This window comes from Staurois parvus, unplaced genomic scaffold (genome assembly GCF_062004578.1).
Source record: "Staurois parvus isolate SC_StPar_1 unplaced genomic scaffold, SC_StPar_1.0 ptg000909l, whole genome shotgun sequence".
In the NCBI taxonomy this organism is placed as follows: domain Eukaryota; kingdom Metazoa; phylum Chordata; class Amphibia; order Anura; family Ranidae; genus Staurois; species Staurois parvus.
This window is the reverse complement of record NW_028318705.1, coordinates 756,055-828,143: the sequence shown is the minus strand read 5'-3', so window position 1 is coordinate 828,143 and position 72,089 is coordinate 756,055. Positions and strand designations below refer to the sequence as shown.

General features: G+C 44.5%; 2 protein-coding genes across 2 annotated transcripts in view; both read left to right on the top strand.

Annotated features, from left to right (window-relative positions):
- Positions 1 to 15,159: 15,159 nt before the first annotated feature.
- LOC149442141 (uncharacterized) lies at positions 15,160 to 47,173 on the top strand. Its single transcript, XM_089656483.1, has 3 exons — positions 15,160 to 15,239; positions 34,267 to 34,331; positions 43,250 to 47,173. Exon 3 carries the CDS (start codon positions 43,251 to 43,253, stop codon positions 45,873 to 45,875), a length of 2,625 nt encoding a protein of 874 aa, XP_089512609.1. The 5' UTR covers positions 15,160 to 15,239; positions 34,267 to 34,331; position 43,250; the 3' UTR covers positions 45,876 to 47,173.
- A 9,280-nt stretch (positions 47,174 to 56,453) lies between these two features.
- C2CD3 (C2 domain containing 3 centriole elongation regulator) overlaps positions 56,454 to 72,089 on the top strand; it is a 169,520-nt gene continuing 153,884 nt past the window's right edge. Inside the window, exons 1-4 of the mRNA XM_089656482.1 lie at positions 56,454 to 56,562; positions 61,208 to 61,477; positions 67,341 to 67,498; positions 70,819 to 70,994. Of these exons, the coding sequence (XP_089512608.1) occupies positions 56,511 to 56,562; positions 61,208 to 61,477; positions 67,341 to 67,498; positions 70,819 to 70,994 (656 nt within the window). The 5' untranslated portion in view covers positions 56,454 to 56,510. The remainder of the gene's footprint in view (positions 56,563 to 61,207; positions 61,478 to 67,340; positions 67,499 to 70,818; positions 70,995 to 72,089) is intronic.

Genomic DNA, 72,089 nt, shown 5'->3' with positions numbered 1-72,089 from the left:
GGAAATGTAGTTCCACAACAGCTAGAGAGCCGCAGGTTGCCTACTCCTGTCTTAGACCAATGTAACTACACTATATTGCCCAAAGTATTGGGATGCCTGCGTTTACACGCACATGAACTTTAATGGCATCCCAGTCTTAGTCCGTAGGGTTCAATATTGAGTTGGCCCCGCCCTTTGCAGCTATAACAGCTTCAACTCTTCTGGGAAGGCCGTCCACAAGGTTTAGGAGGGTGTCTATGGGAAGGTTTGACCATTCTTCCAGAAACGCATTTGTGAGGTCAGGCACTGATGTTGGATGAGAAGGCCTGGCTTGCAGTCATCCCAAAGGTGTTCTATTGGGTTGAGGTCAGGACTCCGTGCAGGCCAGTCAAGTTCCTCCACCCCAAACTCACTTATCCCATGTCTTTATGGACCTTGCTTTGTGCACTGGTGTGCAGTCATGTTGGAACAGGAAGGGGCCATTCCCAAACTCTTCCAACAAAGGTGGGAGCATGAATTTGTCCATAATGTCTTGCTTGAGGTGATTGTAGCCGTATTAGTGCACTTGCGACAGAAACAATTGAGTACTGACGTGATACTTTTTTTATTTGCACTAACATACAATTTTGAGGACAAGCTTTCTGGGTATTTCCCCTTCTTCAAGGTCCAAGCAGTACTATTTCACAAAGTTTCAGCAGAATGTTAGAAGAGATGTTGAAAGGGGGAGGGGAAAAAAACAACCAGAAAGAAACACACACAAACAAATGTACACAGCAATGGTTATAAGATTAGGATTAGACTAGAGATAAGACACAGCAAAAGCAAAGACTGGGGGGGGAACAACACTCACAGAGGAGGTCGTAAAACTGTTGGATAATGAGTGAGGAATCCCTTGTCCAAATAAAGGCCATCGAAACTGACAGTGGGAGACAAGAAATCCTTTTGGGCTCATGAAACTTGAAGCTGCTTAAACCAAGGCTGACTGGCAAGTACTTTAACCCTCTAACTTCTTTCTGTTATCTCTTTGCTGTGCTATTGTTCTCTGTATATTTTTATATATATATATTGGCTACATCTTTTTCTGTAAATATTTTTATTGCACCCTTTTGACCTTTTAGTAATAAATCTTACTTTCTGAAAGTGTTGAACTGTTTCTAATGCTCTTTAATGCAAACTACGAATTCCTGCCTCTAAAGAGCGCTACTGTGTGTGTGTGTTTAACCCTCTGTATAACCTACCTGCGGTGACAGTGGTATGCAGACGATTATCTAACCATCATAGTGTTATTGCTAATATTGCCGAGTTTCCTCTTGCTCTGTACAAAAAGGAGGTGGTGGGAGTTTGAAGGGTTAATTGCGTAATTAACTTGACCCAGTAACAATCGCTCAGGCTGCTGGTACATTGATTGTAGTCCATTAGCTGGAAAATCTTTGTGCAGGCGCAGCTGGGCATGGCCTTGTTACGCACGTGATACCACGGTTTTAGATTGGCTAGTCCTTCGGTCATGAGTTTGGTGAGTAGGGCTGGGGTCTGAAACCACGATCGTCACAACCATTGCTGTGTACATTTGTGTTTGTGTGTTTCTATTTTTTTTTTTTCCTCCCCCTTTCAATATCTCTTCTAACATTCTGCTAAAACTTTGTGAAATAGTACTGCCTGGACCTTGAAGAAGGGGACATACCCCGAAAGCTTGTCCTCAAAATTGTATGTTAGTGCAAATAAAATAAGTATCACGTCAGTACTCAATTGTTTCTGTCCAAAATGTCTTGGTGTGCTGACGCCTGAAGAGTTCCCTTCACTGGAACTAAGGGGCCAAGCCCAACCCCTGAAAAACGACCCCCACACCATAATCCCCCCTACACCAAACTTTACACTTGGCACAATGCAGTCAGGCAAGTACCGTTCTCCTGGCAACCATCAAACCCAGACACATCCATCGGATTGCCAGACCGAGAAGCGTGATTGGTCACTCCAGAGAACACGTCTCCACTGCTCTAGAGTCCAGTGGTGGTATTCTTTACACCACGGCATCCGACAGTTAACATTGCACTTGGTGATGTAAGGCTTGGATGCAGCTGCTCGGCCATGGAAACCCATTCCATGAAGCTCTCTACACACTGTTGGTGTGCTAATCTGCTGGCCACACGAATTCTGCGCACTGTGCACTTCAGCATGCGCTGACCCCGCTCTGTCATTTTTACGTGGCCTACCACTTGGTGGCTGAGTTGCTGTTGTTCCTAGTTGCTTCCACTTTGTTATAATACCACCAACAGTTGACCGTTTTTTTTTATTTAGTAGCAATGAAATTACACGAATGGACTTATTGTACAGGTGGCAACCTATCACGGGACCACGCTTGAATTCACTGAGCTCCTGAGAGCGACCGATTCTTTCATAAATGTTTGAAGAAGCAGTCTGCATGTCTAGGTGCTGAATCAAATGATTTGGAGGGGTGTCCTAATACTTTCGGCATGTATGAGGGATCCCTGTAGAAGCTGGAAATCACTGTATAGACACTTCTACTTGGGTGATCTCCACTGTCTTCTGGGTCCAGTGCTGCACTGCTGCTTTGTAGGCTTTGCATTTCTCAGTGGGTGGTGACTGAGGGACATGCTGAGAAACCTCACCCTTGCTGGGACAAGCTCTGACTAACCCCCGACAAGTCCCAACCCCTCTCCTCATCCTAGCCAAGACCACCCTCAAGCCCGATTGCTCCAATCCGGTAAGTAACCATCCCCCCATCTCCTATATTCCCACCCAAATCCCGTCTCTGCCTCATCTGCAAGCCCCAGTCATGCTGGCCCTCCCTTTTAGCTTCGCTCAGTCCAGGCCCTGATTTTACACTCTCCACCTCGTCCAGCCAATAGCAGTGTCTACTATAGCGATTTCAGGGCTTCTAGAAGTACCACAGGCAGGGTATATGCATTGTTACATTGGTCCATGCTGGACCAATGTAAACTATATATAAATATTTATACATTGGATTCTTCTTTAATTGCTGTCTGTGTCTCCACTTGGGAGTTTTCTCTTGTCTAGGTGACATAAAGACAGGAAGTGATGGATCTTTTTTTTTCTATAATTGGAAAAAAAGAGCAAAATAATACAGTATATGTTTTAAGAAAAGTGGAGAATGTTTAAAACCTTGGTCAGGTTTTACATGCCATACTATAATGCCACCATGGAGGGGTTCTGGCTCCTTTGTGAGCTCAAGGCTCATACCTGATGCTTTGTACTGGCAGTTGCTATAGGTGACAGCTTAACATCACTCTCACACACTTCATTCAGCAGGAAAGACCTTAATTGGCGTTCGGAGCTACGTGTGCATTGCACAAGGATTGGCTTCAAACTGTAGCCAGCTATCAATTTCCTTCCTGGATGATGGTTCACATTCTACCCAATAACAGATGAGGAAGGTCCTGCCTCAATTGCAAGACTGGCGTGAGGTGGTCAGGATGCTGAATCCAGTGACCCGGAAAGAGCAAAAAATTTGTCCTGGCTGTGAATCTAAAGAAGGTAAAGGGAGAACCGCTAACTTCAGAGATGTCATCCATTGAACTTCCTCCCAACCTATAAGTCCAGTAGCAACATAACAGGAGAAAAGGAAAAAACAATAAATAGAAAAAAAATGTATTCCCTGCTGTGCCAACCCTCCAAACTTGCTGCTCATAAACCAAACCCATACGTGTCATAATTGGGAAATATGGCCATGTAGCACAGCCTTGACAGCTTAACAATTCTGCCTTGGTGGGAGGGGGGGGGGGTATATATAAAAATACCACAATAACACCTAAAAGACAGAGCTGCACAATTATAACAGTTCAAAGATACAATTGGTGTCTAGTTCCCCTTAAGGCAAGAGGCTGTAGGTCAGTGGTGGTCAACTTTTGCGATATAATGGACTTCAAGTGTGGCCTCTAAAGTCCCCAGAAGGCTGTACATAGCATTCAATGAATGTAATGCTACAGAAAGCTGTCACAGATGCAAACATACTACAGGGGATGGTCCATGACTCCGGGAGTTGCAGGTGACTGCTAACATGCTATAGGAGTTATTAAAGACTGGGACATTCTGTAGGATACATAGACTAAACATCACATGAGGCTACTAGAATTCACTGTTATTACAGGGCAATAGGAAAACAAGCGCTCGAGGAGTTTATGGAGATGGAGGACATGCCACAGACCTTATCGGAGATTATAAAAATGCTATAGGAGTTGTGGGACATGCTATAGAAATTGTTGGAGATCAGGGACATGCTATAGAAATTGTTGGAGATCAGGGACATGCTATAGAAATTGTTGGAGGTGATGAGAATGCTACAGGTATTGTTGGAGATTGAGAACAAGCTATATGAGTTGTTTGAAATTGGGGACATGCTATAGAAATTGTTGGAGACTTGGGATGTTCTATAGGAGTTGTTGGAGACTTGGGATGTTTTATAGGAGTTGTTGGAGACTTGGGATGTTCTATAGTTGTTGGAGACTTGGGATGTTCTATAGGAGTTGTTGGAGACTTGGGATGTTCTATAGGAGTTGTTGGAGACTTGGGATGTTCTATAGGAGTTGTTGGAGACTTGGGATGTTCTATAGGAATTGTTGGAGACTTGGGATGTTCTATAGGAGTTGTTGGAGACTTGGGATGTTCTATAGGAGTTGTTGGAGACTTGGGATGTTTTATAGGAGTTGTTGGAGACTTGGGATGTTCTATAGGAGTTGTTGGAGACTTGGGATGTTTTATAGGAGTTGTTGGAGACTTGGGATGTTTTATAGGAGTTGTTGGAGACTTGGGATGTGCTATAGAAGTTGTTGGAGATTATGAACATGCTATAGAAATTGTTTGAAACTGCAAACATGCTCTAAGAGTTATTGGAGACTGCAAACATGCTACAGTAATTGTTGGAGATTATGAAAATGTTATAGGAGTTGTTGGTAACTGTGCAAATTCTATAGGAATTGGTGGAGATTGCGAACAACCTAAAGGAGTTGTTGCAAATTGGGGACATTCTACAGGAGTTGTTGGAAACTGAACATTCTGAGTTATTAAAGATTAGGAGATGTGCTATAGGATATAGTAAAGATTAAGCGACATGCTATAGGAGTTGTTGGAGATCAGGGACATTCTGTAGGAATTTTCAGAGACTACCAACATGCTTTAGGAATTGGAGACTGTAAACAAGCTAAAGGAGTCGTTGGAAATTGGGGACATGCTATAGGCATTGTTGGAGACTGCGTACATGCAATTGGTGTTGTTGGAGACTGCGTACATGCTATAGAAGTTGTTGGAGGCCTTGATACATGCTACAAGAAACATAGACTGGAGACCTACTACATGAAACTGCTAGAGACAATGGATATTATATGGCAATAGGAAAACACAGATTACTGTATGCAAGCGTCCTGGAAGCTGCACAAAAAGTGCTAAAGGGCCACAGATCTGCACTGATGTACCATCATCCTTTACTGCACAACCGTGATAACACATACAATTTATAGATAAAATATGATTGTTTATAGTTTTGTTAAGAATAGATATGCAAGTAAGGAATCAATATCCAATTACAAAACAAAAAGGGGTATTTATCAAAACCAGGAATACAAGCAGTAAATTAGGACAACATGCCACATAAAAGTGTAACCCAGATGAAATAAATCCAAAACAGGGTCTTGGTATTGAACGAAAATGGTTAACAAAGAAGAGCAAGGTAAGATAAGTAAACCCCGATATCAGGGGTCCTCAAACTATGGCCCGCGGGCCACATGCGGCCCGCCGAGGACATTTATCCGGCCCGCCGGCCAGGGGCGTATCTACCGCTAGGCAAGCGACTAGGGTTTGGCAGGTTGGGAGAGCTCGGCAGGGCTCGGGCGGGAGTCAGGAGGGCGGGATCAGCAATTCTAGAACAGGGAAAGTTGGGCTTGGTTTATGAACCCGCACCACTCACCTGGCCTCTCTGCAGCCAGCCGATCTATTCTGATCAGTGCATGCAAACGGAGGGCGGAGCCTAGAGCTGACCATGAAGAGGGGGAGCAAGAGAGGAGACTCCATCGCTGCATGTCGGGTATCACGGCCACGGACCCTAGATAAGTGCAATAGATGATCGATCCTCCCTCTCTCTTTCCACCCTCTCACTCCCTCCTCCTCTCTCTCCCCCCCTTCCTCTCTCTCTCCCCCTTCCTCTCTCTCTCCCCCTTCCTCTCTCTCTCCCCCCTCCTCTCTCTCCCCCTTCCTCTCTCTCTCCCCCCTCCTCTCTCTCTCTCCTTCCTCTCTCTCTCTCCTTCCTCTCTCTCTCCCCTTCCTCTCTCTCTCCCCCTCCTCTCTCTCTCCCCCTCCTCTCTCTCTCTCCCCCTCCTCTCTCTCTCTCCCCCTCCTCTCTCTCTCTCCCCCTCCTCTCTCTCTCTCCCCCTCCTCTCTCTCTCTCCCCCCTCCTCTCTCTCTCTCCCCCCTCCCCTCTCCCCCCTCCCCTCTCCCCCCTCATCTCTCCCCCCTCCTCTCTCTCTCCCCCCCTCCTCTCTCTCTCTCCCCCCCTCCTCTCTCTCTCTCCCCCCCTCCTCTCTCTCTCTCCCCCCCTCCTCTCTCTCTCTCCCCCCTCCTCTCTCTCCCCCCCCCTCCTCTCTCTCTCTCCCCCCCTCCTCTCTCTCCCCCCCCTCCTCTCCCCCCCTCCTCTCTCTCCCCCCCCTCCTCTCCCCCCCTCCTCTCTCTCTCCCCTCCTTATCCCCCCCCATCTCTCTCTTTACATTGTACACAGATCTGACCCAACAAGGTGTCCTGCATTTACCGTATATTTCGCTCCATAAGACACACTTGGGAGGAAATGTCTGTGCGTCTGATGGAGCAGCCGGCCCATTATTCCCGCCACCGCTGTATGTGCTATGTACTACACATATCAAGCTAAATAAATAAATAAAATGCAAATAAATAAATATATATAACAAAATAAGATAAAAGTGACTAGTGCTCAAATCCAAATGCAAATGTGCAAGCAAAACAAACAACCAGTCTTCCACTAAGTGGCTAAAAACTGGTCCTGAATGTGTACACACTAGGTGTATACAAAGTGACAAGTGCTCAAAACTGGATATATATACACGTGTTACCACATAAATGCAATATAAATGTGTAAATTCACAGTGAACATTCACTAAATAATGTGAAAAGTGTTGAAATAAATTAATCAATCAATATCAAATAAAATAAAAAATAAAGTGCAAAATACATGCTAACACTCTCCTGTGATATAAATAAATATATAAAAAGTGCTTTTTCTTCCTCCACTTCAAATCTGTGCTCAAATCAAGGTGTCACTCTAGTGCATATATCCTCCAGTGGCTAGAGTGCCTCCTCACCTCCTTCACTCGACCCCTAGGGGCCACAAATCATATAATATTGATGTTCCACACCGATTGGACTCTTTATCATCAGGAAAGAACTTGTCCCAATGGCTCCACAACAACTCCTCTAACACACCGATATCCACTCAAAAATGTTAGGCATGGGAAGACTCAGCAATGAAATATCAGGGCCATGGAAGGAAAAACAGAAAGAGAAACTTCCATAGTGCAATATGTCTGTTTATTTAATATAAAAGCCAGATAAACAACTCACATGCTCCAAGTACCAAACACACGATGTCCCATATGCTATGGGTGTACTGAGGAAATCAAGATGGTGAAAAACTGGAAGTCCGTCACCGGAACTGCATCACCAAGCTCCACCCGGAAATTACGCCACTGCGCTCCACGCGTTACACCACTGACACGTGGCTTCTTCAGGATGTGTCAGTGGTGTAACGCGTGGAGGAATAGTGCCCCTTCTTTGGTGTCAGTGAATGGAATAGTACCCCATCTTTGGTAACAGTGGGAAGAAATGTGCCCCATCATTGGTATCAGTGGGAGGAATAGTGCCCCATCATTGGTATCAGTGGGGGGAATAGTGTCCCATCATTGGTATCAGTGGGAGGAATAGTGCCCCATCATTGGTATCAGTGGGAGGAATAGTGTCCCATCATTGGTATCAGTGGGAGAAATAGTGCCCCATCATTGGTGTCAGTGGGAGGAATAGTGCCCCATCGTTGGTATCAGTGGGAGGAATAGTGCCCCATCGTTGGTATCAGTGGGAGGAATAGTGCCCCATCGTTGGTATCAGTGGGAGGAATAGTGCCCCATCGTTGGTATCAGTGGGAGGAATAGTGCCCCATCGTTGGTATCAGTGGGAGGAATAGTGCCCCATCGTTGGTATCAGTTGGGGGAATAGTGTCCCATCGTTGGTATCAGTGGGAGGAATAGTGCCCCATCATTGGTGTCAGTGGGAGGAATAGTGCCCCATCATTGGTATCAGTGGGAGGAATAGTGCCCCATCATTGGTATCAGTGGGAGGAATAGTGCCCCATCATTGGTATTAGTGGGATGAATAGTGCCCCATCATTGGTATCAGTGGGAGGAATACTGCCCCATCATTGGTATTAGTGGGATGAATAGTGTCCCATCTTTGGTAACAGTGGGATGAAATGTGCCCCATCATTGGTGTCAGTGGAAGGAATAGTGTCCCATTATTGGTGTCAGTGGGCGGCATAGTGCCCCATCATTGGTATCAGTGGGAGGAATAGTGCTCCATCATTGGTGTCAGAGGAAGCAATAGTGCCCCATCATTGGTGTCAGTGAAAGGAACAATTTTCCATTACTGGTGTTAGTTTAAGGAAATGTGTCCCCATCAGGGGCGGACTAACAACTCATGGGGCCCCCAGGCAATAGGGGATCATGGGACCCCTGTGTCCTCGCCCACACTCAAACCACACACAAAAAAGCCTATGAAAGGAACCAGGGGCATCTCATGGGGCCCCTTACTGGCAGTGCCCGAGTTTCTGAATGGTCAGTCCGCCCCTGGTCCCATCATTGGTGTCAGTGAAAGGAATAGTACCCCATCAATGGTGTCAGTGGAGGAATAGCCCCCCCTTCTTTGGTGTCAGTGAATGGAATCGTGTCCCATCATTGGCAACAGTGGGATGAAATGTGCCCCATCATTGGTGTCAGTGGAAGGAATAGTGTCCCATCGGTGTCAGTGGGCGGCATAGTGCCCCATCAATAGTGTCAGTGGAGGAATAGTGCTTAATCAATGGTGTCAGTGGAGGAATAGTGCCCCATCAATAGTGTCAGTGGAGGAATAGTGCCCCATCAATAGTGTCAGTGGAGGAATAGTGCCCCATCAATAGTGTCAGTGGAGGAACAGTGCCCCATCAATAGTGTCAGTGGAGGAATAGTGCCCCATCAATAGTGTCAGTGGAGGAATAGTGGCTAATCAATGGTGTCAGTGGGAGGCATAGTGTCCCATCAATGGTGTCAGTGGAGGAAGAGTGCCCCATCAATGGTGTCGGTGGGAGATATAGTGCCTCATTAATGGTGCCAGTGGGAAGAATAATGCCCTATTAATGGTGTCAGTGGATTTGAACATCTGATAATATTTTTATTTCTGTCTATCCCAGTGACAACTGCTTTGAGGATAAATCTTCCTAATAGGTTCACAAAGAGGAATACAAACCTGACAAAAATATACTGTGCAGCACCCTCCTAGTTAGGTGCTAGGATTAGGTAAATGTAGTTCTGACTCACTGTGCTCAGTGGAAGTGAAGTTCCTTGAGTTTGTGTTAAAATAAAGCAGTTCTACTTCATGTCTTAAGAAGAGTCTGGTGCTGTCTCGTTCCTGTATGGTCAGCGGTGGTGTCCGGGGATCTGTGTTCGGACAGGGAAGCGGGAGTCTAACGGAAATACCCAAGCGCAGTTGGGGTCCAGTTCCGTTACATTCTGGAACACAGGTGTGGAGCAAGGCAAATGGGCAGTATGTAGGCAGGTTGCCTACTGTGTTAATGCTAGCCAAAGATTAGTGTGGCTGCCCAGGTTGGGGGTTAAATCTGTTGTGGTCTGCTGCTAGCATTTCATGGCCTTTTGGGGTTCAAGCTCCTGTTCTGTGACATATAAAAGGCAAAGGTTCGGATCTCAAGGGTTGGGTTGGGTGGGGTCAGCAATGAGAAATCGGGACTGTGCTGAGACCTGCAGTTCCATGGAGCACCGGCTTTTGGAAATCGTCCAAGCTTGAACTTCTCCCATGGAGATGTACCAGCTATGGACTTTACCCACAAGGACTTTACCAGTACAGGTACTCAAGGGCTGCCATTGTTAGCATTAGATAGGGAAAGGACGTTCTGCCATGTTATGTTCATCATGCTGCACTTTTAGTTTTTAACCACAATAAGCCTGGTCTGCGGTTATTCAAGGGGTGCACATGGGGTCCTGGTGCACACACAGGGGGTCTCAGCCTGTGAACACATATTGGCAACAAAAGTTTAACTGCAACCAGTTGTTGGCGTGATAATTGGTAGTGTGACAGGTTCTCCGGTAGCGAGGGGGTTCAATGTTACAGCTCCCTCCCTACCTGTCCATCTCTGTCGGTCCCCGAGAGCAGATTAGCGTCACGGAGAGTCATAATCTGGTCACTTGGTACGGAATGTGAAGGGTTAAGTGAGCACGCATGAGGTCCGCAGTTTGTGTTCGGGGGGACCCCATTCTGCTACTGGGAGTGAGGTAGCAGAGTACGCTGACTAGCGGAGAGGGTACAGGCTCGACACGCCCCTCCTAATGCCACACGTACACTCAACGGCCACTTTATTAGGTACACCTGCTCAATTGCTTGGTAACACAAATTGCTAATCAGCCAATCACATGGCAGCAACTCAATGCATTTAGGCATCTCAATGTGGTAAGGACGACTTCAAACTGAGCATCAGAATGGGGAAGAAAAGGGATTTATAAGTGACTTTGAACGTGGCATGGTTGTCGGTGCCAGACGGGCTGGTCTGAGTATTTCACAAACTGCTGATCTACTGGGATTTTCATACACAACCATCTCTAGGGGTTACAGCGAATGGTCCAAAAAAGAGAAAATATCCCGTGAGTGGCAGTTGTGTGGAGGAAAATGCCTTGTTGATGTCAGAGGTGAGAGGAGAATGGGCAGACTGGTTGGAGATGGTATAAAGGCAACAGTAACTCAAATAACCACTTGTTACAACCAAGGTATGCAGAATACCATCTCTAACAAGTCCAATCTTGAAGCAGATGACCACTGGAGGCGTTGGGGGGAACTCCACTGGAGGCATTGGGGGGCACACCACTGGAGGTGTTGGGGGGAACACCACTGGGGGCGTCAGAGGGCACACCACTGGAGGTGTTGGGGGGAACACCACTGGGGACGTTGGGGGGAACACCATTGGAGGCGTTGAGGGGCACACCACTGGGGGCATCAGAGGGCACACCACTGGAGGCGTTGGGGGGAACACCACTGGAGGTGCTGGGGGGAACACCACTGGAGGCGTTGGGGGGAACACACCGGAGGCGTCAGAGGGCACACCACTGGAGGCGTTGGGGGGAACACCACTGGAGGCATTGGGGGGAACACCACTGGAGGCGTCAGAGGGCACACCACTGGAGGCGTTGGGGGGAACACCACTGGAGGCGTTGGGGGGAACACCACTGGAGGCATCAGAGGGCACACCACTGGAGGCATTGGGGGGAACACCACTGGAGGCGTCAGAGGGCACACCATTGGAGGCGTTGGGGGAAACACCACTGAAGGCGTCAGAGGGTACACCACTGGAGGCGTTGGGGGGAACACCACTGAAGGCGTTGGGGGGAACACCACTGGAGGCGTTGGGGGGAACACCACTGGAGGCGTTGGGGGAAACACCACTGGAGGCGTTGGGGGGAACACCACTGGAGGCGTCAGAGGGCACACCACTGGAGGCATTGGGGGGAACACCACTGGAGGCGTCAGAGGGCACACCATTGGAGGCGTTGGGGGAAACACCACTGAAGGTGTCAGAGGGCACACCACTGGAGGCGTTGGGGGGAACACCACTGAAGGCGTTGGGGGGAACACCACTGGAGGCGTTGGAGGTGAACACCACTGGAGGTGAACACCAAACAAGAGCCCAAACCTGCCCGCCATCATAGACCGCAGAGGCTTTTCCTGCCCCGCAGCCCAAACCCACTCACTGTATAGCCGGCAGAGGCTTTCTTAACCCCGCAGCCTTTATCCTGCCCGCTGTCATAGCCGGCAGAGGCTTTCCCCGCCCTGCAACCTTTTACCCGCCCCCTGTCATAGCCGGTAGAGGCTTTCCCCGCCCCGCAGCCTTTTACCCGCCTGCCATCATAAACGGCAAAGGCTATCCCCGCCCCTCAGCCTGAAACTGCTCACTGTCATAGCCAGCAGAGGCTTTCCCCGTCACGCAGCGTTTTACCCGCCTGCTATCATAAACAGCAGAGGCTTTCCCCGCCCCGCAGCCTTTTAGCCGTCCACTGTCATAGCCAGCAGAGGCTTTCCCCACCCCACAGCCGTTTACCCACCTGCCATCATAGACAGCAGAGGTTTTACCCGTCTCGCGTTTTACCCGCCTGCCAACATAGACAGCAGAGGCTTTCCCCGCCCCGCAGCCTTTTACCCGCCTGCCATCATAGACAGCAGAGGCTTTCCCCGCCCCGCAGCATTTTACCCGCCTGCCAACATAGACAGCAGAGGCTTTCCCCGCCCCGCAGCATTTTACCCACCTGCCATCATCGACAGCAGAGGCTTGCCCCGCCCCGCAGCGTTTTACTCGCCTGCCGTCATCGACAGCAGAGGCTTTCCCCGCCCCTCAGCATTTTACTTGCCTGCCATCATCGACAGCAGAGGCTTTCCCCACCCCGCAGCCTTTTACCCATCTGCCATCATAGACAGCAGAGGCTTTCCCCGCCCTGCAGCGTTTTACCCGCCTGCCATCATAGACAGCAGAGGCTTTCCCCGCCCCGCAGCCTTTTACCCGCCTGCCATCATAGACAGCAGAGGCTTTCCCCGCCCCGCAGCATTTTACCCGCCTGCCAACATAGACAGCAGAGGCTTTCCCCGCCCCGCAGCATTTTACCCACCTGCCATCATCGACAGCAGAGGCTTGCCCCGCCCCGCAGCGTTTTACTCGCCTGCCGTCATCGACAGCAGAGGCTTTCCCCGCCCCTCAGCATTTTACTCACCTGCCATCATCGACAGCAGAGGCTTTCCCCACCCCGCAGCCTTTTACCCGCCTGCCATCATAGACCGCAGAAGCTTTCCCCGCTCCGCAGTGGTTTACTTGCCTGCCATCATCGACAGCAGAGGCTTTCCCGCCCCGCAGCCTTTTACCCGCCTGCCATCATAAACAGCAGAGGCTTTCCCCGCCCCGCAGCCTGAACCAGCTCACTGTCATAGACCGCAGTGGCTTTCCCCGCTCCGCAGCGTTTTACTCGCCTGCCATCATTGACAGCAGAGGCTTTCCCCGCCCCGCAGCCTTTTACCCGCCTGCCACCATAAACAGCAGAGGCTTTCCCCGCCCCGCAGCCTGAACCAGCTCACTGTCATAGACCGCAGAGGCTTTCCCCGCCCCGCAGCGTTTTACTCGCCTGCCATCATTGACAGCAGAGGCTTTCCCTGCTCCGCAGCCTTTTACCCACCTGCCATCATAAACAACAGAGGCTTTCCCCTCCCCGCAGCCTTTTACCCGCCTGCCATCATAAACAGCAGAGGCTTTCCCCGCCCCGCAGCCCGAACCCGCTCACTGTCATAGACCACAGAGGCTTTCCCCTCCCTGCAGCCACACGTAAGCAAAGGGCATGCTGCGGGGGTGGGGAATACCTTTGCCAGTTTTTGACAGGTTCCCCAGCTTCTCGCCACATTGCTGCACAGCTCTGATAGTTGCAGGTCAGCAAGGCAGGGACGAGATTGCGATCTACCACTCACCTGCCTGCGGTCAACTGGTGGATCGCGATCGACGTGTTACTGACCCCGGCTCTAGACGTTAACCCCTTCCCATCCAGCGTCATTAGTACTGTGACAGTGTACAGTACGGACACTGATACCACTTGACAGATCAAAGTTGCACCGTTTAAGTAGGTGCGACTCCGACTTGCACCGATTTGAAAACGGTTCCTGCAGTGTTTTGGGCGATTTCATGTGTGACTCGCAGACATCTGTACATGAAGTCCAACAGATGTTGTCAAGCCGCACATGAAATCGCACTGACTGGCGGCTTTGAAATGGCACTGAAGTAGCACGATTTCAGTGTGAACTGGGACTTAATGTCACCGGTGATTTCAGTGGCAGTTAGATCCCCCCTCCCAGTGTCAGTTAGTGTCAGATTGCCGTCCGCATTATTGCAGTCCCATTATAAATTGCTGATCACCACCATTACTAGTATATAAAAAAAAAAATCAGTATATACCATAGTTTGTAGACGTTATAACTTTCATGCAAACCAATCAATATACACTTATTGGGATTTCTTTTTTTACCAAAGACATGTAAAATACATGTTGGTCAAAATGTATACAGAAATTTGATTTTTAAAAAAACATTTTATTGGATATGTTTTATAGCAGAAAGTAAAAAATACTGTTTTTGTTTTCAAAAAATCTTTTTTTTTTGTTTATATTGCAAAAAATAAAAACCCCGGAGGTGATCAAACACCGCCAAAAGAAAGCTCTATTTGTGGGAAAAAAAATGGTATAGGCAGCACAGTGGCTAAATGGTTAGCACTTCCACCTGGCAGTACTAGGGTCGCTGGTTCAAATCCCAACCATGGCACCACCTGCCTGGAGTTTGCATGTTCTCCCTGTGACTGTGTGGGTTTCCTCCCATACTCCAAAGACATGCTGGTAGGTGAATTGGCTCCTGTCAAAATTGTCCCTAGTATGTGTATGAATGTGAGTTATGGACCTTAGATTGTACACCCCTTGAGGGTTAGGGACTGATGTGAATGTACAATATATATGTAAAGTGCTGTGTAAATTGATGGCACTATATGAGTACCTGAAATAAATACATGTTGTTTTAGATTTTAATGTGCCATTCACATTCTGTTCTCAAAAATGTCTCTCTTCTCCACCCAAGGGTATCTGGCTATAGGCTGGATTTAGACAGGAGCTCCACTCTGCAGTCTTCTCCACCCACCTTATTCTACATTGCCTACGATAAACTTTAGTCTTCACAAAAATGGCGCCCACCACGGCACAGTAAGACACGACAAATCAGCATCCTGAATCCTGCTCCGGCGGCCATTTTATCGGAGACTTATAGCACAGAGATAAGCGGCTGCTGGAGCAGTGAGAAGTGTGAGTTCGGCCTCTAGCGGCGGGCTCAGGAGAGGTGGGACGTCCCCGGGAGGGAAGTAGGCGGCGCCGGTGAGCGGCTGAGTCTCGGTGGCGGTGAAGTTGGTGAGTTCCGGTTGTCTGGGTGGTGATAATGACCGTTGGGGGGCGGATTAGAGGCCGGGGAGGACCGGCGGGGATTCGGGGTGATTCAGGGTTCCCAGACTGCAGGCGGAGTGACATCCAACTTTTCCTGACACTCAATCCGGCCTCCCCACTGAGGGGCTACCAGAGGGGGAGGCGAGGAGAGGGGGCCATACAGGGGTCCTGTGTATGTGATGCCCGAGGATCAGCCTGATCCCAACTATGACAGCCATATGAAACTGGCATCTTCTGCTTCTGAACATGTGGCCCTTCTGAAATATTATATATATATTTGTATTAATAATAATTTATATTCTTTGTTGGGTTTAATATATTTTAATTATTTTTTTTATTTTGGAATATTTATTTTCAGATTTTAGCTTGTTGGATTATTTAATTTATGTTTATAATTATTAACTTTGGATCATTTATTTTCACATTTTATTCTGTTGAAATTATATATATATTTTAAAATTTATGTAATGGTAATACTACTATTTTTTAATTTGCTTCATTTAAATTGTTAATAATAATAATAATAATAATAACAATAACAATATTTTAATATAATTGTATTAATTAAAATTATTATTATTTAATAATCATCATAAAATTAAATAAAAATAAATAACATGATTTTTTTTGTATCATTTGATTATTATTATTATTATTAATAGTATTCAAATGATACAAATTTCATGTTAATTTTTTGTTCATTTAAATATTATTATTAATAATAATTTTAATGAAACAAATAAAACATTATTAATGTTCTTATTACAAAGATAAAACTAATAATGAAACCACGATAAAATAAAAAAACTTGTTCATTATTATTATTATTATTATTATTGGTATTATTATTAATAATAATAGTAGTAGTGCAAAAATAAAACAAATAGTGAAACTAGTTTTTATTAATTATTATTTGTATTTGTTTCATGGAAATATTATTTAAAAAAATATAAGTAATAAAAAGTTATTAATATTATCATTACATAAGTAACATAAAACAGGATAAAATGTGCAAAAATAAATATTACATAAATCAAATCCAAAAAATAATATATAAATAATATGTAATAATTTATATCCACTTGCCCGTCAGAAGATTTAAATTCCTTCATGACCTGGTCATATTTTGCTATTTGGCACTGCACTACTTTAACTGGTAAGTGCGCTCATGCAACATTGTACCTAAAAGAAATTTACATGTATATAATTTTTTTCCCACAAATAGAGCTTTTTTTTTTTTTTTTTTTTTTTGGTGGTATTTGATCAATACTGGGTTTTTTATTTTTTGCGATATAAACGAAAAAAGACTGAGAATTTTGAAACTATTGTTTAGCAGAGAATTAAAAACAGCAGGATACCCTGTCAGTGAACACAGCTCTGTACTGTTTACAATGAGCTGTGTTCAATCAGTCATTGGCCAGGACCGGGTGATTGGCTTGTGCTGGAACGAATCACAGCACAGCCAGGCCAGCGGGCGCGCAGATCACATACTAGGTACCTGATTCAGTGCAGGGACCCACTTTGCCGCCGCACATGTATGGACTGCGAGGCGGGGAAAGCCTTTGCTGTCTATGATGGCAAGCGGATATTTAATTTGTTGTATTTTTATTTTATTTATTTTTATATTTTGTTTATTGTTAATTTAATATAAAGTAGAACTGACGGTAAACCTTTTTTTTTTTTTTTCTTCATTTTCCATAGGGCTCGGTTACATGGGCGGCCAGGAGGCAGTGAAAGTAGACAGTTGATCCACGGTCATATCGCCTCCACACCGCCTGTCAAATGGCGAAAAGTGATTCAGCGTGAATCACTTTTCTGATGGGTGACAAGGACTGCTGCACATGTAAACGAGCTCTAAAGTCGATTTCTAGCCCTTGTCATTTTGTTTTCTTTGCCTTTTTTGTCTCTCCCCCCCCCCCCACCCTTCAAAGCAAGAGATTTCACTGTCTGCCCCCATTAAAAGATTTCCCCTGTTCTGGTGACAACCCGAAATTTGGGAATTTCTTTCACTTTTACTCCCAGTGATAATGGCAAATGGAACAATTAGAGAGGGTGAAGCTCCCTAACGGGCACAGACCGTATAAATCTGATTGGTGTTCTAATCCCTCTCCACTCTATCCAAAGCTGAAAAAAAAAAAAGTTTTGCCCTTAGTTATATATTATAAATTTGTGTTGTTTTTTTATTTTTTGTTCATTTAAATATTATTTTATTATTATTATTAATAATAATTTTAATGAAACAAATAATAAAACTTATTTTTTTTATTGCAGTTGGATTATTTCTTTTTCTTCACATTGTATCCTATTTACTGTTTTATTTAATTTTGAACGATTTAACTGGATCAGCTGTGGGTGTAGGATTATAACTTTTTTTTTTTATATTCTAAATTCATGTAGTTTTTTTGTTCATTTAAATATTATTATTACTTTTTTATTAATAATAATAATAATAATAATAATAATAATGATAATTTTAATGAAACATATAATAAAACATATTACATTTTTTATTTCAGTTGAATTATTTATTTTTCTTCACATTGTATCCTATTCGCTGTTTTATTTAATTTTGAACGATTTAACTTGATCAAATGTGGGTGTAGGATTATAACTTTTTTTATATATATTATAAATTCATGTTTTTTTTTTTTTTGTTCATTTAAATATTATTATTACTTTTTTATTATTATTATTATTATTATTAATATTAATAATGATGATTTTAATGAAACAAAACTTATTAATTTTTTTATTTCAGTTGGATTATTTCTTTTTCTTCACATTGTATCCTATTTACTGTTTTATTTAATTTTGAACGATTTAACTGGATCAACTGTGGGGGTGTAGGATTATAACTTTTTTTTTGGTTGAACTGGATGGATTTTTGTCCTTTTTCAGCCAGACTAACTATGTAACTGATTTTCATGTTATCCTTTTTGGTTTATTTTTATTCATAATAAAATTAATATTGTAATATTTATTTTACATTATTAATTAATCTAGACCTCACATACATGGATGTTTAGCTCCCGTGTGCTAAGGTGTACAATCCCCAGTGCTCTCTGGTGCTATGGAGCCGCCTCTGCTGCGTACAGCCCCTAATAAAAGCGAAGGGCTGTACGCCGCCACGCTCAGTTAAACGCCAGTGTCTTCTGCTTGGCGTTTAGGCACAGATGCTCATTCGATGGTTCTTCCCAGACATAAAAGTGAGAGGAAAATACAAAGTTTTTTTTTTTTTTTTTCATAAAAATTAGATGAGGGGAAATTTTCCAGTGGGGTTACCTGTTGTGCGCTTTGGACGGGAAGTGAAAGGGAATTTTCCCTGCAGAAAGCATGACTGTCAGGAAAAAAATAAAAAAGAAAGAAAAACCTTACAGAGCTTATAATAAATTAAATAAATTAGATCTAATTAATTACACACATTAACTAGTAACTGACTAAAAGCAAAAAAAAAAAAAAAAAAAAAATAAATAAATATATATATATATATATATATATATATATATATATATAAAAATTTCTGCTATAGAAGGGTGAAGGGATAGAATGTCTATCAGGAATGTAATTGCTGTCTGTGTCCCTGTAGGAGAGATTCACTCTCTCTGGTTGTGCTGATCACCAATGTCGCTGGGAATAAAAATAAATCCCAAATTTTCAGTTGTCACAAAAATAGGGGGGAAATTTTCTGCTGGGGGTTTCTGTGAAATGTGAAGAAGGGACTCCCCCGTATATCGGAAAGTTATCTTCTCACTTAAGAGGAGTCTACAACTTTATCAATGTAAATGTATGTAGGTGAGCGCTGGCAACAAATAAATAAATAAATAGCACACAAGGTATCGGCAACAATCCCCTACAAATAGAAAATATAGAAAAGTGCAGCGCTAAAGTAAAAAGTACAAAAATTTATATTGATTTTTGTACTTTAGCGCTGCACTTTTATATATTCTACAATTTTAATCACTTCAATACCGGCACATTCCTGCCCAGGCTATTTGTTAGCTGTCGGCGCTGTCGCACTTTGAATGACAGTTGCACTGTCATGCAACGCTGTACTTATTTTACATTTTTATAACCTTTTTCACTCAAATAGAGCTTTCTTTGGGTGGTATTTAATCGGCACTGGGGGTTATTGATCTTTTGCTAAACAAACGAAAAAAGACCAAAAAATGTTAGTTTTTGTTATAACATTTTGCAAATCCGTCACTTTTCTTTACTGCTGGGCGCTGATGTGCTGCACTGCTGGCAGGGACAGCGGAAGCTCACCACACAGGAGTCCGGTAAAATGGCGTCAAACTCCTCCGATTCGCATCATTTCCTGTTTCGAAGGTTACTATGGTTAGCTTATAGCCAAAAATTATTATTTTAAATTTTTTTTTTTTTTTAATATTTTTTTTTTTTTTTTTTAAGCATACTGTCACCCTAGCAGTACAGTGTCACCATAGTGACACTGTACTGCTTGTGAGGGGTGATGAAGATAATTATTTTTTTACACTGATTGCTTTCACACCTATAAAGGCTGTAAAAACAATCATTTCTCCTTCTCTCTGGCTGCATTCTTGCAGCCATTGAGAAATACTGTGTGAGCTGTGATTGGTCATATCTTGTCACATGGTACAAGGCTGTTGTGAATAGCCCTGTACCGTGTGACCTCTGTGATCATTCACAGATTTCACTAGTAGTAAGCAATGATGTCAGAAGTGACATCTTGCTTGCTACTATTCATGTGATCACTGATTGGCCAATCAGTGATCACATGAATCGGGACCTCGCACAGAGGTCCCGTACAGCGATCGGTGTCCGGAGGACACAGCGGGCACCGGATCGTGTTGCTTCACGCCCCCAGGGAGCACGCACAGTCCAGAATGGGGGGTGCTGTTTATGAACGGCAACCCGCCCCTGCACTGCCACCATCTGGCCGTTTATATACAGCGGCCGTACGGGAACTGGTTAACCTGAAATTAACCACTTGCCTCCCGGCCTATGATCAAATGACGGCCGGGGCGAACACTTCATCCCTCTGGGAGGACGTCATATGACGTCCTTCCCGGATTGCGCTTTATGCGTTCCTGCAGGGGCTCGCTGTGGTAAGATCTGTCACTGGCCATGTACCTCGGACATGGCCGATGACAGATCTGAGTTACGGGCCCCGTTGCCAGTACCATGTGACCTGCTGTGACCAATCACAGCAGGTCACATGACAGTTGTATGCAATGAATGGCTTCCTTTCATGCCATCCATTGTATACAACTGTGTGAAGCTGTGAATGGTCACAGCAATCACATGCACAGGCTGGGCCAATCACAGCCCATCTGTGTCATGTGATTAGTCGTGGCCAATCACAGCTAACCACAACAAAAAAAAACCCTGAATGAATCAATTTCATTCAGTTAAATGCTTGCTTATAGCAGAGAAATTCTTTGCTATAAGCAATCAAATTGTGTCAAAAAAACAAAAAAACTGATCACTTCCCCCAAAGTAGTACAGTGTTACTATGGTAACATCATACTACTTTGATCATAGTGTAATATGAAAAAAAATCTTAAAAAAGAGAAAAAAATGAATAGAAAATAATTTAAAAATTATTTTTTTTTTCATACTGTCACCAGTCAGTGTCCCTGATCGCCGCCACACCAGTTATATGCTGACGCTGTACTGCACTGGTGCTGGTATGTAAAAAAAAATAAAAAATTGTGAAAATTATTTTTTTTTAAATTTCCTTATTTCTGAAAAATGACAAAGTTACAACTTCATAAAACTCGCCATGCCTGACATGAAATATGTCAAACTGTCTACTTTGCAAAAAGGGGTCATTTGGGGGGTATCTGTACTGTTCTGAGTAACGGGACCATGGCAAGCCACCTCCCCACTAGTCCAAAACCCAGAAGCGTGCAGGTGTGAGAACACCACTCCACCAATGAGAAGAGGCTGCAGGGAGGAGCTAGAGAAACACCGCCCCTTCCCATCACTAGGTCACCCACACAACCATCAGATCGAAACCTACACCATCTTGTGGCCAAAAACAAATTAGCAACTGATAACACATTTTCCCTCAGATGCAGAGATTTTATAGAACAACCCTACAGTAGATGGCTGGACCAAAAGAGAATAAAACATAACGTGTCACCAAGCATATGGAATGATTCAGAACACTAACAATAACATATAAAGTCATTTATAACTCCTCCCCAAATTACATCACCAATCTTGTCTCCAAATCTCACCCAAACCGTTCTCTCCGCTCCTCCCACCACCTCCTACTCTCTAGCTCCCTTGTCTCCTCCTCCCATGCTCGTCTCCAGGTCTTCTTCAGAGCTTCCCCTATCCTCTGGAACTCTCTACCCCAATTTATCAGACTATCGTCTACTCTGCTCACTTTTAAGCGATCTCTGAAAACCTATCTCTTCAGGGAAGCCTATCCTGCCCTCAGCTAATAATGGAATCTTCTACTCTTCCTACCAGTTCATCCCCCACAGTTACTACCTTATGTACCACTAGCCCCTCCCTCCTAGATTGTAAGCTCCAAGGATCAGGGCCCTCCTATCCCTCTTGTATTGAACTGTATTGTTGCTGTATTGTCTCCCTTTATATTGTAAAGCGCTGAGCAAACTGTTGGCGCGGTATAAATCCTGTATAATAATAATTCAATAAATATACACTATAACACCCCGGTCACATCGAGTGCGATTTGGCGTGCCATGCAACTTACAAATCGTATGCCAAGTCTCACCCTATTGTCTGCTATTAGAGCTGTCCAAGTCGGAACCGCACCGGTTTCTAAAGTAGTACATGCTCTACTTTTGTTGTGATTTGCATAGACATCTGTGTCAGATGTCTTGCAAATCACAATGAAATCGTCAGGCCACCCAATTTTGAAATCGTGCGACGTCACTGTAAGTCGCACGATTTCAAAATCGGCTTTGATGTGACCGGGGGGGTAAATATGTGATAAACCAAAATGACACCCCAACAAGACAGGCGACAACGTCACACATTCTCTTGGTAGTAACCTTGATAAATTTGAATTAACCAAAAAGCTAATGTCCATGTGGGAGGGGAAGTGCATGATGGGGGTTGTGATACTGAGAAAATGATTTGTTGTTTCAGAGTTTTCTTTTTTGGGAATGTTAATATCCCACAAATACAACTATTTGTACCATAAAAGCTGTTGTATTAAACATGGTTGTCATTTCTCTGAGAGACGGTATCGGCACCTATAGAGTCCCAATTCTTTACTTTTTCTTATAATTATATGCAGTATATACCGTATTTTTCGCTCCATAAGACGCGCCTAGGTTTTAGAGGAGGAATACAAGAAAAAAAATATTCTGAACCAATGGACTGCAGACATAGTACAGGTGATGACCAGAGACTGCAGACAGTACAGGAGATGACCAGAGACCGCGGACACAGTACAGGAGATGACCAGAGACTGCAGACAGTACAGGAGATGACCAGAGACTGCGGACATAGTACAGGAGATGACCAGAGACTGCGGACATAGTACAGGAGATGACCAGAGACTGCGGACATAGTACAGGAGATGACCGGAGACTGCGGACAGTACAGGGGATGACCGGAGACTGCGGACACAGTACAGGAGACGACCGGAGACTGCGGACACAGTACAGGAGACGACCGGAGACTGCGGACACAGTACAGGAGACGACCGGAGACTGCGGACACAGTACAGGAGACGACCGGAGACTGCGGACACAGTACAGGAGACGACCGGAGACTGCGGACACAGTACAGGAGACGACCGGAGACTGCGGACACAGTACAGGAGACGACCGGAGACTGCGGACACAGTACAGGAGACGACCGGAGACTGCGGACACAGTACAGGAGAAGACCGGAGACTGCGGACACAGTACAGGAGAAGACCGGAGACTGCGGACACAGTACAGGAGACGACCGGAGACTGCGGACACAGTACAGGAGACGACCGGAGACTGCAGACAGTACAGGAGACGACCGGAGACTGCGGACACAGTACAGGAGACGACCGGAGACTGCGGACACAGTACAGGAGACGACCGGAGACTGCGGACACAGTACAGGAGACGACCGGAGACTGCGGACACAGTACAGGAGACGACCGGAGACTGCGGACACAGTACGGGAGACGACCGGAGACTGTGGACACGGTACGGGAGACGATCGGAGACTGCGGACACAGTACGGGAGATGACAACGTAGGGAAACAGGATGCATGGGAAAGTGTTCTATGAGATAGCAAAGCAGATGAAACAATTTCGGTTCACACCTATGCGATTTGTGATTGATGCCTTTTTACCGGCATGTTTTGCAGTGCGTTATGCGTTTATTGAACATGCGTTTTGCGGTGTTTGGGAAGTTTGTTACTAGGGGGAGGTGTTTGTAGTCATGCAGGTGAAAATCGCATACCTGCATTTTTTTATGCGGTTCCATTGATGTCTATTGAGCCAAAAACGCAATCTGTTGCGGGTTAAAAAAAAAAAAAAAGTCCTTGATACTTTCCAAAAAAATGCAACGACTAAAAACGCAGAGATGTGAGCGCGAACCATAGGAAATCATGTTACATGGACTGTAGTTTGTTGACAGGAAACTTGTGTGAACGTAGCCCAAGGCCCTTTCACACTGATGCGTTTTCACCTCGTAAGAAAAACGCAAGAAACATGTTTCCCTTTAAATCCTATGGGATTCTTCACACCACTGCGCTGCGGGTGCGGTGCGTTTTGAAAAGTTCTGCATGCTACATCTTTGGTGCAAAAAAAAACAAAAACGCAGGCCACAATTGAAACGAATGGAAAGTGCACCGTGTTTTGCGTCTATGGTGTGTTTTTTTGGCACATGTCCATTTTTCACGGGTGCAGGCAACCAAAAAACGCACCCGAAATGCGCTGGAAAACGTATCTAAAATGCTGCAAAAACACATATATATTTTTTAGTGCGATTTTGCGAAAAAGTTAAAGTAGCCTTAGACAGCCCTTACATGCTCCTTTTTTTTTTTTTTTTTTTTTTTTTTTTTTTTAAAACTAGCGGGATGAACAAAAAAAGAAAAGAAGAGCCAATTCTCTGTATTCTGAGGGCGGAAGACTTCCCCTCCATCTGAATACACTGGTCAGTGCTGCCGGATATAGGCCCACACTGCTCAACCAGAAAGATGACTCCACCGCTTCCTGTGTCGCCTTTGTAGTTTCATGTGTCACCTCTTCACCTCCAGCTCTCTGATTGGATGATGGGGTTGGCAGAGCCGCTCATTCATTGTCTGGTGAGGCAGGATACACAGGACGCTGTAACGTGGAGCCAGGGAAGAGCAGAGACATCCTGGGCTCTGTCCAATGTGTCCGGGATACGAGTCAGGATTGCAGATCCCTCCACAGGTACAACATTGACTTCTTTGTATTCCGGCGGTGTGCTTCCCTCTGCTGTCCACATGCAGGCGGTCTACCTGGTTGTCTCTCGGTCTGTCTCGCGGTCTCTCTCTGTCTGCCTGGCTGTCTCACGGTCTCTCTCACAGTCTGCCTGGGTGTCTTGCGCTCTCTCTGTCTGCCTGGCTGTCTCGCGGTCTCTCTCAGTCTGCCTGGCTGTCTCGCGGTCTCTCTCAGTCTGCCTGGCTGTTTCGCGGTCTCTCTCGGTCTGCCTGGCTGTCTCGTGGTCTCTCTCGGTCTGCCTGGCTGTCTCGCGGTCTCTCTCAGTCTGCCTGGCTGTCTCGCGGTCTCTCTCTGTCTGCCTGGCTGTCTCTCGGTCTCTCTGCCTGGCTGTCTCGCGGTCTCTCTCACAGTCTGCCTGGCTGTCTTGCGCTCTCTCTGTCTGCCTGGCTGTCTTGCGCTTTCTCTGTCTGCCTGGCTGTCTCGCGGTCTCTCTCGGTCTGCCTGGCTGTCTCGCGGTATTTCTCGGTCTGCCTGGCTGTCTCGCGGTCTCTCTCGGTCTGCCTGGCTGTCTCGCGCTCTCTCTCGGTCTGCCTGGCTGTCTCGCGGTCTCTCTCGGTCTGCCTGGCTGTCTCGCGGTCTCTCTCGGTCTGCCTGGCTGTCTCGCGGTCTCTCTCGGTCTGCCTGGCTGTCTCGCGGTCTCTCTCGGTCTGCCTGGCTGTCTCGCGGTCTCTCTCGGTCTGCCTGGCTGTCTCGCGGTCTCTCTCGGTCTGCCTGGCTGTCTCGCGGTCTCTCTCGGTCTGCCTGGCTGTCTCGCGGTCTCTCTCGGTCTGCCTGGCTGTCTCGCGGTCTCTCTCGGTCTGCCTGGCTGTCTCGCGGTCTCTCTCGGTCTGCCTGGCTGTCTCGCGGTCTCTCTCGGTCTGCCTGGCTGTCTCGCGGTCTCTCTCGGTCTGCCTGGCTGTCTCGCGGTCTCTCTCGGTCTGCCTGGCTGTCTCGCGGTCTCTCTCGGTCTGCCTGGCTGTCTCGCGGTCTCTCTCTCGGTCTGCCTGGCTGTCTCGCGCGTCTGTCAGTCTGCCTGGCTGTCTTGCTCTCCCTCTGTCTGCCTGGCTGTCTCGCGGTCTCTCTCAGTCTGCCTGGCTGTCTCGCGGTCTCTCTCAGTCTGCCTGGCTGTCTCGCGGTCTCTCTCAGTCTGCCTGGCTGTCTCGCGGTCTCTCTCAGTCTGCCTGGCTGTCTCGCGCGTCTGTCAGTCTGCCTGGCTGTCTCGCGCTCTCTCTCGGTCTGCCTGGCTGTCTCGCGCTCTCTCTCGGTCTGCCTGGCTGTCTCGCGCTCTCTCTCGGTCTGCATGGCTGTCTCGCGCTCTCTCTCGGTCTGCATGGCTGTCTTGCTGTCTCGCGTTCTCTCTCGTGGTCTGCCTGCCTGTCTCGCGCTCTATCATGCTTTTCATTGTCTCTCTGGAATTTAAAAAAAAGCTTAATTGGGATGACCAGATACATTTTAGCCCGGTTTCACACTGATACGGTGCAGAATTCGCAGCGTTTTCAGTGCGAATTCCACATCACAATCACACCCCGTTCATTGGAACCGTTGCGGGTGTGTATGTTAATTTAACAACACTCCTAAATTGGTCCATAAAACGTGGTGCGATGTGCAGAATCGGATCGCATAGGTGTGAATACCCATGCAATCCGATTCTAGTGGGGACCCAAAAAAGGGACATGTACCTTTTTTTTGTGTGAATGCAGTGCAAGTTTAGCCATACAAAATGTATGGCTCCAATCGCACCGCACAGAATTCGCAAGTGATTTGCACAGGAACGTGGTGCTGTTTCTGTGTGGATCCCACGCGGTTCCTGTGCGGATCCCACGCAGTATGCTGCACTACACAAGTAGGAATCCCGGGCTCAGTATTACTGAAGTAGCTGAGTTTTTCTATGCTGGATGGCGGGGTTTTCCTGGCCATGTTGGTGGCTGTCTACTCTGCTTGGACTTCCAATCACACCGCACAGAATTCGCAAGTGATTTGCACAGGAACGTGGTGCTGTTTCTGTGCGGATCCCACGCGGTTCCTGTGCGGATCCCACGCGGTTCCTGTGCGGTTCCTACGCGGTTCCTGTGCGGTTCCTGTGCGGATCCCACGCAGTTCCTGTGCGGATCCCACGCGGTTGACGTGCGGATCCCACGCGGTATGCTGCACTTCACAAGTAGGAATCCCGGGCTCAGTATTACTGAAGTAGCTGAGTTTTTCTATGCTGGATGGCGGGATTTTCCTGGCCATGTTGGTGGCAGTCTACTCTGCTTGGAGTTGTAGTCCTGTCTGTGCCCCCCTGATTTGATCTGCAGCCTGTGGGCACTCGGTCTGAAAAGGTAAAAAAAAAAGAATGGAAGTAAAGTAACAAGGAGAGATCCAGACCATCATTTTCCAATCACATTATTCTATGGCATGTTGTAGTCAGGTATGAATCTTCACATATTGTACTTGCGATATCACTGTGACATTTGTCATTCACACTTCACCTTGATGTTTAATAAAAAAAAAAAAAAAAAAGACAGTATTGTGATTTGTTTTTACTAGAAAGTACCTCGCAAATTTCCTAGTTTAGTGTAGGAATTCACATCAGGGTTTCACACGGTTCCAGGGGCAGACTGACAACTCATGGGGCCCCCGGGCAATAGGAGATTATGGGGCCCCTGTGTCTTTGCCCACACTCAAAGCACACCCAAAAAGCCTATAAAAAGGTACCAGGGGCATTTCATGGGGCCCCCTACTGACCCCAGTCCCTCGGGCAGTGCTCGAGTGTTCGAATCGTCAGTCCACCCCTGCACGGTTCTATATAAATGTATTCGAATATACTGATTGAATATATCCTGGTAATAATTGGATAGGTTAAGCTGGCATACTACAGAAAACACGCCGAGGTTAATCTACTGAAAGGGCCGGTGACTTTTTGTTTTATTTGTTTTTTATTAAATTGTGACAGTCATTTATACTTCTAAACTAATCAAGTAACTGGCTGGACTTTTTTTTTTTTTTTTCTTCTTTTTTTTTTTTTCTAAAATAGAGTTGCAGACCAAACTGTTGAGAGCAGGGAAGGGTTAAATCCTTTGGCTGTATGTCCCCCCTGGAGAGATTCCCCCACACTTCCTGTCTGCTGAATTTCAAGTCTTTGCTGTGTGCCGAGTTTCCTGTTTCTCCTCCATGGCTTGTTAACAGGCTATAAATTCCTTTTGCTGGATCAGCAGGCCTGGTGTCAGTTTCTGAGGCTCCCCGGGGGATTTCAGAGAAGGGGGGAAACAGGAAGTTTAGCTCACAGCAAAGCTCCTGGGAATCTCCGAGAGAGGAACCGAAGAGAAAATTACCACCCCCCCACCCGGGCGGGCGGGAACACAGATATTTGCTGCTGCTGAAAGGTCTGACATGTTAAAGGATGAACCCCGGGACACTTACATTTCCCCTAATACTTCCTTTCCCCAGTCTGCGTGAAACAAAAAGTAGATAAATGTTTTACTTATATCATGAAATCGTTGTTTTAAAAGTCCGTAATACCATCACATTGAGGGCTGGTTCACACTGCAGTGCAGCGGCTGGTGTGTGGTGCAGTTCAGCTGAGATCAGCGCAGTGATGAAGCACCGAGCTTCGCGGATTGCACCGTTCCATTTTTTTTCTTTTTCTTTTTTAATTTTGAGATGCCACACAGACCTGTCATAAATCTCAACTGCAGTAGATTGTCTTGCACTGCGCTGATAAAATGTACTGCATGCACACCAGGGGCGGACTGACAACTCATGGGGCCCCCGGGCAGTAGGGGATCATGGGGCCCCTGTGTCCTTGCCCAAACTAAAAAAAGCCTATGAAAAAGGTACCAGGGGCATCTCATACGGCCCGCTACTGACTTCGGGCCCTCGGGCAGTGCCCGAGTTTCCAAATGGTCAGTCCGCCCCTGATGCACACTATGCCCACACACCATCAAAACGCAGTGGTGTGAACCGGGCACATAGGAGGCAAGGCATATTGCCTTGTCCATGCGGGGGACTGCGCTGAAATAGCCACCCAACGTAATCCCACGTAATCCCACCACATGTGGTGTGAATCTACCCTGACTAGAAAGGTACAGGGCTGCCTGGGGGCTCAGACACTCATAGGACATCCTTTTCTTCTTTCAGGTCACCTTATTAAACTGCAAGTCCTACCATGCATCACGACATCATCCGATACCAGAGAGTAGGGCTGGGGTGTTCATAATATAAAAAAAATTACTAACAGTAGGAAAAATAATAACACGCACGCACGCATGCACGCACACTCCCCCCACACCTCAGTTTACAAATTTAATTCGTTCTGCAAGACTTTTCGTATTGTGAAAAATTCATAAACTGAAACACGGTTTCCCATAGGAATGCATTGAAGACCAATTAATCTGTTTCGGAGGTCAGAAAAAAGTATAAAGAGTTTTGAACAGATAAAACATTTTTTTGAAGGCATAAAGGGACATGATTGAAAAAAAAAATTGGAAATGCATTGAAAACCAAGTTAATCCGTTCTGGAGGTCAGAAAAAAAAAAAAGTTTTATCTGTTAACTCTTTGTGAAGTGCACTTTAAAAGGCATAAATAATGTACAGGGACATGATTTAAAAAAAATTAAATTGTAAATGCATTGAAAACCAATTAATCCGTTCGTATTGCGAAAAACATTTGTAAACCGAGGCAATATTTTCAATGGATTTTCATTCGTAAACGGAAAATTACGTTAACTGAGGCGGTCGTAAACCGAGGTACGCCTGTGTCTGGACCGTGTGCATGGCATTATGAAATCTGAAGACTACCAAAGAATTCTGGAGTGCAATGTAGGGCCCAATGTCAGAAAGTTGGGTCTCCATCAGAGGTCATGGGTCTTCCAGCAGAACAATGACCCAAAGCACAGGTCAAAAAGCCCCCAGAAATGGTTACAGACAAAGCGCTGGAGAGTAATGAACTGGCCAGAAATGAGTCCAGATCTCAATCCCATAGAGCTCCTGTGGAGAGATCTCAATACAGCAGTTGGGAAGAGGAACCCTTCCAATCTGAGGGACCTGGAGCAGTTGGTGAAAGAAGAGAAATTCCACTATAGGTGGAAGAAACTCATTCATGGTTTCAGTTATATTTTCCAAGGGGTGTGCTACCACATATTAAATTGAGGGTGCCAATAAAGTCCATTTTTGGAGTTTTGTGTGGATTGTGTCAGATTTGACTTTTTGATTCTCTACTTTTTTGTGTCATACCAATACAAACAAATCAAGAGAATGATGAAACATTTGTAATTGCAACAGTTTTCTGGGTGAAGTGGTGCACTATTTGACAGAAATGCAGGGGTGCCAATATTTTTGCCCATCATGGGGTGTGTGTGTATGTATGTATGTGTATATATATATATATATATATATATATATATATATATATATATATATATATATATATATATATATATATATATATATATATAGTAAGCTCCCAGGATCAGGCCCTCCTATCCCTCTTGTATTGAACTGTATTGTCTCCCGTTACACTGTAAAGCGCTGAGCAAACTGTTGGCGCGATATAAATCCTGTATAATAATAATTTTATATATATATATATATATATATATAAAAAAGCAATCAGTGTAACAAAAAAAAAATCTTCATCACCCCCCACAAGTAGTACAGTGTCACCATGGTGACACTGTACTGCTAGGGTGACAGTATGTAAAAAAAAAATAAATAAAAAATAATAATATAAAAAAAATAAAAATGTAAAAAAAAATGTTTAAAAATTATAATTTTTGGTTATAAACTAATTTGGATTTTTTTTTTTTACTAAAAAAATAACGGAATAAATTTTGGCCAAGATTTATGATGAAATATTATTTATTTGCACAATTTTATAAAAAAAAACACTTTTTTTCGACATTTTTGGACTTTTTCATTTACATAGTAAAAAAAAATAAAAATCCCAGCGGTGAATAAATACCACTAAAATAAAGCTTTATCTGTCTCAAAAAAATGGTAAAAAATTCATATGGGTACAGTGTTGCATGACCGCGCAATTGTCATTCAAAGTGTGATAGCGCTGAAAGCTGAAAATTGCCTTGGACAGGAAGGGGGTAAAAGTGTCCGGACTGGAAGTGGTTAATTGGTACAAGTGAGTTTAATTACAAATAACAGGAGCATCACAAACTTGGAATGCAATTATTTCTTACAATTTTGAGAAGGTGCTAATAATTTTGTCCAGTCCATTTTGGGGGTTTTGCGTGGAATGTGTCAGATTTGGCTTTTTTTCTTCACTTTTTTTGTGTCATAACAATACAAATAGAAGAAATAAACATGAGAACGCCTAAACATTTGTATTTGCAACAATTTTTTGGGTGAAGTGGTGCATTATCTGACAGAAATTCAGGGGTGCCAGTATTTTTGGCCAGGACTGTATATTCAAATTTTAGACCAAGCTTTTTGTTTAGAAAGCCCCTTACCTGCTCCTCACAGTCTCACCCCCGGTTCACACCGTTACGGCTGTGTGGGCTGCGTTTTGCTCGGGCTCGAGAGCCCATTCATTTGAATGGACTCCCGTGCCCATGACACGCAGGGAAAGAAGTCCCTGTACTTCTTTGGAAAACGCAGCCCACACGGGAACCTCGGTTCTCAGTACGGTTGCGTTTCCCAGTGTGGGCGGCGCACCATTAGAACTAGTGGCACCCGCCCGCGGGTCCGCAATTCTCAGTGCGGGTTGTGCGGCCGCACGGATTTTCGTGCAGACCCGCACAGATATGAACCTAGGGTTAAGCTGGCCATTAGACAGTTGGAATCAACCAGTTCTGCCGGTTCATCTACGGGCAGGCCAAATGTAACCAAGTTTATTGATCAGCTTGGGTACAACCAGCCTGTTGGATTTTACATGTGATTATCGCTAGCTGCTATTATAGTTGCTAGCAGTAATCACTGTGTTCTCTTGGCGGAGACCACTCCCCCACCAGGAGAACACAATGGCTACGCGGGAGGGATTCCCCCATCAACGACTGGGGGAGATTTACTAAAGCTGGTGCACTTGTGCATGGTAGCCAATCAGCTTCTAACCTCAGCTTGTTCAGTTAAGCTGTAGCAATAACCCCTGGATGCTGATTGGTTTCCATGCAAAAGAGTGCAAGATTCCGAGTGAACCAGCTTTAGTAACTAAACCCCACTGTGTTGATGGGGTAATCGAGTCATTTTCTTTCCATGTATGGTTGGCTTAAGGCTGGCCACATATTTTACAATTTTTTTTTTCCTCCCTGTTCAACCAGCGGTTTGAATGAAAAAAATGTGCCGATTCCCCCATCCACACAGTCAAGGTGAATGGGGGAATCCTTCTCGCTGTGCTATTGTGTTCTCATGGCGGGGAGTCTTCCTCACACATCAGTACATGATCAATATAGCCGGCGGCACTGACCTTTCGGGAGAAAAAAAATGGCATGGTGGTGGTTCAGAAGTTGATCGATAGACCAACATCTGTACAACCAGGGTGCCCATACATGGATTGAAATCAGGCCTGTCTTTGCTGAACCGGCTGAATTTCGATTCATGTATGGCTGGTGTTATTATTTTATGGCTCTGTGTGATTAGGAGAATTTGCAATCTATATAGGCAGGTGTGGATGGGTGAGACAGATGCATTCTCCATGCTGTCAATCAACTATTGTTGTCCATGGTGGGCAGGACAGACTGGGAATTTTCCTGGGCCTATCAATCAACTATTGTAGTCATACGTATGTGGGGGAGATCGGGGTACTCCCACTTGTTAACTAGCTATTGTAGTCATTGTTGGGCACAACAGATTGGAAATCTCCCAGCCTGGTAGTCACCTGTTGCAGTCATTGGTAGGTGGGACAGACAGCCTGTCAATCAGCTACTGTAGTTCTTGGGAGAGTGGGAAAGACCGGGAGTTTTCCTGGGCCTGTCAATCAGCTATTGTAGTCATTGGTCAATGGAACAGACAGGGATTCTCCTGTTGTCATTGGTGGGTGAGACAGTCTGGAGTTACACAATCTATCAATCCGCTGTTGTAGTCATTGGTGGCTGGGGCAGTCTGGAGTTACCCAACCTAACAATTGGCTGTTTTCATTGGTGGGTGGGGCAGTCTGGAGTTACCCAACCTATTAATGAGCTGTTTTCATTGGTGGGTGGGGCAGTCTGGAGTTACCCAACCTATCAATCAGTTGTTTTCATTGGTGGGTGGGGCAGTCTGGAGTTACCCAACCTATCAATCGGTTGTTTCAGTCATTGGTGGGTGGGGCAGTCTGGAGTTACCCAACCTAACAATTGGCTGTTGTCATTGGTGGGTGGCACAGTCTGGATTTAACCAACCCATCAATCGGCTGTTGCAGTCATCGGTGGGTGGGGCAGTCTGGAGTTAGGCTGGCCATACATTGTACAATTGTCTTGAAATTTTTGGTTTAGATTTACTAAAAACCATATAATATAAGGTCAAACCTAACAACACTTTAAGTTGTATCCAATTAGGCAGGCTCTTGCACTACATAGTTGAAAGTAAATCTAAAGGAAATTGGGCATAAATTGGACAGAAAATTGTATAGTGTATGGCCTGCCTTACCCAACCTATCAATTGGCTGTTGTATTCTTTTGTTGGGTGGGGAAGTCTGGAGTTACCCAACCTATCAATTGGCTGTTGCAGTCCTTGGTGGGTGGGGAAGTCTGGAGTTACCCAACCTATCAATTGGCTGTTGCAGTCCTTGGTGGGTGGGGAAGTCTGGAGTTACCCAACCTATCAATCGGCTGTTGTAGTCCTTGGTGGGTGGGGAAGTCTGGAGTTACCCAACCTATCAATTGGCTGTTGCAGTCCTTGGTGGGTGGGGAAGTCTGGAGTTACCCAACCTATCAATCGGCTGTTGTAGTCCTTGGTGGGTGGGGAAGTCTGGAGTTACCCAACCTATCAATTGGCTGTTGCAGTCCTTGGTGGGTGGGGCAGTCTGGAGTTACCCAACCTATCAATCGGCTTTTGTCATTGGTGGGTGGCACAGTCTGGAATTAACCAACCCATCAATCGGCTGTTGCAGTCCTTGGTGGGTGGGGCAGTCTGGAGTTACCCAACCTATCAATCGGCTGTTGTCATTTGTGACTAGCGCAGTCTGGAGTTAGCCAACCTATCAATCAGCTGTTGCAGTCATTGGTGGGTGGAGCAGTCTAGCCTTTTCCCAGCACATCAGTCGGCTATTGTAGTCACTGGTGGGCAGGTCCTGCCACTACTGTGAGCAGCAAAGTAATTACATCCCTCTCATCTAGGAGAACTACTAAGAAAAGCTGTTCTCTCACACAGGAGAACTACATGATTGGTGGTCATGGGGAGGGAGAGGGCGTGGCTGTCACTGGTTTTATAAATGGGAAACTGTGGGAGGAGCCCCGGAATGCATGGATTCAAAGGACATTTTGCCGATGGCTGACACAGTTATAGAAAAACAGAATACATTTACAAACACGGTTTTATATTTCTGCTTTCAGCTTTAAATATTACAAAATGTTGTGTGAATATGATAGCAGCCAAAATACTTAATATGAACATCATCCACTGTAATTTGGGTAATCTTGGGTGAAATTTCATTTTTTTTTTCCTGATCTTCATATTTTTATTTCCTTTTGAAGGGCCGAGAGTTGACTCCAGTCAGTACAAAACCCGCTTTTGGATAAACGTCTATACAGTCATACAAGTAAGCTTGTGTTTGTTTGTTTTTTTTCTTTTTATTAAAACACTGATTGTTCAAAGCTGTAAAAACGATAAACCTAGTCACCCATGTTACAAGCTGATCTGTGCAATCTCATGTAGAATTTGCAACAGCCTTTGTAATGTGAGGACCTTCTTAATGTGATATGTTTTGAATAAGTGTCTAGGAAGGCTCTCATACTACATAGTTGCTGGTAAATGGAAAGCTCACCATGTTACAATCTCCTGTTGGATCTGCCATCAGCTCTGTAGTGTTAGGGCCAGCCAGCGTGGTTGGATACAAATTGATTTGCTAGAAGGTAGGTCCTCATAGGAGTAGGTCCTCATAGGAGTAGGTCCTCATATTTCATTTATTGCAGGAATTCTAAGACGTTGTGCAACCAGATTGTAACGTGTCAGGAGATCGGACAGTCTGTGTGCAGTAAGATTGTAAGGTGTTTAGAAAGCTTTACAGAAGATGGATCTGTAATATAACCAAAAGACATTTCAGCATTTTTACCCCCTTCCTGTCCGAGGGAGCGCGCAATCCAAAATGGCGGGCGTCGCTTATGAACGGCAACTCACCCCTGCACTGCCACCGTCCGGCCATTTATATACATGGGCTGGGCAGGAAGTGGTTCTAAACCCTTAAGGTTTTTTTTTTTTTTTTTTTTTTTTTTTATACCTTTACCACTTCCAGTCCGGACACTTTTACCCCCTTCCTGTCCCAGGGAGCGCGCAGTCCAAAATGGCGGGCGTCGTTTATGAACGGCAACCCGCCCCTGCACTGCCACTGTCCGGCCATTTATATACATGGGCCGGACGGGAAATGGTTCTAAACCTTAAGGTTTTTTTTTTTCTTTTTTTTCCTTTACCACTTCCAGTGCGGACACTTTTACCCCCTTCCTGTCCCTGGGAGCACGCAGTCCAAAATGGCGGGCGTCGTTTATGAACGGCAACCCGCCCCTGCACTGCCACCGTCCGGCCATTTATATACATGGGCCGGACGGGAAGTGGTTCTAAACCCTTAAGGTTTTTTTTTTTTTTACCTTAACCACTTCCAGTCCAGACACTTTCACTCCCCCTTCCTGTCCAGGCCAGTTTTCAGCTTTCAGCGCTATCACACGTTGACAATTGTACGGTCATGCAACACTGTACCCATATGAATTTTTTAGCATTTTTTGGAGACAGATAAAACTTTATTTTGCTGGTGTTTATTCACCACTGGGATTTAAATTTTTTTTTTTTTTTGCTATATAAATGAAAAAGCCCTTACAAGTCAGCAGGATGTCTCTCTGTATGTGTTATTGTTCTGCTTTGCCCCTGCGAGGGCGTATTTTTAGCTTGTTATATTCTTAAAAACAAAACTTTCTTAATAAAAATATTGAAACAGAAAAAGTCCAAACATTTTGAAAAAAAGTGTTTTTCTTATAAAATTTTGCAAATAAATAATCTTTCTTTTTAGTAAAAAAAATAACCCAGATTGGTTTATAACCAAAAATTATAATTTTTCAAAGTTTGTTTTTTTTTACATTTTTATTTTATTTTTTTTTATTATTATTTGTTTTTTTTTAACATACTGTCACCCTAGCAGTGGAGTGTCACCATACTTGTGGGGGGTGATGAAGATTATTATTATTATTATTTTTTTTTTACACTGATTGCTTTTACACCCATATTATTTCTGTTTTTTTAACTTACTGTCAGCATGGTGACACTGTACTACTTGTGGGGGTGATGAAGATTTTTTTTTTTTTTACACTGATTGCTTTTACACCCATAAAGGATGTAAAAGCAATAATTTCTCCTTCTCTCTGGCTGCATTCTTGCACTCATTGAGAAGAACTGAGTGAGCTGTGATTGGTCACAGCTTGTCACATGGGTGTTTGTGAATAGCCTTGTACCATGTGACCTCTGTGCTCATTCACAGATTTCACACGTAGTAAGCAATGATGTCAGGAAGTGACATCTTGCTTACAACTATTCATGTGATCACTGATTGGCCAGTCAGTGATCACATGATCAGGACCTCGCACAGAGGTCCCGTACAGCGATCGGTGTTCCACTGTGTTCCTCCGGACACAGTGGGCACCAGATCGCGGTGCCGCACTCTCCCAGGGAGTGCACACAGGCTAAAATGGCGGGTGCCGTTTATGAATGGCAACCCGCTCCTGCACTGATCCTGTCTAGCCGTTTATATACACGGGCCGGACGGGAAGTGGTTAATACATACTCTGCATTAAGATTTTAAAAAAAACCTTCTGTGCTGCAGGATCACCCTCTTGTACTTACCCGAGTTCAATTTTTTTTTGATCCAGTGCTGTGCATGAGAGCAGTGGCTCTCTCCTCTCTCTGCCTCCTCACAGTGCAGGTGAATAGTAGCGGGAGCCATTGGCTCCTGCTGCTGTCAATCAAATCCTGTGACATGGGAGCGGGGATGAGGCAAAGCCTTGCTGTCTGTGGCAATGGCCGCAGGCAGCGGAGATCGAGCCCCACAGGAGTGACCCCCTTAGCAAGTGGTCTTGCTTGGGGGGGGGGTGCTACTCGGAAGCCAGGAGCTCCAGTGAGGGACCCCAGAACATGAGGATCGGGGATGCTCTGTGCAAAACCATTGCACAGAGTAGTTAAGTATAACATGTTTTGTTATTTATTTATTATTTAAAAAAAAATGTTTAATATTTTAATCCTAAAAATATAAGAGATTCATCCTAAAAACCAGGGCTGAAACAACTAATCGACATAATCGATGAAAATAGTTGACAACTATTTTCTGTAATCAATTGGTCAGCCGACCTTTTGGCCTGCATACAGAATGCAGTATTTGTTTACATATCAGAAAATACAGTGCAACGCACATACAGCTCAGTACACCGATTATACATGTCAATAAGTGCCTGAGAACCTGTGAATGTGTCAGGAGCAATGCTTCATGGGACATGTAGTCCAGGGCAGGAGAAGGAACTGAGTAATTCTAAGGGCAGAAGTTTACCTTGCTATAAAGGGACTCCATCAGGGGCGAACTGACCATTCGAGCACTCGGGCACTGCCCGAGGGCCCGGGGTCAGTAAGGGGCCCCATGAAATGCCCCTGGTACCTTTTTTTTATAGGCTTTTTTGGGTGTGCTTTGAGAGTCGGCAAGGACACAGGGGCCCCATGATCCCCTATTGCACGGGGGGCCCCATGAGTTGTCAGTCCGCCCCTGGACTCCATAATATACTTTGTGGCTTGCTATAGGGGCACTCTGAACACAAGAGGAGCCAGAAGCGCCGGCGAGGGACCCCAGAAGAGGAGAATCAGCTTGCTCTGTTCAAAACCATTACACAGAGCAGGTACGTGTAACATGTTTGTTGTTTAGAAAAAAAAATCCATCCTTTACGATCACTTTAACCGCTTACCCTCCAGAGGATTTACCCAACTTCCATTTTTTGCGGTAGGGCGCTGTGTTACTTTAACTGACAATTGCGCGGTCATGCAACATTGTACTTAAATTAATGTCCTTTTTTCCCCACAAATAGAGCTTTCTTTTGGTGGTATTTGATCGCCTCTGCGGTTTTATTTTTTGCGCTATAAACAAAAAAAGACCGACAATTTTGAAAATAAAAAAAACAATTTTTTAACTTTTTGCTATTTAAACATGCCCAATAAAAAATGTAAAACAAATTTCATCATAAATTTAGGCCAAAATGTATTCTACTCCATGTCTTTGCTAAAAAAAAAAAAAAAATCCCAATACGTGTAAATTAGTTGGTTTACATGAAAGCTATAGCTACTACAGATGGCGGTATATACACTGGAATTTTTATTTATTTATACTAGTAATGGCGGCGATCAGCAACTTATAGTGGGACTGCAGTGGGCATTCTGGCACTAAGGGGGAACTGACTAATTGTCACTGACATCCCCAGTGACACCAAGACAGTGATCAGTGCTAATAAAAAGCACCGACACTGTACTAATGACACTGGGCAGGAAGGGGTTAACATCTGGGGCGATCAAATGGTGAACTGTGTGCTGTGTTGTGTTTTACATAGTGTGCTGTTTTACTGTGTAGACAAGCTGCTTTGTATTGCTCTGCTGTGCAGAGCAATACAAAGCAGCCTGTTTGTGCTGACAGGGGAGAGATCTGTATTGTTTACATACAGACCTCTCCCCTGTCAGTGTTTCTCGGCGATCGAGAGTCGGCAGCCGGGACCCGGTGATTGACATGCCAAGGAGCCAATAGCGACGCGGGTAGGGACCGCACGCCCCTCTACCCGGAAATACAAAATCATATATATATATATATGTGTATGTGTGTATATATATATATATATATATGTGTGTGTATATGTATATGTATATATATATGTATGTATGTATGTGTAATTTTGCACATCCCTGCTGTCCTGTAGCAGTCCCTCTGCTATAGGGTGGTCAGGAAGTGGTTGATATAAAAGATTTCTATCCCCCTCCACCCTTCATGTAGCTTCATGTCTGACTCCCATTTAAAATTCCTTATATATCTGACTTCTGGGTATATTTATTTATATATATATATATATATATATATATATATATATATATAATTACTTTCACTGTTTCACAGTAAAAATGAACTTGTACTGATAAACTGCTGTTTTTGTTCTATAAAGGGCTAATTTTTGCTTTTTTAGCCCCATCTTGACAGGTGTTCTAAAAACATGCTGCTGCTACAACTAAAGTTCTTATGCTGGCCATACATACATTTGATTTTTGGAAGAGAGAATTTGTATGAATATTCGTATGAAAATTCTTTGTATATGAATGGACGAATGTTGTTAAAACTTTTCACTTGATTTTAACACTTAATTTTAAAATTAATGTAATTCGTGAATGAAAACCACATATACTGTCCGAAAATTCATTAGATCAAAAAAAGTTTTTTTTTTTATTTGGCTCCTTTGAATTTTTCCGTCACTGTGGTCGAAAATGAATGTCAATTTGACCCCACAAACGATTAGGAAATAGAACGAACGTTCTTAAAATTAACAAAAAGGAAAAATTGACAGCAGGCACAGGTATTTATTATTAATATTTCAGGTACTTATATAGTGCCATCAATTTACACAGCGCTTTACATATATATTGTACATTCACATCAGTCCCTAACCCTCAAGGGGTGTACAATCTAAGGTCCCTAACTCACATTCATACATACACATACTAGGGACAATTTAGACAGGAGCCAATTCACCTTCAGCATGTCTTTGGAGTAGTAGCATGCCTATGACAAGAGAGTCTGTCCTCCATAATATTTTATTACAGTCTTGTCTGAAAATCTGCAAAACCATGTTTTTAGGTCTTTTTTTTTTTTTTAAATTATAATATAATTAAATATATAAATTAAATAATATATAATTAAATAATTTTATAATATAAATTTTGATCTAGGAGTCTGATGATATGCACCAGAATCAATCTCTAATAGTACATACATCTCGTCTGTCTGTTATTTTCAGAGTGGATTAGATATTTTGTTTCCTAACCAGCTAGTTATTTATATTTCCCACTGCATACATATATTCAAGAATAAATGGTCTTTTTTTTAATTAATTCAGTTATACATCACCCTTTTTTGAGGTTTTTATACGATTTTAATCAAATCAATAAATCGGCCAACTAATCGATTATGAAAATAATCGTTAGTTGCAGCCCTACTAAAAACTTTGTTATAGTGAGCACATTTCTGGCTAATAATTGAGGGTAGACTTGGGCTCAGAGTTGAGGGGTCACTAGTAAACTGAAAGTCATTTTAGAAAGGTCATAGCAGGTACCTTGTGTTGCTAACAGGTTGGCAGACCTTTTAACCACTTGCCCCCCAGAGGATTTACCCCCCTTCCTGACCAGCCCATATTTTTGCAATACGGTGCAGCAATACTTTAACTGACAATTGCGCTGTCATGCAATGCCGCACCCAAATGAAATTTATGTCCTTTTTTTTCCCTACAAATTGAGCTTTCTTTTGGGGGTATTTGATCGCCTCTGCATTTTTTTGTTTTTTTATTTTTGCGCTATAATCAAAAAAAGACAATTTTGAGGAAAAAAAAACAAAATTTTTGACTTTTTGCTATAAAACATTTCCAGGAAAAAAATTAAAAAAATCTAATTTCTTTATAAATTTAGGCCAAAATGTATTCTGCAACATGTCTTTGCTAAAAGAAATCCCAATACGTGTAAATTAATTGGCTTACGTGAAATTTATAGCGTCTACAAATGGCAGGATATATACTGGAATTTTTATTTTTATACTAGTAATGGCGGCGATCAGTGGGGGAACTGACACTAACTGTCACTGACATCCCCATTGGCACTAATACAGTGATCAGTGCTAATAAAAAGCACTGACACTGTATTAATGGCACTGGGCAGGAAGGGGTTAACATCTGGAACGATCAAAGGGTTAACTGTGTGCCGTTTTACTATGTGTTATGTTTTACTAGGAAGGCATGCTGTTTCACCGGCCGTCCTGTATTCCAGGAGGCTGGCATCTTCAGTGTGGGCACCCGGCTGTGATAGCTTGCGGCTTCACAGCCGGGTGCCCACTGCACATGCGCGAGTAGCGCTGCGCTTCATGAATGGTCCTGTAGTCTTCTGGGACCTGCCATGTGTCCCAAAAGACTACAGGGAGGGAGGGAGGGAGGATACCTTCCGTTTCCAATCGCCTAGGCCAGTGGTGGGCATCCTTTTTTTTCAACTGAGGCAAATCTCGCCAAAACCACGATTGAAATTTATTTTGAGAGCCACATTTTTAAAACTGAAAATACATAGGATGGTACACTGTTTTTAGTTTCAATAAGTTTTTATAGTAATTCATCCCCCATATAGTAATTCATCCCCCATAGTAATTCATCCCCCATAGTAATTCATCCCCCATATAGTAATTCATCCCCCATAGTAATTCATCCCCCATATAGTAATTCATCCCCCATATAGTAATTCATCCCCCCTATAGTAATTCATCCCCCCTATAGTAATTCATCCCCCCTATAGTAATTCATCCCCCCTATAGTAATTCATCCCCCATATAGTAATTCATCCCCCATAGTAATTCATCCCCCATAGTAATTCATTCCTCATATAGTAATTCATCCCCCATATAGTAATTCATCCCCCATATAGTAATTCATCCCCCATATAGTAATTCATCCCCCCTATAGTAATTCACCCCCCCATAGTAATTCACCCCCCCATAGTAATTCATCCCCCCTATAGTAATTCATCCCCCCTATAGTAATTCATCCCCCATATTAATTCATCCCTCATATAGTAGTAGTAAGTAAGTAGCAAGTAGTAAGCCAAGTCCCCCCTGTGTCAATTCACTTACCTTTGCTCCGCGCGTTCCTCTCGCCGTGTTCCCGCGCCGTTCCGGTCTTCAGGGCGGACTGTGAGAGGAGCCTAGCTCCTCTCACGTTCGTCACGCTGCCCCGCCTACACACATCCTGACAGCCAATCACTGGCTCTCAGAATGTGAGTAGCAGCGAGACTGGCCAATCATTGCATTTGAGCGCGCTGCCCTGGCTGTTTTTTTTTTGGATCACACTGCAGAGTCCCTGCCGCCCGAGAGGAGGGAGGGGAGCGGGCGCCCGGCACACAAGAGCCGCATTAAAGCGTGTAAAGAGCCGCATGTGGCTCGCGAGCCGCGGCTTGCCGACCACTGGCCTAGGCGATCGGACTGGAAGTGGGAGCGGGTACCAGTCAAATTCGGGTACCCGCTCCCACCCCCCCTCCCCCGCCACTCAAAGGTGCCTTTGTGGGGAGTGGGGCAGCAGTCCTTAAAGCGGAACTTTCCCTTTTGGGTGGAGCTCTGCTTTAACAAGGCAGATAGGTAAAAGAAATGCTCTCCCTTCACATCTGCTCCTGGTTGTCCTGCTGTCTCTCTGCCTCCTCCCCCCTTCCGGTGGTAGCTTTGCTCATGCAAAAGAGGAGCTTGGAGCATGCTGACTACTGAGGGGGAGGCATTGGCACTGGTTGTTAAGGACCCCAGCAGGTTCTGGCTCCTTAACAACCACCCGTCAGCATTCTTAACAACCAATCAATAGCTGGTTGTTTGGGACCCCAGCAGGTTCTGGCTCCTTAACCACCCGTCAGCATCCTTAACAACCAATGAATAGCTGGTTGTTAAGGACCCCAGCAGTTCTGGCTCCTTAACCACCCGTCAGCATCCTTAACAACCAATGAATAGCTGGTTGTTAAGGACCCCAGCAGGTTCTGGCTCCTTAACAACCACCCGTCAGCATCCATAACAACCAATGAATAGCTGGTTGTTAAGGACCCGGCACCCCACGGCTATTCACTCAGATGTGCTGTAATGCAATGCATTTAAAATTTGTTTTAGGAGTACTGCAGTGTGCATGCAGCTTCTCTGCAATATGAAAGCAGCCTAAAGGTTTTTTACCTTGATGCATCATAGCAAAAAAACGCCCCACTACTTTTCCTAACCACCCTCATCCCTAAACCATTACCCGAGTCCTGTCACCGGTCCAGAGCTATCCCTGCTGTAGCACCGCTCCTCTCACAGGAGACACTGCGGGCAGCAGGTTCCATAGTTGCAGTGCCACTGCAGCTGCAAAGTAAACAGTCTATTTGCTTTTAGCAAATCAACCCCTGAGTCTCTGTAGTGATCTTTGGGGATGAATTAATCAACAGTGCCTGCAGCTATAGGGTGCCAGTGAGAGCTTGTTCTCAAGCTTCTTTTAATCGTTAGGAATATGTAAATGCTTGAATGTCCATAACGTACCAAGAACCTGGCCACAGGTTTTCTTTATTTCATCAGTGTTCCGAGACCTCAGAGGACAACAGCAAGTGTAGAGGAAGTTACAGAGTTTGCAATGTGTGTGCGGTAAATATTGAAATCATTTTTAAAAATGTACTTGCGTTCTTATTCCTGATGTCATTTTGTTTTCACAGGATGCCGGCGTGCTTCGTAAAAGGATGTTCTTTTAGTTGGCGTCAGAAGGATCCCGACATCACCTTGCACGTCTTTCCACGCGATCCGGGAATGATAAGGAAATGGCTCCTGCAAATCTATCGTAGTGAGGAAGGCCTTGAGGAGTTTGTTGAAAAGATACAGAACAGCAAAAAAGGCGTCTACCGTATCTGTTCCAGACACTTTGCCGCTGATTGCTATGAAAAGAAAAAACTTGGGAAGGTGTTCAGAAAGGATGCCATACCCACCATTTTCCCTTGGCTTCAGCCATATCCTTTGGAAGAGGAGCGTGTGGATCACCCGTATGCCAAAAAGAGGAAGATGGACACCGACTTGCCGGAGGAATATTTTGACGACATGTCAGCTGAAGAAACTATTAAGCCCTCTGTACTTCCTGCGTCCTCCCCTGTGCCCACTTCTGTACCTACGCCTCAGGAGTTTGTGATGTCACAGTTTGCAAGTAAAATGCGTACCCACAGCTTTCCCGAATATCCAGCTTCACAGAACAGTGTCTGCATGACAGAAGACATGGCCAACTACTCGCCATCCTGCCAGAGCACGGAGGAGGTGGGGTATTACGGTCTCCCCCCTCATCCAAGGGGGAAGAGATATTATCGACCAAGGACTCGCCGCACAGTTGGTACAATGACTCGACGTTATCCAGGAATGTCACACAAAACAATACAGGTCGACAGACCAATAGGAATGAAGGATAAAGCTGCGCAGATATTGCGAAGGCCACCGCACAGGTCTATAGCACTTCAGTGCAACCTTGCCAAACTTCCTGCACTAACGCATGCAGGAAAACCACAGTCAACTAAACCAATCATTCAAAAACTTGATGATCTTCACTCAAACCCCAACACGGCCTCATTTGCAGATTTCGTTGAAAACTCCATGACTATTCAAGTCATAGAAGAGGAGGAAGAACCGCCAATGTCGCCAGGTCTGTCCTCTATTGAGAGCTTTGCAGATGCACAGTCTGACGCAGAACCCGAGGAAATGTCCGTTCCTGACCTTGATGAAGCCTATAGCCCGTGTGTAGAGGTGGAGGAGGACTGTAGTCAAGAAATGAATGAAAATATTCCAGCGGATCCAAAAGAGGCCGACATTACGCCTATTTTGTTGCCTGAGGATCAAGCTCCGGTGGACCATGTCAAAGAAAGGAAATTTATCGTTTTTGAATCCTGTTTAAATAAGTTACTGATGTGTTGCAAGTGTTTGAAGATGGCAAGCTGCCGTGGAAACATAACAAAACTAAAAAAATATCGGATTGGCTCAGCAGTTTTAGTAACTGCTGTCTGTTCAATGAAGCATGAATTTCACTTGTGGACTAGCCAGCCCATGATTGGCCGAATGCCCATTGGAAACCTTCTCATATCTTCCAGCACTTTATGCAGCGGATCCAATTTTTTTAAGGTAGAGAGTTTTTTCCGGCTCGCTGGAATTCTTGGAATCTCGCAGCCTACCCATAACAGTAACCAGAACCTTTACTTATTCCCCACGATTGATCACCATTGGAAGCTAGAAAAAAAAAGCATCATCCAAGACGTGCAAAGCAGACCCGTAGCGCTAGTGGGTGATGGCCAGTGCAAGTCCTACGCTTCTCGTGCCAAATACTGCACCTACAATTTCTTGGAATACCAAACTAAAAAAATAGTTGACTTTCAAGTGGAAGCGTTAGATCCTTCTGATCCCCCTACGGGCCTTGAAAAAAAGACATTCCGAACAGCCCTCGACCGGATAATCAAGGAAAAACTGAATGTCCGTGTCCTCTGCACAGACCGGCATGCAGGAATAAAAAAGCTGTTAAGGAAACACTACAGTCGCATCAAACACCAGTATGATGTCTGGCATGTGGCCAAGTCTGTGGGCAACAAGATGGCAAAGGCCAGCCGGAAGCATGGCTGTCATAAACTGGCAAGGTGGATCAGGCCTGCCAAAAGCCATCTCTGGTGGTCGGTCAGAACCTCTAAACAGAATTCAAGTTTACTGAGAGAAAAATGGATCTCTATTGCACACCATGCGTCAAACCAACATCATTGGGATGAGGCAACTCTATACAAGTCCTGCCATCACGACGAAGAAGAGGAGGAAGAGGAGAACAAGGAATGGCTTGTGGCAGGTTCAGAAGCCCACCTCCAACTAAAGGGCGTTGTGCTTGACGAAAGCCTGCTTGAGGACCTCAATCAACTTTCCAATTTTTGCCACGCTGACGAACTTCAGGTGCTTCGTACCATCACCGGAAAGTACCCTGCAAAACGAACTCGTTATTCTGTTGACGGCTTGGTGGCCCGTTCACAGCTAGCCGCTCTGGATTATAATCGGAATATTGGCCTGATACAGGGCGTGCTAAAGGCAGCATCTTATGGCGCAAGCGGAAAAGCCAAAAAGGATTGGGTGGAATCCAAAATTTACAACCCCGCCAACCAGGACTTTATGAAGGATATCATAGCTGACGTTCTGTCTTTTGCCGATGGAAAGAAGAATTTTGGTAGGGAATCCCAAAGTTCAGAGGTGACCAAAAAGACTTCCCCTATTCAGAGGCCAGCCAGATGGAAAATGATGAACAAATGTATTTACAGATTTCCTGAATTGATTGAATAGATGGACCTGTGCAGGATAGTAAAGGCAAGACTGGTCCTTTATAGTCTAATGAACACATGTTACTTGTGTGTATATATAGCCTTTTTTTTACTTTTTTTTTTTTTTTTTTTTAACCTTTTTTTTACATTTTAATGTTTTGTTGTCATGCTAATTTCTTGTCTTTTGAATTGCAATTGCTCATGCTTAGCTACTTAAAGTGGAACTTCAGTTATCCCCCCTTTGTGGTCGATGAGTGTGAAAGATTGCAGTTGGGACTGCTGCAATATTATTATTATTTTTTTTTTTTTGAGGTAGGATAAGTGAGTAGATTTTCTTGTTGGTTGCCCTCAGTTCCTATGTTTTCATCCGGGCAGGAAGCTTGAAATATCTCTAGCCAGGATGCAGAGATAAATAAAAGCCCGACAGAGGTTCTAACCCTTCTCAACTCTATTCATCCCCAACACCCCCCCCCCCCCCCCATCGTAAAAGCAAAAAAAAGTTTTGGCTGAAGTTCCCCTTCAAAGTATGTCTATACAAATTCCCTTTAAAAACTATGTAAGTACAGAAAAATACCTGCTGACCCTTCCTGAAATCCAGTGTGCTAATTTCCAGTTTGAAGCTGGTCTCCAGGTTTCCTGTGACTTTTTAAATTGCTTGGACCAAGCTGGTCCAAACAATCTATTTCCTTCACCAACCACTGCACTGTCTCTAAGCGCTCTATGAACTATATGTAGCTTCAGCTGCATACAGTACACAGTGCTGGTTTCCAGCTGTGAGACAGAGACTTCCCATCTCACACCCAGAACAAAACAGAGTCGGTCTGAGTGACGCTCAGCCATTCATAGGCATCTTCGTATTCACTGTGTTTCGTGAATGAGAAACTAAAAGTCCCAACAGCCTTAGCGCTGTACAGGCAAGCAAATATACTGACAGATCTGCAGGAGACCTGCATGGCGCTGGTGCAATGCTTTACAGGCTCCTGCAGACAAAAATAATAAATGCACATTTATTAGGGGAAGGCGTTCTGTAGCCCATCAGGGGGAGAACTAGACAGTGCAGAGGCCGCCCTGTCAGCAACTTATGAGCACACTGGGTTTCGGGCAGGATGACCGGTATTTTCCTGTTCAGAATACAAATGGGAAAATAGCACAAATTAGCAATGATTTACTGCTTATGTTCTTTTTTATATGAGGCTGACATTTTATACAAAGACGCATGTGGATCATGACTGTGTTGTTAAAGCCTGCTTAAGTTCCATATATTTTTCATTTTGTTGCCAGTTTACTATAAAACAAGTACAGACAAATCTGTTTTTATAAGAGTTGATTCTGAGCGATTTCTTTCTAATTTAAAGTACACTTTCTATTTCAATATTTTTATTAAGAAAGTTTTGTTTTAAGAATACAACAAGCTCAAAATACGCCCTCGCAGGGGCAGAGCAATAACACATAAACAGACATCCTACTGACTTGTATTAGTCAAATAACGAAATGTCCAATGACAGCAAGAAGGGATGGCAAAAAGCTGAACCAAATAGCATCAGTAATCCAACATAATATTGTAAAAAAAAGAGGAAAGAAGAAAGGGTAGAAGAAAGGAAAAAAGAAAATTAAACAAAAGGGAATCCGAAAGAAAACATGAAAGAAGGGAAACTAGAAGGATCACGGATCCAGGGCTAGCATGGGCAGCGACTATAGGAGGCCATAACTAGTAGGAGGCAGGGATGGCAAGGAATAACGTATCCAAGGTTCCCAAACCTTAAGGAATCTCGGATGAGAATCATGAAGAATGCTAGACATCTGTTCATTGAACAACATAGCATTCATCCGGGTCTTCACCCCCTGGAAGACAACCGAAGGGGTTCTCTAAGCTTGAGCTATAGCACTTTTTAAAGTACACTTTCATGTTATAAGTGGTCCATAGAGTAATTTTCCACCATGTCCCCAATAACCAGATCTAATGTATCATAGCTGGTATTTTGTATGTGGAACCTGGGAAGAAATGTTTCAGGCGGATGCTCAAATGAGAGGCTTATTGGTCTTTGGCCCTAAATGTCATAGGCAGCATTCTGAACTTTTGGTGGTGGGTATACACGGCCTCATGCACATCCTATGCCATAAAACCCACTCGGGAATTCAATAAAGCAGCAAAATCACTTTTCCAATTGTATAGCCCCTTTAATGTGGTTCGAACCTAATTCACCAACGCCTGGCGCCAGTTTCGCAAACTGGCGGTGATCAAGACCAGCTCAAAGTTTGCATATGGGGTAGATGAGGGATTGTGTGTTCAGTACGTTATTAATAATTTGAATGTGTTCTACAATTGCTTCATTGGTTGCTAGGACAAAGGTCGCCAGCGTTCTAGTAACCAAAGACACAGTCACACACAACTGACAGCGGGCAGAGCTTGTTGGGGAACTCTGGTAGACTAGTTCTTCATCAGGTCCGCCTTGCCTGTGATTGACAGCGGAGGGCAGTGGGTGGATTTTATAGCTGCTATTCAGTCCGCTAGCAGCTTTGGAATCTGCCCACTGCCATCCACTGTCAATCGCAGGCAAACTGGACCTGGTGGAGAACTAGCCTACCAGAGTCCCCCCAACAGGCTCTGCCCGCTGTCAGTTGTGTGTGACTGTGTCTTTGGTTACTAGAACGCTGGCGACCTTTGTCCTAGCAACCAATGAAGCAAATGTAGAACACATTCAAATATATTAATGTATTGAACACACAATCCCTCATCTACTCCATATGCAAACTTTGAGCTGGTCCTAATCCACCCACCGGAAAACTCAAAGTCATTGTTGCTGTGCCTGTTGAACATCCGTTCCTCCATGCACAAGCACCCTCACACTTAAAGGCCTGTCTACCCAACAGGCTCAACTACCATGAATTTGAGATGTGGGGGGGGGGGGGGGGGGATGCCTTATGAGGAATTCTGAAACCAATTTCCCCATCAGGTCCACCTTGCCTGCGATTGACAGTAGATAGCAGTGGGCTCCTAGACTGAATAGCATCCACTGCCCTGTCAATCACAGGCAAGGCAAACCTGATGTAGAAATAGTCTCAGAGTACCCCATCAGGCTCTGCCCGCTCAACAGGCGCAGCAACAATGACTTCGAGTTTTCCGGTGGGCGGATTAGGACCAGCTCAAAGTTTGTATATGGGGTAGATGAGGTATTGTGTGTTCAGTACATTAATATATTTGAATGTGTTCTACATTTGCTTCATTGGTTGCTAGGAGGAAGGTCGCCAGCGTTCTAGTAACCAAAGACACAGTCACAACTGACAGCGGGCAGAGCCTGTTGGGGAACTCTGGTAGACTAGTTCCCCATCAGGTCCAGCTTGCCTGCGATTGACTGTGGATGGAAGTGGGCAGATTCCAAAGCTGCTAGTGGACTGAATAGCAGCTATAAAATCCACCCACTGCTCTCCGCTGTCAATCACAGGCAAGGCGGACCTGGTGAAGAACTAGTCTACCAGAGTTCCCCAACAAGCTCTGCCCGCTGTCAGTTGTGTGTGACTGTGTCTTTGGTTACTAGAACGCTGGCGACCTTCGTCCTAGCAACCAATGAAGCAAATGTAGAACGCATTCAAATATATTAATGTACTGTACACAGAATCCCTCATCTACCCCATATGCAAACTTGGAGCTGGTCCTAATCTGCCCACCAGAAAACTTGAACTCATTGTTGCTGCGCCTGTTGAATGGTCAGAGCCTGATGGGGAACTCTGAGAGTATTTCCACATCAGGTCTGCCTTGCTTGTGATTGACAGCGGAGGGCAGTGGATGCTATGCAGTTCAGGAGCAGCTTAGGAATCTGCCCACTGCCATTTACTGTCAATTGCAGGCAAGGTGGACTTGATGGGGAAATTGGTTTTAGAATTCCTCATAAGGCGCCTCCCCACCCTACAGCGCAAATTCATGGGCGTTGGGCCTTTTGGGTGGACAGGCCTTTAAGTGTGAGGGTGCTTGAGCATGGAGGAACGGATGTGCAGCATGGACACCCCAACCTCACTATTGGCATCAACAGATTCATGCATCGGTCTATGGTACAAAAAACAACAGCTTCGGTGAGGCACATGCACATTGTGTAAAAGTGCAGTTACGCAAATGGCATGGTTGCTGGTTGTCTGGTGTCTTTGTAGATATCCTGACCCCTCGCCCAACTTTCATGTTGGTCTTTGTTGATATGAATTTGGTGGCTTTCTGAAATTGCTAAACCTGCTTGTTTCCAACCGATATTAGCCTGCTGCCAGACATTCCATTTTCCAGCAGCAATTTCCTTATATTGTAGTCTATGCATCATCTCAAGCTGGTGCCATGACAGTGTGTCCGCAAGAGCGGATTGACCATTTGGAAACTCGGGCACTGCCCGAGGGCCTGGAGTCAGTTGGGGGCCCCATGAGATGCCCCTGGTACCTTTTTCATAGGCTTTTTTGAGTTTGGGCAAGGACACAGGGGCCCCATGATCCCCTATTGCCCAGGGGCCCCATGAGATGTCAGTCCGCCCCTGGTGCACAGTCTGTACAAACCCTGGATCTCAATCCATCCTTGTGTAAAATGGAACAGAAACCTTGTAGAATTAGTCTCTATTTATACCTGAGGGTATGAAGCAATTTCCAGAAGCATGGCAGTGCACAAGATGAAAAATGCCATTAATAGAAATGGGCTTGTCCATACCTGAGGGTTTTGTTGCTTGTTGCATGCAGCTCGAAACTTGAAAAATGTACATTCCCTTCTTTGAAGAAGAATCACATGTGTAATGGAATATAAAAAATGTTTTCAGGAGCTCCCATTTAAAAACTCACAATTCTGTCCTGTACGGCAAGTCACGTGTACAAATTTGCAATTAAAACCAAAAGAAGCTTCTTAATTGCCATGCTATGCTAAGCATGAGTGGGGGGGGGGGGGGGCGACGGCTAAAAGTGTGACCATCAAACTGCTACAAATAGAAAAAGTGCTCCTGCCCTTATAGATATTTTCCACTCAACAACACAAACTAGACCTGATTGCAGCAGTCTTCTAATTTGTGTAAAATTGTCACAAAAAAAATTAAATTAAAAAAACAGATGAACCGCGCATGGTCATAAACGTGCATATGTCAGTCATATCATAAACCAGTCCCATAATTAGTGTAAAAGAAAGTGCTTGTGTTCATTTTGTATTCAGTATCCTGATTGGTGCTCAACAAAAGTGCCGCACATGGACTGACACTTACCCTCATTCCATGACCATCTATCTCTAGAGTGGTCATTAACGCTTTGTGGGACAATCCCACTAAGCCAATGGACCTGGATCCTTTAGCCTTTGATCATCTATCCTTAAGGCGGTCCGTGACACATACAGTTGTGCTCAAACGTTTGCATCCCCTGGCAGAAATTGTGAAATTTTGGCATTGATATTGAAAATATGACTGATCATGCCAAAATGCTCTTTTATTGAAGGATGATGATCATATGAAGCCATTTATTATCACATAGTTGTTTGGCTCCTTTTTAAATCATAATGATAACAGAAATCACCCAAATGGCCCGGATCAGAAGCCTCCGCCCCCCCGGATCAGAAGTTTCCCTCCCCTGGAATATTTGGCCTTGGTACAGACACACGAGGTGACACACACGGGTTACAGTGCCAATTTAGGGTTCATGTCCCACATCTGTGGCTTTTTAAATTGCAATTAGTGTCAGTGTATAGTCAATGAGTTTGTTAGCTCTTACGTGAAAGCACTGACTAGGCTAACTGGGATATTCAAGGCTTTGGACATCTTTTTATATCCTTTTCCATCTTTATAAAGTTCCATTACCTTGTTACGCAGGACTTTTGACAGTTCTTTTCTGATCCCCATGGCTCAGTATCTAGCGTAGCCAATGCTTCCACATAAGAGCTAACAAACTCATTGACTATTTATACAATTACACTAATTGCAATTTAAAAAGCCACAGATATGGGACATGAACCTCTAATGGGCATTTTAACCCGTGTGTCACCTTGTGTGTCTGTACCAAGGCCAAACATTCCAGGGGAGGGAAACTTTTGATCCTGGCCATTTGGGTGATTTCTGTTATTATGATTTAAAAAGGAGCCAAACAACTATTTGATAATAAATGGCTTCATATGATCATCATCCTTCAATAAAAGAGCATTTTTTGGCATGCTCAGTCATATTTTCAATATCAATGCCAAAATTTCACAATTTTTGCCGGGGTATGCAAACTTTTGAGCACAACTGTAAAGAACAATTTCCAAAAACTCCCGCTGTCTCCACAGCTTTGCAAGCAGCAAAGAAATGTGTCACCATGCATGAAGAAAAAGAAGATCTACCCAAAGGTAGCAGTGTCCAACTTCAGATGTCTGTCCGTTCCCAGCACACGGGCAACCCATAGACACGTCTCCTTCACCACTTTACCACTGGGAATGTAGGAGTAGAGAGGAGATGTGTCTGTGGCTTCAAAGTCATCTGTGAATGAGAGACTACAAGTCCTGACTGCCTTAGCAGCTGCCAGCTTGTAGTCCTCAATGAACTACCTGGGTCCTGTGAAGCGTTGTGGTAGTTCATTCATTCTTCCTGTCGGTATATCTGCCTGCTCCTACATCCCGTACGAGAAAGCAGATATTCCGACAGATTTGCAGGAGACAATCTGCTGATTGCTGGTGCAGTGTTTTACAGGCTCCTGCAGACAAAAATACATGCACATTTTTTTTTTTACCTGCAAAAAAAGTGCGTTTATTACTAAAATGTGAACTTATGCTTTAACCACATCCTTACCGCACGATAACCGAATGATGGCTACAGTGTGGTGGTCCAGTTCTGGGAGGATATAAAGTAACTGTAAATAGTGAAGCGCTATAAATCCTATCTATTAAATACAGATAAATATTACATATTACTAGCTGTGCACACACAATAGTGCTCAGTGACAAATAATTACAAACAAATATCTCTTTCCACAAGTATAAGTGAAACATGACCTTGAATATGTGACAAACTACAGATAATAGTGATTCTTTAAGAAGAAAAAATTCCCGTGCTATTTATCAATATCTCTAAGAACACACTGTGTATATACAAACGTCAAACCAATCAAATTATATATGTGTTAACTGAAAACATAAAGTCCATGCAAGTGAATCTGTGCTGATGTGATCTTCACTCCAGTGAAAAATGAACAGAAATCCTCAAATGCCAGCAATGCCTGCTCACCTCCACACATTGACCCCCACAGGGCTATAATAAACAGTAACAGATCCTCTCCACTCCACATCACAGGGACCTTGGGATAGGAAAAAGACCTCTGCTCAGCGCACCTTATTCACTCCTCCAAGTTGTTTCCGAGATTTCGTTTTTAGATGGATTTCTTCTGCATCATCTAACACCAAGTTCATATATTCATTAAATCCAATGATGCAACCTTCTATGCGCATGCTCACTTGTTCATAAAGCCGCACTTGGATTGGGGATCTATTCTGAAGATATCTGAAGATCAGATTACCGAAACAATATTGACACACAAAAAAGATACGATGTTCGTATCTTTTTTGTGTGTCAATGTTGTTTCGGTAATCTGATCTTCAGATATCTTCAGAATACATCCCAAATCGGGAACCCCTCATAATGTTTCCTGATGGCGATAGCACCTGTGTCATTCTCTAAAGACGCCGCTCTCAGCCCTGGGGTTCCGGCAGAGGGTGTAGGGGTTCCTTGAGCTGTGGCTGATTGAACTCCTATTTTATGGCGCATACATCCTCCCAGGAGCCAGCACCATTTGGCAAAGCTAGCTGCAAGGCAATCTGGCAATCAATGTTTTAGCTCTTTGTAAGAATGTCATTCTTCCTACTGGCCACCACTTTAAGAACCATTCTTATGAGGTGGCATCAAAACGTTTTGAGCCTAGTTTTGTAACATGCCAACAGATGGCAGCACAAGGTCAGTGTGCCGAAAGACCTCTCCCTGTGTACATCGGGAGCTGTGCAACTGGTGCTATTCTGACCACGTGCGTTACCACGTCATCATGGACAACAAGTTAGAACAAAGATGTGAAATTCTGCATGAAACTAGGCAGATCTGCCACAAAGACGCTTGAAATGATTCAACAAATTTATGGCGATGCTGCAATGAGTTGTTGGAGGTGTTTTGAGTGGCACACACGGTTCAAGAGTGAAAGAACATCACAGGAAGACGACGAGAGATCAGGAAGACCTTCAACAAGCTCAACCCCCGAAAATGTCAAAACCATTTGTTCTCCAACAATCATCACGCACAGGTTGCCAATCCACAACATTGTTGCTTTTGTTGCCGTGTCATACGGAACAGTCCAGGCAGCCTCACGTGTGATTTGAACATGGGCCTTGTTTCTGGGTCCTGTTCTCCCTGCACCCTGGGGAAGTGGAGACAGTACCCTGCTTGAGAAATACTGGGCTAAATGATCAATCCAGCTGGTGTGAATGAGTGGGGATGCTTCGTTAACCTCCCTGGCGGTATGATTCTTTCTGATTTTTTTGTGCTGAAAGCGGTACCGTTTTTTTGCATGGAAATATATAGTTTTTTATTGTAGGCCTGTAATTTTTAGGAATAACTCACTGAAATCTGTCCGAACAAGAGTCTAGTAAACATGCCGGGTATGATAAAACTTGTAACACGAAATCATAAATTATAATTTAATAATCATAAAAAATAATAATATAATAATAAATTTAATTCAATAATATAATCAAACCAAAAACACTGAAATTTGAAATACAGAGGCAAATTCGCACATCGCTGAGCAAAGTCGCAAAATCGTTTTCAGTGTCTGATGACTAATTTCCTCCACGAATCATTATCACTCAATTCTGCAAGTGGTTCTGATTTACTATCGCTGTTCTAAAACCGCTTTTGACGTAAAGGGACACTTTTTGGACGCCATGGACTTTTCTAAGTTTCCAGGCAGAAAGAACAGTAAAAATGCAGGCAGGGCTCAGGACAAAGCACTCTGGACAAAATATATGTGAAATGCATTGAAACAGCAATGACAGCAAAAATTAAATTTTTTAAAAATTTCAAATTTCCCGCCGGTTCCGGTGCCCGTACGCCCCGACGTCACAGGGACCGGAACACGGAAGCCGGATACCAGCATCGGCCGGAGGAGATGGCCGGGGACGCTGCAGGGGACACATTGCGGGAGCGAAGGACAAGGTAAGTGCTGCAGGGACCCCCTGAGCAACGCCGCATGGTAAGCCCGAGTGTAGCTCGGGGTTACCGCTCTTGGTACTGACATTTTACCCCGAGCTACACTCGGGAATACCGCTAAGGAGCTTAAGTGGCTCCATTTCAATCTGTTAAATATCCCATTAAAGGTGTTCTATACAGTTAGGTCCATATATATTTGGACAATATCAGGCATAATTTTAGTTTTTTTCAGGTATTTACCAAAACATATTCAAGCTATAGTTCTATAATGGATATGGGCTGAAAGTGCACACTCTCAGGTGTAATTTGAGGGTATGTACATCCAAATTGGAGGATGGGTTTAGGAATTACAGCTCTTAAGAGTAGCCACTCCCCTTTTTCAAGGCACCAAATGTAGAGGTGACTGAGGGAAGGTATTAGATGTTGCACCCATATTGGTGTGACTGAGGGAAGACATTTTGGGTTGCCCCTATATAGCGGTGACTGAGGGAAGGTATTAGATGTTGCCCCTATAATGGGGTGACTGAGGGAAGGTATTAGATGTTGCCCCTATATAGAGGTGACTGAGGGAAGGTATTAGATGTTGCCCCTATAATGGGGTGACTGAGGGAAGGTATTAGATGTTGCCCCTATAATGGGGTGACTGAGGGAAGGTATTAGATGTTGCACTCATATTGGGGTGACTGAGGGAAGCCATTTTGGGTTGCCCCTATGTAGAGGTGACTGAGGGAAGGTATTAGATGTTGCACCCATATTGGGGTGACTGAGGGAAGCCATTTTGGGTTGCCCCTATATAGAGGTGACTGAGGAAAGGTATTAGATGTTGCCTCTATAAAGGGGTGACTGAGGGAAGGTATTAGATGTTGCACCCATAGTGGGGTGACTGAGGGAAGACATTTGGGGTTGCCCCTATATAGAGGTGACTGAGGGAAGGTATTGTAGGTTACACCCATAGTGGGGTAACTGAGGGAAGACATTTTGGGTTGCCCCTATATAGAGATGAATGAGGGAAGGTAGTAGATGCTGCACCCATAGTGGGGTGACTGAGGGAAGATATTTTGGGTTGCCCCAATACAGAGGTGACTGAGGGAAGGTATTGCAGGTTGCACCCATATTGGGGTGACTGAGGGAAGGTATTGTAGGTTGCACCCCAGGCTGTATTGGCACACACACATATCAGGGTGGGGGGTTATTTGGGGTCACAGTGCGGGGGATCTGCAGCACGGAGTACTAGTCCCGACCCATGTCCGTCCTCCCCGGTGTACACTGTAGGGGGCGGGGTGGAGCGGGAAGAGCGCTGACATTGGTTCAAACACCATGATCCCGCCCCCAATAACTGTCACTCCCGACATCCTCTACAACCCGCGGACTCCCGGCCGCTGATTGGCTATGGGGGTGGAAGCGGAAGGACAATCCTCTGGTTGCCAGGAGAACGGGGAGAAGCTTCCGTGTGTTGGCGGCGGGCAGAGAGGGATGAGAGCGGAGCGGAGAGGATGAAGAGCCGGGGAGAGAAGAGCGGGAAGGCGGGGAGCCGGAGGAGGAGAGGTACCAGTGTGAAGGAAGATCCCCCATCTTCCCACCACACTAATCACACTTCCCTGTCTGTCAGCCATACCAGCAACATTGACTTCACTGGCTGCATGCTGGTTCCCTTGAGCCCCTCTCCCTGGACCTTCTTCATCACAGCCCTCCTGTACTGCCAGGTATGTGATGGACTCATGTGACCTCAGATCAGAGCAACCAATCACCTGGCCCAGATCCGGTCACATGATCTCAGAGCTTACACCTGGGGCACACGGTGGCTGTGATGGGGGAGGGGACGGTGTCAGTGATGGGGCAGCCAAGAGGACCTATCACCGCCTGGTATGGACACAACAACAGAGCCGCTTCAACCCCTTTATGATCGCCAAACTACTATGTGCAGCGGGAAAAGTGAGGCCACCGATCCTAACACCCCCCCACCCCGGGGTTCAGATCTGTAGAAAGGGTCATGTGGGCGGGAAGCGGATAAAACACAAATGTCCCCAATATAAATGTTCTTTTTATTTACCTTAACCCCTGGTCATGTGACTGCGCAGCCCTGAGGCTTCTCTGTGTGATGGATGCCTCCTATTGGATGTCCAGAGTAGGAGGAGGTCCTCTCACGACCTCGGGGTGATTGTGGATGTACACTCACCGGACGCTTTATTAGGTCCACCTGTCCAATTGCTCGGTAACACAAACTGCTAATCAGCCAATCACATGGCAGCAACTCAATGTATTTAGGTATCTAGATGTGGTGAAGACGACTTGATGAAGTTCAAGCTGAGCATCAGAATGGGGATGAAAGGGGATTTAAGTGACTTTGAATGTGGCATGGTTGATGGTGCCAGACGGACTGGTCTGAGTACTTCACAAGCTGCTGATCTACTGGGAGTTTCACACACAAGCATCTCTAGGGTTACAGAGAATGGTCCGAAAAGGAGAAAATATCCAGTGAGTGGCAGTTGCATGGAGGAAAATGCCTTGTTGATGTCAGAGGACAATGGGCAGACTGGAGATGATAGAAAGGCAACAGTAACTCCAATAACCCCTCGTTACACCCAAGGTATGCAGAATACCATCTCTGAATGCACAACATGTCCAACCTTGAAGCAGATGGGCTACAGCAGCAGATGACCACACAGGGCGCCACTCCTGTCAGCTGAGAACAGGAAACGGAGGCTACAAATCACACAGGATCACCAACATTGGACAATAGAAGATTGGAAGAACGTTGTCTGGTCTGATTAGTCTGGATTTCAGCTGTGACATTCAGATGGTGGGGTCAAAAATTGGTGTAAACACCATGAAAGCATGGATCCATCTTTCCTTGTAGCAATGGTTCAGGCTGGTGGTGGGGATGTCATGGTGTGGTGGATCCATCCTGCCTTGTATCAATGGTTCAGGCTGGTGGTGGGGATGTCATGGTGTGGTGGATCCATCCTGCCTTGTATCAATGGTTCAGGCTGGTGGTAGTGATGTTATGGTGTGGTGGATCCATCCTGCCTTGTATCAATGGTTCAGGCTGGTGGTGGGGATGTCATGGTGTGGTGGATCCATCCTGCCTTGTATCAATGGTTCAGGCTGGTGGTGGGGATGTCATGGTGTGGTGGATCCATCCTGCCTTGTATCAATGGTTCAGGCTGGTGTTGGTGGGGATGTCATGGTGTGGTGGATCCATCTTTCCTTGTATCAATGGTTCAGGCTGGTGGTAGTGATGTCATGGTGTGGTGGATCCATCCTGCCTTGTATCAATGGTTCAGGCTGGTGGTGGGGATGTCATGGTGTGGTGGATCCATCCTGCCTTGTATCAATGGTTCAGGCTGGTGGTGGGGATGTCATGGTGTGGTGGATCCATCCTGCCTTGTATCAATGGTTCAGGCTGGTGTTGGTGGGGATGTCATGGTGTGGTGGATCCATCTTTCCTTGTATCAATGGTTCAGGCTGGTGGTAGTGATGTCATGGTGTGGTGGATCCATCCTGCCTTGTATCAATGGTTCAGGCTGGTGTTGGTGGGGATGTCATGGTATGGTGGATCCATCTTTCCTTGTATCAATGGTTCAGGCTGGTGGTGTCATGGTGTGGTGGATCCAAAATGCCTTGTATCCATGGTTCAGGCTGGTGGTAGTGATGTCATGGTGTGGTGGATCCATCTTTCCTTGTATCAATGGTTCAGGCTGGTGGTAGTGATGTCATGGTGTGGTGGATCCATCTTTCCTTGTATCCATGGTTCAGGCTGGTGGTAGTGATGTCATGGTGTGGTGGATCCATCTTTCCTTGTATCAATGGTTCAGGCTGGTGGTAGTGATGTCATGGTGTGGGAGAGATTTTCTTGGCACACTTTTGGCTCCTTCATACCAATTCAGTATCATTTACACACCACGGCCTACCTGAGTATTGTTGCTGACCATGTCTATCCCTTTATGACTCCAGTGTCCCCATCTTCTGATGGCTCCTTCCAGCAGGATAATGCTCCATGTCACAAAGTTCAAATCATCTCACACTGGTTCCTTGAACATGACAATGAGTTCACTGTTCTCCAGTGGCCTCCACAGTCATCAGATCACCATCCAATAGAGCACCTTTGGGATGCGGTGGAACATGAGATTCACATCATGGATGTGCAGCTGACAAATCTGCAGTAACTGCGTGATGCTACCATGTCAATATGGACCAAAATCTCTGAGGAATGTTTCCAACACCTTGCTGGATCTCTGCCACGAAGAATGAAGGCAGTTCTGAAGGCAAAAGGGGGTTCAACCCGGTACTAGCAAGGTGGATCTAATAAAGTGTCTGGTGAGTGTATATGAGGCTTCATTCACAATGTACAGTGCTTTTGTGCGTGGTTCCATAGATTTGAATGTAGGCATATGGCACGCTTTGCAAGTTGTAACTCCTGCCAAACGCTGCAGTCACGATCGAAATTAAAGTGAAAAGATGCAGCACTACGTGTGTAAAAGAACGATCTCCCATTCTGGGTATGTGCACTCTGGACGGGGAGTACTGTGAAAAGAACAAAGTTATAATCTGTATATCTCTGGTTCTGGGTGTAGCAATCATGCCCACAGAGATGGACGCGGTTCAACCATTTTGGCTCCAACCTCCATCTTGGCAAAGGATCATCCATCTTGTACAAACGTATCACCCCTCATTCTCCCCCTCCCTGTCTGAGAGTCACAGTGACATTTGGTCGGTGTGTGTGTGTTGGAAGTGTCATAGGCAGGCCAGGGCACAGCAGGAAGCTCCGAGCTATAAACCATCTCTGAGCTGGGTGCGGGGCTGGCTGGGAAGCTGAGCAAACTGGCACCTCGTAAAAAGATAACCAAAGCCTTCCCCTGAGTTCAAAGACATTCCAGAGGAGTAAGAAAGTAGATAACACTTTTAAAATCCATTTTTCCCTTATGTCTCATATCTTGGAATATGAGAGACTTACATAAAAACCAGGCCTACCTTCAGATTGCTCACGATCAGACAAATCATTTGATAGGTCACACTCCCTGACTGGAATACCTATGAAAGCAGAAAATTACATCTCTGGAACTCCTCAAGTATGTATTTCATATTTCATATCTAACCGTTCCTCAGATGCTTCTGCATATTAATTTACCCACGGGTGGAATGTTACTTATGCCTAGGAAAAGTTATGAGTCAAAATATGAGCTACGAGAGATTTTGGGTCTCCGCCCAGACAATCCCTCCCCAAATGAGGCATTGGTCCTTGGCTTCAGAGACACCCCCTGCTGGGGAACTACAAAATAGGCTGTCAGGCCTAAGAGTAAAAGTTGAAGAATTCTCCCTTTTAACATCAGAACCAACCTGGGAGACGTGCCCTTTTGCTTTGAAACTTGATCTGCTTAACCCAAGGCTGATTGGCAAGTACTTTAACCCTTTAACCTCCTTTCTGTTACCTCTTTGTTGTGCTATTGTTGTTTATATATATATATGTTTATATATATATATATATATATATATATATATATATATATATATATATATGTTACATCTTTTTTCTGTATTTTTATTGCACCCTTTTGACCTTTTAGTAATAAATCTTTCTTTCTGAAAGTGTTGAACTGTTTCTATAGCTCGTTAATGCAACTTAGGAATTCCTGCCTCTAAAAGAGCGCTACTGTGTTTGTTTAACCCTCTGTATAATCTTTCTGTGGTGACCGTATTATACAGACGATTATCTCAACCATCATAGTGTTATTGCTGATATTGCCGAGTTTCCTCTTTCTCTGTACAAAAAGGAGGTGGTGGCAGTGTAAAGGGTTAATTGCGTAATTAACCTGACCCAGTAACAATCGCATTCAGGCTGCCGGTACATCGATTTCTGGTCCATTATCTGGAAAATCGTTGTGCAGGGTGCAGCTGGGCGTGGCATTGTTACGTGCGTGACATCGCGGTTTTAGATTGGCTAGTCCCTCGGTCACGAGTTTGGTGAGAAGGGCTGGGGTCTGACGCGCGATCGTCACACTGGGCATGTGCACTCTGGAAGGGGAGTACTGTGAAAAGAACAAAGTTATAATCTGTATATCTCCCATTCTGGGCATGTGTACTCCGGGGGGGGTACTGTGTGGCATGAACAGTGTTTGAGTCTTGAGATCTTTCATCCTCCTTTTTATATTTTTTAGCTTGTGTCTGTAATTCAGCATTTTTATTTCTGCAGGAACAACAGATATTTCCCCATCAACCAGCCTCCCTCCTCTTGTAGAGGGTCAGCTCCGCTGCTTTCTTAGAGTCAATGTCGGTAAGATTCTCTGGACTGTGCCAAGACCTCCGCCCTTGGTCCTTGTGAGGGTTCGGTGGTGGGGGGAGACTTCTGATGGAACCATCTTCCACCCCAGGGACACTTCACAGACTGAGCAGAAGATGGTAAAGACCACAACTCGCTATGCCGTCCGCTGTGGACCCAAACAATTCACCTCCTATCTTACAGGTAATCCCTGCATGTATGTAGCCATTTATTGAACACTGACCCGTCATGTTGTATTCAAGAATCTGCCGACAGCACAACGTAAAGCGGAGCTATTCCCTGCAATGTTTACCTCCCTTCAGAGGTCCAGCGTCCCTCCCCCTTTCCAGCCCCATCTACCCGGCCTATTATGGGTGGCGGACTGCTGCCATTCTGCTTGAAATAAAACGCCAAGTTCAATATGACACTGATTTTCTTTAATGATTTTGTGCATCTCCTTTCATATATGGCTTGCATGCAATTATTTAACACTTTCATTAAAAGAGGTCCTAGATGCTTACATGCCCAGACAAAATTCCCCAGGGTCAGCTAACTTGACAAATGTATCGCTAATATTTTTCTCTCTATATCTATATACTATGGATGCTTTCATGTAATCAAAAAGCTCAAATCATCACCATCACATTGGTACTTGAATATTAACCACCTCCCGTCCGGCCGTTGTATATAAACGGCCAGACGGTGGCAGTGCAGGCTCGGGTGGCTGTTTATAAACGCCCTCCCCGCCCCCTGCTTGTGCTCGCTCCCTGGGAGCACGCAGCACCGCGATCCGGTGCCCACTGTGTCCTCGGGACACAGTGGAACACTGATCGTCGTACGGGACCTCTGTGCGAGGTCCCGATCATGTGATCACTGATTGGCCAATCAGTGATCACATTCAGAGTAGTAAGCAAGATGTCACTTCTGACATCATTGCTTACTACTTGTGAAATCTGTGAATGATCACAGAGGTCACATGGTACAAGGCTGTTGTGAATAGTCCTGTACCATGTGACAAGCTGTGGCCAATCACAGCTCACACAGTAGTTCTCAATGGCTGCAAGAGTGCAGCCAGAGAGAAGGAGAAATTATTGCTTTTACAGCCTTTATGGGTGTAAAAGCAATCAGTGTTAAAAAAAAAAAAAAAAATCTTCATCACCCCCCACAAGTAGTACAGTGTCGCCATGGTGACACTGTACTGCTAGGGTGACAGTATGTAAAAAAAAAAAAACATAAATAATATAAAAAAATAAAAATGTTAAATTTTTTTAAAAAATTATAATTTTTGGTTATAAACTAATTTGGGGTTTTTTTTTTAACTAAAAAGATAACAAAATAAATTTTGGCCAAGATTTATGATGAAATATTATTTATTTGCTAAATTTTATAAGAAAAGCACTTTTTTTTCAAAATTTTTGGACTTTACATTTACATAGCAAAAAAAATAAAAATCCCAGTGGTGAATAAATACCACCAAAATAAAGCTTTATCTGTCTCAAAAAAATGCTAAAACATTCATATGGGTACAGTGTTGCATGACCGTGCAATTGTCATTCAAAGTTGACAGCGCTGAAAAATGGCCTAGACAGGAAGGGGGTGAAAGTGTTCGGACTTGAAGTGGTTAAAGGACAAGTTCAACTTAAAAAAAAATAAGGCCCATTTTTGCTTGGAAAGCATTGCACTAGTGATCAGCAGATTGCTGGTGCCATGCAGGGCTCTGACAGACTGTCAGTGTACGCTGTCTGCTCATACATCATACAGGCAGGCATTTTCACACTGACAGGAAGAATCAATGAAGTTCCAGGGCCATCAACTGTGTTGTAGTAGTTCATTTAGAACTATAAACCGACTCTGTGAATGAATGAATGATGCAGCCGCGTAGGCGGAGCACTCTTCAAAATATGACAGCTGGTATAGGGAAATAGAGAGCTTCCAAAGCATATTTGTTAACATATCTCCCGCTACTGTTGCATTGCTATTGACTTTTATGGGTTAGCGCACTTTTGATGCAATCAAAGGCTGTACAAGACTTTAATAGATTTTCTTGTTCCATGAGAGTGAGTGTCCCCGTCTGCCTGTTGGGATAGTTAGAGCAGGGCTGTGAACTTTTTGCTATCTCCTCAGTGTCTTCCTGCCCCATGTGACAGGCTGTGTCAGTATGTTGTTTTTCTGTGATGTTCTAATTGATTATATGGATAGCACTGAAGTATTCGTTCCTGGGAGTCAAACTGGCGGCCCTCCAGCTGTTGCGAAACTACAAGTCCCACCGTGCCTCTGCCTTTGGAAGTCATGCTTGTAACTGTCAATCTTGCAATGCCTCATAGGACTTGTAATTTGGCAACAGCTGGAGAGCCGCCAGTTTGACACCCGTGTATTAGTTAGTCCAGGGTGGGATGCCTGGGGACTGATCTTAATAGTCTCACTTATGTTTTTGAGCTCCTGTTAGATTGAACTGGAAACCCCTTGATATATTACACTTTTCCAGCTGAAATCAAATCCATTTCCTAACTGCTAGAATAGAACCGCTTTTAGAGCAGGGAGGCTGTTTGCATTACTGTTCTCTTTGTCAGGTCTCATTAAGCAGTTTCCAACCACCGTTTTACTCTTATCTATATGGGTAGCGGGCGCCACTTCTGCTGTGATTTTGGTGCTCTGTATATGTAAACAATGCAGAACTCCATCCTGTCAGTGGGGATGTGTTGGATTTTATTTCCCTTTTTAGTAGGGAAACAAAACATCCCTTAGTAAAAGCACCTAAAAGTAAAACTGTGCCTGTGTCCAAATATATATGGACCTAAGTGAAGTGTGTATATGTGTGTGTGTGTATATCTCAAAATCCTTCTAATAGCTTTTATTTCCATCCACACAAATGCATTGGGAACACGACACATTCTATTCCAAATCAAAACATGAAGAAAAATAGATCAAATTTGTGTTGTTCCTCTAAAAAAATTGAAGAAAAGTGAATATTAGACGGTTCAAAAAAATAGCAGTGTTTGTATTCTTCTTTACAAACTCAAACATTCACTATATAAACTGAAAAATGTTTGAAGATTTTGCTTTCCTTTGAATGACTTCATGAATATTTGGTTGTAGTCGCACTGTTTCTGAGAACTGCTGTACATCTGTGTTGCATGGAGTCACCCAACTTCTGGCCCCTGTGATCAGGTATTCCAGCCCAGGATGATTGGACGACATTCCACAGTTCTTCTCTATTTCTTGGTTTTGCCTCAGAAACTGCATTTTTGATGTCACCCCACAAGTTTTCTATTGGATTAAGATCCGGGGATTGGGCTGGCCACTCCATAACGTCAATCTTGTTGGTCTGGAACCAAGATGTTGCACGTTTACTGGTGTGTTTGGGGTCGTTGTCTTGTTGGAACACCCATTTCAAGGGCATTTCCTCTTCAGCATAAGGCAGCATGACCTCTTCAAGTATTCTGATGGATTCGAACTGATCCATGATCCCTGGTATGCGATAAATAGGCCCAACACCGTAGTATGAGAAACATCCCCATATCATGATGCTTGCACCACCATGCTTCACTGTCTTCACAGTGTACTGTGGCTGAAATTCAGTGTTTGGGGGTCGTCTGACAAACTGTCTCCGCCCACTAGACCCAAAAAGAACAATCTTACTTTCATCAGTCCACAAAATGTTGCACCATTTCTCTTTAGGCCAGTCAATGTGCTCTTTGGCAAATTGTAACCTCTTCAGCACGTGTCTTTTTTCCAACAGGGGGCTTCTTGCAGATAGCTTGGCTTCACAGCTGAGCAGCCGATCATTTTCTGCACTTCTTTATATGTTTTCCCCTCTCCAACAACTTTAAGGTACGCTGTTCTTCTGAACAATGTCTGGAACGACCCATTTTCCTCAGAATTTCAGAGAGAAATGCACTGTAACCAGCATGTACAACATTTGCTGCCTTCCTTCCTTAAATAAGGGCAATAATTGCCACCTGTTTTTCAAAGAATGAATGACCTCACTAATAGAACTCCACACGGCTATTATTTTGAACATGCCCCTTTCAATGAGTGATTCAATTACACAGAATCAGCAGCATGCATGTCATGACTGTTGGGTCTGTTGGATTTCTATTACTCTACTACACCTGCTAGTAAATTATTTGTCATGTAGAAATATCATTTCTACCAAAAACAGTGATTGATCCGGTTAGTGATGTCTGACTGCTAGTATTCTATTATTTTGAACACAACTGTATATATGTGTGTATGTATATATATATATATATGTGTGTGTATGTATGTATGTATGTATGTATGTATATATATATATATATATATATATATATATATATATATATATATATAACTTTTTTTTTTTTTACTATTTCCCAAGTGGGCCATAATAAAAATACGTCTTCAATTGGAAGTGGAATGCCAGGGTTATGGCTGCAGCAATGTGCCATAACCCTGGTATTGTGGTTTTTTTTTTTATTCAGCCGGCAATTCCCTTTTCTACTAAAAGTTATCCTAGCAGTAGCTTTGCTGCTGCATCACTTTTAAAAGCTGCAGAAGGGATGGCCTAGGAGGACAGGGCAACATCATCACGTCGCTTTTTTTTTTTTTTTAAATCTAATGCTTTACATTGTAGAGGAAAAATATGGGGTCTTCTTGACCCCAGATCTCTCCGTTAAGAGGGAAGTTTACATTCCTTGTGATAGAAATAAAAGTGATCAAATTTTTTTTAACGGGACAGTGTAAAAATAAAAGAAAAATTAAAGCGCTCCCGTTCCCCTGTGCATGCACATATGTGAGGTATGGCCGTGATCATCAGAGTAGTCACAATAATTCTAGCATTAGATCTCATCTGTATCTCTAAACTGGTAACCTGTAAAATTTTTTAAAGCGTCACCTATTGAGATTTTTAAATACAGTATTTTGGCGCCATTCCACGAGCGTACGCGGTTTTAAAGTATGACATGTTGGGTATCTATTTACTCAACGTCGAAACATCTTTCATATTTTACAAACAAACCGAGAACATGCAGACTCCATGTAGGTAGTGTCCAGGTTAAAATTTGTACCGAGGACCATAGTGCTGCAAGTGCTAACCACTCCTGACATTGCAACACACCTGGTTGGCTAGTTGTGCTTCTTCTCCATCCCCCTCTCTGAGCTCTGTTGTACAAAGACTGCAGGAGGCTGATAGCAGGTCACATTCAGATACTTACACTGCTTGTGTTTAAAGACGCAATACGGGCTCCGAGGACCTTTTATGCATTCCCATGCAGTGGGGCTGTGCCCGCAGTGAATGGGTTAACTGCTTGTTTTTGTCTAAGGGCTTGCAAAGGGAAGATATACTTACCTAATCCGCTGATCCTCCGAATGCAAGACTGGTCCCCACCCCTCCTGATCCTCCCCCACCCCCTCCACTCTAGCAGTCTTGTGAATTGACTGCCCTTGGCGTCATCATGCACGTCATCATGCCCATGGACCAACTCTGAACACAAGACTGGCAGGAACAGTCCACCACTGGACATAGGGGAGCTCTGTTTTTCGATGGATTGGGTAAGTATCGCCTTTTGGTGAGCCCCTAGACAAAACAAGCAGTTAACCCATGCAGTGTGGGCACAGCCCCACTGCAAAGGAGAAAAAAAAATTTAAGCTGAAATCACACCATTGCAGTTTCACTTGATGCATTTCCATTAAAATCAATGGAAGCGCATCATGCGTCAACATCCGTTGATGTGCTTTGTATTGACATTCAATACAAATTACATTGCAATGAACATTAATAATGCACAGCACATGGCAATGCAAGCTGATGTGTATCAATGTGTTCCCTTTGGATTTAGAGGAGATCACATAAGAGAGAAGATTGTATAGATGTAAATAGGTCCTTCAGGTCGTATTACTGGATGCAGAGCTGCATTTACTTTGTCTTTTATATCTGCCTGAAATTCAGTTTTAAATGTTTATGTAAAAGTTACAATAATTATGTTTCTAGTAATACCTTAGGAATTTGGCACCTTTGTACTTTCCCAGCAGTGTTTGAAATTCATAATTATCATTTTGTGTTTTAATTTGTTTGACCATCCTACAGATATGGGGGCGCTTGTGTTAGAGGTGATGACCAAACTGGACCACCTCCCACTTGGCCGTGCACAGATCAATGGGATATCACGAATCAGCCCAACACGTCCAATCAGCGGCTTCTTCACGTTAGTCTCCCCGGCATCTGAGAAACTGGGGGAACTCCAGGTGAGGAGGGGTGATCATGTGTTGTTGTGTGTGGTTTTTTTTTTTTTTTTTTTTACTTTAAAAACCTGTATATAGAACAGTGATCTAGCTTTTTTTTTCCTTTGTAAAACAGGGAGAAAAAGCAGCCAGATCTGAGTAAAAGAAGCACATTTTATGTGTTAGGCACACAGTTAACCCCTTCCCAGCCAGTGTTATTAGTACAGTGTATAGTATTATCACTGTATTAGTGTCACTAGCAGCATCAGTGTCAGTCAGTGTCCCTCTCAGCCAGTGTCTGTTAGCGCCAGATTGCCCACCTCACTATTACAGTACCTCTACAAGTTGCTGATCACTACCATTAAAAGTATAGCTCTGTAAATTCCAGTATATGTACCACAATTTGTAGACCCTATAACTTTCTCACATACCAATTTAATATAGTTACCGTATTTGCCGGCGTATAAGACGACTGGGCGTATAAGACGACCCCCCTACTTTTCCTGCTAAAATGTAGTGTTTGGGCTATACTCGCCGTATAAGACTACCCCTCTTCCAATGCACACCAGTGGGAGGAATAGTGCCCCATCATTGATGTCAGTGGGAGGAATAGTGCCCCATCATTGATGTCAGTGGGAGGAATAGTGCCCCATCATTGGTGTCAGTGGGAGGAATAGTGTCCTATCATTGGTATCAGTGGGAGGAATAGTGCCCCATCATTGGTATCAGTGGGAGGAATAGTGCCCCATCATTGGTATCAATGGGAGGAATAGTGCCCCATCATTGGTATCAGTGGGAGGAATAGTGCCCCATCATTGGTATCAGTGGGAGGAATAGTGCCCCATCATTGGTATCAGTGGGAGGAATAGTGCCCCATCATTGGTGTCAGTGGGAGGAATAGTGCCCCATCATTGGTATCAGTGGGAGGAATAGTGTCCCATCATTGGTATCAGTGGCAGGAATAGTGCCCCATCATTGGTATCAGTGGCAGGAATGGTGCCCCATCATTGGTGTCAGTGGGAGGAATGGTGTCCCATCATTGGTGTCAGTGGGAGGAATAGTGCCCCATCATTGGTGTCAGTGGGGGGTGGAATAGTGCCCCATCGTTGGTGTCAGTGGGGGGGAGGAATAGTGCCCCATCGTTGGTGTCAGTGGGAGGAATAGTGCCCATCGTTGGTATCAGTGGGAGGAATAGTGCCCCATCATTGGTATCAGTGACACCAATGATGGGGCACTATTCCTCCCACTGAGACTTGCTGACCCTGTTCTCGTATGGTGCTGCTGCAGCCAGCATATGTGGTTGCAGCAGCACCTCTACACAGAACACTTACCTGCTGCTCCGGCACTCAATTTTCGCGGGGCCGCTCGGCTCCGCCCCCTCGCCGGTGATTGGCCGCCTGTGTGCCTTTCCTGAGCTACAGTTCTGGCGGCCAATCACCGGTGAGGAGGCGGAGCCGAGCAGCCGCACGAACATCCAGTGGCCGAACTGAAGGAGACGCCGCGCTTCCTGGACCGGATCGTCGTGGGACTGGATCCAGGTAAGAGACATCAGCCCCTGCAAACCCCTGTACTTAATGCCGCAGCCCCCCTAACATGTGTACCGGCGTATAAGACGACCCCCGACTTTTGAGAAGATTTTCAAGGGTCAAAAAGTCGTCTTATACGCCGGCAAATACGGTATATTGTTAGTCTGGCTGAAAAAAGACAAAAGTCCATCCAGTTCAACCATAGAGGAAAAAAAAAAAAGTCATAATCCTACACCCATAGTTGATCCAGAGGAAGGCAAAAAACCCAGCAAAGCACGATCCAATTTGATATAAAATGTAGTAAAATAAACGAGCGCTGGGTGAATGGATATATGGCGGAAAGCTGCTTGCATAAAAGTTGAACCTCTGGGACCTCTAAAATATATAGACATAAATATATGCAGCACTAAAAATACCAATAAATTAGAATAAAAATATAGGCATATATGGTAAATAGTTAAAAACGGGCAAAGTGTAAATAGCGCTCAGTGGCGCTAAGACCAGTGATGTAAAGCAATTTCATATATATCATACGTCAAAGGTGCATTAAGTGACATTCGTGACAAAGTCGATCTATCCAGTGGTAATGAGGCATGGTGAGAAAATCTGTGACTCCTGTGGCTTAGAAAGTGGGTGTTGATTGCACTAACCAGATAGCACAATCTCTTGCGCATTGGAGTATATATAAGACCTACTCCTGGTCATCTGGATCTGGTCATCTGGATCTGGATCTGCAACATGAAGGGCCATCAGGCCAGCAACATCCAGATATTATACGTCAGAGGGGGATAGCCCATCTCCAGGTGTTTAATCATCAGCCATCAGAGTGATCTTACACGTTCTCATGTGTCAGATCAGCAGGAATCACCTTGGAAGGGACGGGGGGCTCGCAGAACAAACAAGCCCAGAAGGGAAGTCTCCAATAGTGTAGTAGTTTATTTGAAAGGTATAATTCATAAAAGAAAATGAATGAACTTACATCTAAAATATCCAAGATGGCCACTGGCCGTCCATAGGAGCCGTGAGGGATGTGGTCACTGCTTGGAGGCACCTCCAATTTGCTCCTGCTGGGAAAAAATTCCTTCCTGATCCCCCGAGAGGCAATCGGATATTCCCTTGATCAACTTTACCTATAAATGTTATATCCAGTTATATTCTGTGTATCCAAGAAAGAATCCAGGACTTTTTTGAAGCAATCCACTGAGCTGGCCAGAACCAACTCTTAAGGGAGTCTATTCCACATTCTAACAGCTCTCACTGTGAAGAAACCTTTCCATGTTTGGAGATTAAATTTCTTTTCCTCCAGACGTAAAGAGTGCCCCCTTGTCCTCTGTGATGACCTCAGGGTGAATAGCTCTACACTGAGTTCACTATATGAACCACTGATGTATTTATACACTTATTGGGATTTTTTTTTTTTCTTTTACCAAAGATGTGTATCAGAAAACATTTTGGCCTAAATTTATGAAGAAATGTGATTTTATTGGATGTTTAATAACCGAGAGTAGAAAATGTTTTTTTTTTTCAAATTTTTATTATTTAAAAAACAAAACCCAAGGGTGATCAAATGCCACCAGAATCTCTTTTTGTGTGGGAAAAAAAATGCTATAAATTTCATTTGGGTATAGTGTTGCATGACCAAGCAATTGCCAGTTAAAGTAGCAGTGCTGAATAGCAAAAATGGCTTGGTCATGAAGGGGGTAAAACCTTCCGGAGGTCAAGTGGTTAAAATCATTGCAGCAATCCATTGGATTATTTACATTTATAGTTTACACCTTTTTATAACATTATCATTTCTCTTTCTGTCTTGTTTGTCAGGTGTCATTGGCTCTGGAGCCCCTGTGTGAAACATACGACAGCAACAGTTCCCTCCCTAATACAGATCTCAGCCAGGATGCCGGACTCACTGGATTTCCGTCTAAACCAGACGGCAAATTACCTTTGAACCCCAGGGGCTGCCGGGATTCCGAAGCCAGCAGAGCCTCCACCCCCAGGTAATCTGGATACTTTGCAGCAGTGCTGAAGAGTGATATCTATTCATAGAATTGGAAATTATAAGGGAGAAGTTCTGCGTATATGGAAGAAAAGCCTATTTTTTTATTTTTTTTTTTGCTATGGTTGAACTGGATGGTCTTTTGTCTTTTTTCAGCCAGACTAACTATGTAACTGTAAATTTCTAATGTGCTGAAATTGCTTAGACCTCTTCCTCAGTTCTTTAGAAAGACTTGAGTGTTAAAGTGGAACTTCTCTAAGCAATGGCAGTTTTTACGTTCTAATCAGGTTTGGAAATGAACTTCCAATGCAAACTAGGGACTAAGTCCCCTTGCTCAGTGCAGTCAGTCTTAGCAATGGCACATCAGGCTTGATGGTTCAGAAAACACCCTCTTACTTGAGAGAGAACATTTTGGTGGGTAGTCCTGAACCGGCAGTTCTTCTTTTTGGAGGCGTGGTCCCAGATGAAAATGTGTGTAAATAATACCTCTCCAGGAAACAAATAAAGACAGGTAATAGGTTACCAGATTCTCCAAGATCCACTTTCTGCCCTCCAAAGAAAAACACATGAACTGCCATTTTTTTTTTTTTTCTGAACTGCAAAAAAGCTTTATTGATACCAGATGGGTAGATGGATAAGACAGACATTCTCACCCCAGTTCAGACGTGACTCACACGTGGCCTAATCTTAGGAAGACCCAGAGCCTTCTGTTCCTTACTTGCCTGGCCCCATCTGTTGTCTCTTGGACTTTGCAGTATTTACTGCACACCACGGCGTTCTGATCGGTTATACCAGCCTTTCTCAACCAGGGTGCCTAGAGGTTTTCTTCAGGGGTACCTTGGCAAAATGCCTTATTGCCCAAAACTTGTATACAACCCAGCGGGTGGAAAAAGCCTGCCTTTAAGTTACACAAAGCCAGAGATTTTCATTGTGTACCATTACAACCTTCTAGCTGCCGGCGTCCTGACAACCAATGACCTCATCCGTTGATAAGGAGGATGCTGGTTGCCTGCACAGCATCCTAGATTGACCCTCCCCTGCCCATCTCTGTCAGTGCTGGGGTCACATTAGCTCATGGAGAAAAACTATAATCAAT

Bases quoted from the DNA above. Each gene is read 5' to 3' on its own strand.
- LOC149442141 (XM_089656483.1), top strand. From the start codon at position 43,251: ATGCCGGCGTGCTTCGTAAAAGGATGTTCTTTTAGTTGGCGTCAGAAG.